General features: G+C 42.8%; 5 protein-coding genes across 9 annotated transcripts; 3 read left to right on the top strand and 2 right to left on the bottom strand.

Annotated features, from left to right (window-relative positions):
- Positions 1–2,349: 2,349 nt before the first annotated feature.
- C10H1orf131 (chromosome 10 C1orf131 homolog) lies at positions 2,350–9,421 on the bottom strand. Of its 2 annotated transcripts, none has more exons than XM_030500143.1 (7): positions 9,295–9,421; positions 8,903–9,165; positions 6,416–6,472; positions 5,201–5,296; positions 4,411–4,497; positions 3,356–3,405; positions 2,350–2,694 (listed from the first exon to the last, which is right to left on the bottom strand). In XM_030500143.1, exons 1-7 carry the CDS (start codon positions 9,353–9,355, stop codon positions 2,565–2,567), a joined length of 744 nt encoding a protein of 247 aa, XP_030356003.1. In that variant the 5' UTR covers positions 9,356–9,421; the 3' UTR covers positions 2,350–2,564. The 2 variants fall into 2 exon arrangements, with proteins under 2 accessions (XP_030356003.1, XP_030356004.1); XM_030500144.1 differs by having other exon boundaries at positions 3,356–3,402.
- On the top strand, positions 9,401–30,698 carry GNPAT (glyceronephosphate O-acyltransferase). Of its 2 annotated transcripts, none has more exons than XM_030500141.1 (16): positions 9,401–9,655; positions 13,265–13,456; positions 15,937–16,113; positions 16,965–17,094; positions 19,661–19,788; positions 20,235–20,310; positions 20,891–21,042; positions 21,132–21,262; positions 21,915–22,138; positions 23,956–24,201; positions 24,885–24,964; positions 27,498–27,638; positions 28,525–28,624; positions 28,718–28,811; positions 30,027–30,088; positions 30,381–30,698. In XM_030500141.1, the coding sequence occupies exons 1-16, from the start codon at positions 9,410–9,412 to the stop codon at positions 30,422–30,424; spliced, it is 2,223 nt and encodes a 740-aa protein (XP_030356001.1). In that variant the 5' UTR covers positions 9,401–9,409; the 3' UTR covers positions 30,425–30,698. The 2 variants fall into 2 exon arrangements, with proteins under 2 accessions (XP_030356001.1, XP_030356002.1); XM_030500142.1 differs by having other exon boundaries at positions 9,404–9,655; positions 13,268–13,456.
- A 509-nt stretch (positions 30,699–31,207) lies between these two features.
- PDCD2 (programmed cell death 2) lies at positions 31,208–37,068 on the top strand. The gene is made up of 6 exons (XM_030500135.1): positions 31,208–31,544; positions 31,625–31,885; positions 33,157–33,342; positions 34,386–34,501; positions 35,772–35,888; positions 36,620–37,068. Exons 1-6 carry the CDS (start codon positions 31,247–31,249, stop codon positions 36,815–36,817), a joined length of 1,176 nt encoding a protein of 391 aa, XP_030355995.1. The 5' UTR covers positions 31,208–31,246; the 3' UTR covers positions 36,818–37,068.
- Positions 37,069–38,183: 1,115 nt separating this feature from the next.
- On the bottom strand, positions 38,184–49,268 carry TBP (TATA-box binding protein). Of its 3 annotated transcripts, none has more exons than XM_030500139.2 (8): positions 49,006–49,268; positions 46,548–46,790; positions 45,542–45,873; positions 44,094–44,181; positions 41,989–42,080; positions 40,658–40,825; positions 40,271–40,365; positions 38,184–39,372 (listed from the first exon to the last, which is right to left on the bottom strand). In XM_030500139.2, the coding sequence occupies exons 2-8, from the start codon at positions 46,599–46,601 to the stop codon at positions 39,293–39,295; spliced, it is 909 nt and encodes a 302-aa protein (XP_030355999.1). In that variant the 5' UTR covers positions 46,602–46,790; positions 49,006–49,268; the 3' UTR covers positions 38,184–39,292. The 3 variants fall into 3 exon arrangements, with proteins under 3 accessions (XP_030355999.1, XP_030355997.1, XP_030355998.1); XM_030500137.1 differs by lacking the exon at positions 49,006–49,268 and adding an exon at positions 48,531–48,585; XM_030500138.1 differs by lacking the exon at positions 49,006–49,268 and adding an exon at positions 47,791–48,082.
- PSMB1 (proteasome 20S subunit beta 1) lies at positions 49,269–55,945 on the top strand. The gene is made up of 6 exons (XM_030500140.1): positions 49,269–49,480; positions 50,441–50,548; positions 51,999–52,080; positions 52,498–52,627; positions 54,137–54,243; positions 55,669–55,945. Exons 1-6 carry the CDS (start codon positions 49,380–49,382, stop codon positions 55,852–55,854), a joined length of 714 nt encoding a protein of 237 aa, XP_030356000.1. The 5' UTR covers positions 49,269–49,379; the 3' UTR covers positions 55,855–55,945.
- The last annotated feature ends 6,207 nt before the right edge of the window (positions 55,946–62,152 follow it).

The raw sequence follows: 62,152 nt of genomic DNA, 5'->3' as shown, positions 1-62,152 counted from the left end.
GAAAAGAGTAGGTGCATAACAAGTTCTCAACAGTTTGTGTGCCAAACGTCAACTGTTCTCATTTTTGTTAATGCATCTAGAAACAAAGTAGGTCTGCTGGTACCAAGTTTACCTGAGAACAGCATCCTACAAGAATGTAGCACAGCCAGCTCAAATCACTTTGCGGATTTGATACATAAAAGAGCAACCTATCGCCCTATAAGAGAAACATTTCACAATGCACACACACCAATGTTAAATGAGTGAGAAAATGCAAAATTTGAATAAGCTTTTTCTCCCTTCCCCCATCTTTCACGTTCCACTGTCAGCTTTGCATCTCAGTTTTCAACTTTTTGTTTTAAGAACTGAATTTTTTTCAACCTTTCTTTAAGACAGTTTAAAAGCTTGAGACTGCAAAAACTGGACACTTCATTCTGACCAAGTTTTACACCTAAATAGCTTTTGGGAGCTGTGGAGGTGGAAAGCGAAGCCTGTAAGTTACCAAAACTGATTGAGGACATAAACTCCCACAACACGTTATACCCAAAGTCAGCTGAACAAAACCTAGGAGTGAGCAGATAAAAAACAAGCTCAAGGATTAACCAGGAATTAAAAATACAGGTTACCCCACAACATCCAAAGCCCATCTGTTGCCTCAACAAGTCTTGATTATACTCAATTCTGCTTAGTGATTACACCTTCACAGGCGATTATGATTTAATACTTCTCTAAGCCTGTAACTGGATAGGATTGTTAATTCCGGTTTGAATCTGCAACCAGTAATAAATTATGCAAGTATGAAATGTGATAACAGTATTTAGCAACAAAACTCTGCACAGCCCTCTTCCCACATAGCTCCAGAAACACTCCCTTCCATTTTTCTCCCAGCTCTTATTCTCCCCAGGCTGTCTCCCTGCTCTTAATCCTCTCTGTGCTGGCAAGGCACTTCTCCAGGGCCTGAAAGCAACGTGGAAGGTGTGCAGGAAGGAGCGTACCAGAAACCATCCCTTTCTGTGGCGTGTCTCTCCCTACCCCAGAATACATCCCTATCCTGTGAAGGGCGCAGCCTCCAATGCTGCTTCTGGGGGAGAGGACCATGCTGCTGTTCACCTGCTTCAGAGGGCTGGAGCACCTCTCCTATGAAGACAAGCTGAGAGCTGGGTTTGTTCAGCCTGGAGAAGGCTCAGGGGAGGCCTGATAGCAGCCTTACAGTACCTAGAGGGGGCCTACAAGAAATCTGGAGAGGGACTTTTCACAAGAGCATGGAGTGACAGGACAAGGGGGAATGGCTTTAAACTGGAAGAGGGGAGATTTAGATCAGATACTAAAAAGAAATTCTTCACTATGAGGGTGGTGAGACACTGGCACAAGTTGCCCCAAGAAGCTGTGGCTGCCCCATCCCTGGCAGTGTTCAAGGCCAGGCTGGACGGGGCTTAGAGCAACCTGGTCTAGTGGAAGGTGTCCTTGCCAATGGCAAGGGGGTTGCAACTGAATGATCTTTAAGATCCCTTCCAACCCAATCCCTATGATTCACTGCCAGAGCTGTTACAGCAAGCTCCAGATAACCTTACATATAAACAACACAGCATGAACTTTTTCCTTTGTCATTTAACAGTTAACCTGATTTTTGCCTCCCCCTAGAATATTCAGGTTTCTTTAGCCTGAGGTAGAACAGAGAGGACATTTCGGAAGGCTACTAACCACTGCCATTTCTAATGGAAACACAACCTTAAAAACAAAGAAACAAAAAATAGCTACTGTTCTTTCAGAAATACCACATTTCTGAAATCCAAACTTCAGTTTTGACGAAGATTTCATAGAAAAGCCTTACGAGGCATGGGAACACTGAACAAAACAAACATGAGCTAACCATGAACAACCAGTAGCTATTGAGTGTCCATGCCTCATTTGGCTCAGTCTTGCATGGTCTTGTTTTTAAAACCAAACCAAACAAGCCAACACACCACCATTTGAAACGGTGCTTATTTAGAGATCTCTGCAGAAATATACAAGTTGAGTCTGGAACTCTACCTGGGACAAAACTTCAGAAAATCCCATTTTCATTCCAAAGCAGATAATTTTGAAACCTTAAGAGGTTTTGCTGGACAAGAAAAATATTGAGCAGTTCCACTATCCACTAACAATTCGTAAAGATACAGAAACAGATATATGCCTGATAAATGCTTGACAATACCTACTTCAGGTTCAGAGCAAGTAAGGTATTGATTTTTCCATACTTCTTCCAGATGAAAGCGAAGAGCTGTATATTTTAATCCATTAATTAATGAATTAGATGAATATTTTACTTACAGCCAATAAGGTGATTCTACAAAGTGAAATGCTTTAGCATGTATTGACTAATAGTCTGTGTAACATTCTTAATAAAAATTCTTAATTTTATTTATAAAATGGTACATTCTCATATTTTTCCTAGGGTAGAATGGAATATAGAAAACCCTGCAACAACAAATAAGGTAAAAAAGGAAAAAGATATAGTAGGAAGGCGAGAGGCTCAGTAAGTCTGTGTTGGTAGCAATGTGATTTTTTTCTTATGCATACTGTCCGTCTCACTCTGTACTGTAAGTTCATTTGATAACTTTAGATGATTTAATCTTCTTTATATCATGGCTTTGCAGAATCAAGGTCCCATTTCTGAATTTTCCAACTTGTCCTGCAGGCCAAATGCTAGGCACTGATTTCTTCCTTTTGGCCTTCCTGAAACAGGAGAACAACAACAACAACAGTAGTAAGAGAAACAACAGAAACTCGTGAAAACTCTTAATATGGTGAAAAATGTCACCTATTTAGGCAATCAGTGTTTGGTATTATGGAATATCAAATCATAGCAGATAATGAGCCCAGAACACTTACTACCTGCATTCAAAATCTGTAGCACATTACTGAGTGATTTATATTTTAAAGGGTTTAGAAACACAAAGACTTTTGGAAAGAGAAAGAAGAGTACATTTCAGTGAACCTGCCACACTACGATTAAGAATGTCACTTCACCTTTCAAGCCTCTGTATACTGTAGCTTGTGTTTTGCACAAATTATTTCTGAGGGCAAATGCTCCAACTAAGTGGCATACCCTGGGTCTGCACTCAGGGATTTTCATCCATCTCACCTCTGGCTGCAGTCTTAGCCATGTTGGGACAGAACTGACATATTTTCAGTTAAGCTGCGTAACTAAAGCCTCTGAAACTATGAAGACACAGAGCAACATCACCATTTTGTGACAGAGTCCTTCTGCAGTTGGAGAAGTTCCACTGTGCCCTGCATGACTTCTGGTATAAGACTGTGCATAGTTATATTGGGGAAATACACTGGGGAGGCTATACAAAAGCGAGTTATTTTAAATATGTTAAAAATGGCTCACCTCTCCTTCTGTTCTTTCTTCTTCTTAAGAGAATCACCTTTATGTTCCTGTTTTTAAAGATACATATTTTAATGGAAAAGGAACAGAGCATCTTGGCTAAACAACCATCTGCATAGAAAACATGTAGTAGGTAGCCTTTGTGTCACGGAGCAGCAGGCATTTAAAGCACGCTGGGAGACCTTCTAATAGGCCAAGCAATGCAACACGTTACGGGAGCACTGCTAGGAGTGCCCAGAGCCCTTCCTGTCACCCTATAGAAAGTACAGACCTCTCATGACCAGCATGCTGCCCCTGCCACATGAGGAAAGAGGCTTGCTTCTTGGCCATGTGACAGATCTTTGGGTCAAAAGATGGACTTGCTCCCTGGTAGGTGTGCCTCGTCACCTGACCGAGCGTAACTGCCAGAAAATAGGGTTCAACCATGTGTGGTCATGAACTGGATGCACTTTGAGCCACATGACAGCGGAGAAGTAGGTGCCCTGGGAAAGAGCGTGGCATGGAACAGGCTACTAGAGCAATTACCTGCCTCACATTCTGCTCCTACCTACATGAGAAGGCTCCATGGAGAGGCAGGGAGTAGGCTCAAAGCCAGATGGGGCCATATTAGAGGACAGATGCAACAGAAACCTCACCCTTGCTTTAAACAAAGAGCAAGATCCTAGAACGAATAGTGCTGATATAAAAGCAGCTGAAGATCTGGCTCTCTGTGGTCAGACAACATGCAACAAACTTTAATTGAAGGCCACTTGATAAAGTGGCCCTTAAGAGGCAAGAAAAAAAAAAAACCCAAACAACTGGTGATTTTGTGTCATGAGTCTGTCAGCCTCAAAGGATTAAGCAGTGACACCCACCACAACACAAGCCTAACTGTACCCTCACACTGCCCACAGCCAGTTTTTACTGATGAGATTAGTTTCGCTGGAGCCAGGAACCCACTCCATGGGGAGCAGCCAGCGACAAGCTTGGGCCCTCCTCCTGCGCCTGAGGCGTTATCTGTCAGGGTCTCGGGCTAGCTCTTACATGCTGCCTTTTTACACAGAAAATTTAACACAAACCTTTCCCTTATCGTCATCCTTTGCTGGTTTTTTCTCTTTCATTTTCTCTTGGTAAGTCTTGTAGTTCACATGTTCCTTTTTGGGGGGCTGCAATAAAGAGTGGAAGAGATACCACTGATGAAATTTTCAAATAGGTTCAAAAAGTATTCACACACTTGCATGGACAATATTCTTCATGTGGTGGTAGTAGAACATTAGAAATGATTTATTTCCTTTTGAATGAGAAGAATGGACTAAGGGATGCAAGGCAGACACACAGAGACAGTGAAGAGGGATGTTTATGCTTTATATCAGTCCTATAAGGCTTCCACATAACACAGAGCTAGAAAGAAAACCCATACCTCACTCCTACCCCAAAAAAGACCTACTTTTTTTTTCTTTTACACTACTGATGATAAATAAAACTGAAAAGTTCTCCCATCTTTAACTCAATGGAAGAGTGAAGTTTTAAAAAGCAAGCCCCTCCCTCCAACAATTTAGTTTTGAAATACCTGATTAAAAAAAAAAAAAGAAATAAAGAAAAAAAGAAAATCAGCAAATGTTGGTTTCTGCCCCATCAGTCATATTTCATCTATACAACATCTCTGATAACACAACCATACTCATTTTCCAAACATCTACATAAAATAGACATGACAGAATAGAAAATACAAAAGTAGGGATGAAGTGGAAGAAGGGTCAGGGCAGAGGATCTTGTGTTTCAAACAAGTAGTGCCAAACCTCCCCAGTGCTTTTACTGCTTTCCTGCACTGTAACAGCTAGGTGACAGCACAAACCAAGTGACAATTACCTTGGCTCCCAGCATGATAGCACGCTCCTGTTCCCATATGCGTTGCTCCTGCTTCTTGTAGCCAGTTATTCCAAACTTGTGCACTTCCAGACGAGCCTAGAACATTACAGAAAATTGCAAGCATTTCATAATCTGTCCAACCTGTTGTAAAATAACGCTTGACAGACCACAACAAGGTCATACTCCCAAAGAAACTCTGGCTAATACCTGAAATCCGCGTGCTATAAAATACAACTGAATTTAAATTTAAAGCTGTACTGCAGAACAGTTAACCTCTGTCTATCTAATCTCTGGGTGGTGAGGACTGTCAGGAGGACAATTTTCCATTCTCATTTCACATAAAACAACATATGGAATGGATCTCCTCCACATAAAAATAAATTATATTGTGCTGCATAAAGAGCAATGAAATAAGCTGCATAAAGAGCACCCAACATTGAGAACTACACAATATTTTCATTCCTTGGCTGCAGAGCACTTAACCAGTGAGAAACATAGATGGGCAGATGGTAAAGTGGTTTGACTACGCACATACATATAGCTGACACTGTACAAGAATACCCTGGAAAACCAGTGGTGAATTCATTATCTTTTTAAAGCCAGTGGTTAAATCCCCACTGGTCTTAGCAGTACAGTGCTCCATGCAGAATCTCCAGTGAGAGATTTCACTGGATCACAGCACATCCCTGAGCAGAGATCAGGCATATAAAATAACTTGCACAGATCTGTAAATATATCACTAAGAAGGACAATGCTAATTATGCTCATGTAAGAACAGATGAAACAAAGACAAATGGAAAAAACTCATCTACTGTTTCAAAAATAGATGCAAATACACTTTTCCCCCCCTCTCACATGAGATCAGAAATCTAAGATTAACACCATGGCCTGAAGGAGCTCTGCTAAACATGGGTACTCGCACAGCTTTACACAGCTAACATACAGTGATCCTCCTCAAATTGTCATTGAAAGACCAGAAAGAAAGGGCGCAAAGTTGTAACACGCCTCTTTTCACACATAACAGTTGACAATAGCCAGCACGCTCCTCCTTTGACATGGCATGCAGCCAAAATTACCTATAAGGAAATCCTCACCTACAAGACTTCACCTTTTCTGGAAGCATTTCCCATCAGTCCAACTGTAACTTCTCCAAGGATGTAAATACACATACCTGCACACTAAAATAGAGATACTAGATAGGTCCTGCTTACTTACTTTTTCAAAGTTAAATTCTTGTTTGTGTGCGTTTTTCTCTTCATCCACTGTTTTGGTCTATAAACAAAATAAATAATTTCAAATTAATATAACAAGTAACACCAGTTTAAATGCTGGTTGTAATAGTTTTCTGGAAAGCAGTGAAATGTTAAAAGACTTGTAGGGAAGAGTATACAGCTTTCCAGAAGTATCTTTTTCTAGATTTATTACTTGGATTTATCAAAAGACACAGTCTCAATGGCATTTTTAATATATAGATATTATACGGTCTTACTCGAACAACCTTGCACAATTTATAGGGTGTTGTTATAGCACAGTGCATATAGCTTTGTCCTGCATCTTCTTGCCTGGATCATGTGCTAACACTTACAAAGTGTTTCATAATTCAGAAAGATACTAACAGCTGTAATTAACTTTTATATTTTCAATTACAAATTACATTTTATGAGAGAAAAACTGCTACATATGAGCTAAGCATCACACATGTTTCCATTTCCAAATCCATACCAAACTGCTAATGCAGGTCAGGACATGAACTTAAAGTCATTTTGTTTGAGATGGAGAGCACAGTGGTAATAGCACATGTACTGATAGCTGGTGGCAACATGCAGAAAGAACAAGCTTAGTTTGCAACTGCAAGGACAGTTATCCAGATATATCCAGCTTAACTAATGCAAGAGAAACAACTCCAAATGATGCACTGTCAGAAAATGGCAAACCACATTGAATGCTGTTTAACGGAGCCACTTGCTCAAAACGACATCAGTGAAAACTATATCTTTTCTACTCTGTGATTTACAAGGAGACCTTCCATTGACAGTTCTTGGTTTCGAGAGGAACTCTCCAGGGAGGACAGACCTTATCCTAGGAAGAAAAAGCAGCGCAAAATCCCCAGGGAGAGCTCCACGCCTGCTTGGTATGAGAATGTCCCACATGGGGCACTTCAGAGGAGTAACAAATCTCCCAGGGTTATTTTGGATTGTGCCCTGCTCCTGATTTCAAGGAGGATGTGCTGAACTACCTCTCTGAACAGACACTCTGCCTGCTCCCAAGCATGCTGATCCAGGCGGGGAAACAGCGGTCTGTTCAAAAGCAGCATGCACTAGTCTTTCCCTGCTTGCTCTCAAGGGCACTATCCTCTCTAAGGAAGCAGGAGTACTAAATATGTGTTAAGACTGAACCTGAAAGCTTTTAATGCATTCCCTTTTCACTCTCCAGGACATTAAGTCACATTGAGTCACAGGTTCAGGTCCCAGGGTTATATCAGAGCTTCCCTTTGCATCCACCAGAGCCAAACTCAAACTTCTCTCCACTCTGCAAAAGCTTCTATATAAAATTGTCCATTTCAATCACAAGTAAACCTGGTTATTTTCAGAGCACTTCATCAACAAGCCTAACACCAGTCTTTTCAGGCAGAAAAAAATTAGTTGTAAAAAGTATAAGAAAAATAATCATCTAGGGCAATTTTTAGAACATGCCAGAAAAAGCACAAAAGTTTATCGATTCAACCAACTGCTTGGTCAGTCTCTCAAACTTCCCAATTCCAAGAGTCAAACCCCAGATACCAGTAAGTCTCCCTGAATTCAAGACAGCTGTTTTGGCCCATCAGAACTTATTTTAGAATCAGGCTTCTGATGTTATGGCCATAAGCTATAAAACCTGGAGGCCAGTCAACCAGCAAGGTACCCTCTGCTCGGCATGGAAGGCAGCTCAGCTTCCAGCCAAGCCTCTCCAGGCCTCCCTCTGTTGAAGCAACTTGGCTACAGGTTTTGGTAGCACAAGGGGAATTTGGCACCAACAAACCAAACCAGAGGACTGAGATCTAATGCTGTCATGCCTTCCCCCATGGACCAGCCAATAGTGATCCTCCAAGATGCATGCTGCTTGTGAACATCCAAGTGGTGGTGTTGTGCCAGATCGGAGAACGCTTTGGCAGCTCACATCCACACCTACTGACAAGAATAGAGCAGCACACAAAATGCTTAAGCAGAGAAGTAGCCAAGAGGCTTTGTTTCCTGTTTCATTCACTTCTTGCTCTATCAAGAGTCCTATCTGCAGATCGATTTGTTAGGATACATCCATTTCAAATATAGGATACTTATCCAGAGATCTTCTAAAATTGGAAGAAAAAAAAGTGTTCGAGTCCTGCCCCTGCTTCAGACAGCCCCTGCCAGCAGCACTGCTGGCAGTCTGCAGGATTGGATGCTGTCAAGCTTTACACAGATTGCCAAAGGATCTCGGGTTTCCAGGTAGCTGTACTAGCAGCAGGGAAGAAACTAGGCACGGGAGCGGGAATTATGGAAAGTATGTCACAACTTATGGTGTCAGACCGGGGAGGTGGGAAAAAACAAATCCGAAACATGCAGAAGAGCTTGTCTGTTTTTAACTGTCATGAGAAAAGGGCATCCCAGTCCGTCTCCTGCTCAGTGTCAAGTCTCCGGTGCGGCTTAAGAAGAAACATCCCACCCGCCCTCTGCCCGGCCCTACCTGGGCACCGCCGGTGGGGGCCGCCGGGGGCCCCTTCCTCTTCCGGCCCTGAAACACCACGACCTCCACTGCCGGCGGCGCGGCGGGGGGCGGCCGGACGGCGGCGGCATCGCCCAGCTCAGCCCGCAGCTCCCCGAAGAAGTCGCGGGCTCCGCGCCGCCCGCCCGCCGCCGGCCGCGCCCCCCGGCTCTCCTCCTCCGCAGCCGCCGCCCCTGCGCTCGCCTCGCTGTCCTCCGCGGCGCGCCGAGCACCGTTCTCCTCACCTGCGGGCGGAACACACGCACCGGGTCAGCTGTGCGCGGCCACCGTCACTCCGCTCCAGAGTGAACACGCCCGACCCCGTTTCACCCCCTCCCCAGCCCCCGGGGGCGGCACCGCGCCCTCCCGCTCACCCAGGTCATAGAGGGCGCCGAGCACCACCTCCAACCGGCGGCACGGCTCCCGCGACCCCATGGCTCCGGCGGGCGGAAGCGCGTTTGATCCCGAGCGGCTCCCGTCGCCCCCAAGATGGCGCCGCCCATCGCGTGGTGCCCCCGCCCTCCTCCGCGCCTGCCGCAGCGCGCCGGGCAGCCGAGCTGGAGCGGCGCGGGGCCATGGGCGCCGCGGGAGGCGGCCGCGGCCGGGAGGACCCCGCGACGGGGTAGGGCGGCCGAGCGGGGCGCGGGGCGGCGCGGCGGAGCGCGCAGGACCATGGCAGGGGCGACGGCGGCAGCGGCGCCCGGGCGGGCGCGACGAGGGGCGCCCATGTACTCGGTAGGCAGCGGCGGGGAGCGGGCTGCGGTGCCGCGGGGGAAGGGGGTTCCCGCTCGCACCCGCGCCGGTGCCGCTCACGCTGAAGCGGAGTAACGGCGCTTGGCGCAACCCCTCTTGTCCCCGGCTTGGGGTCCGCGCTCCAGAGGGAGGTTTGCGGGTGTGTCGCGAACGACTTCCCCGGGCTTAGCCCTGGTGTGGGGCGGCGGCGCGGCCCCGGCGCGGGGGCTCCGCTCTGCGGGACTCGGGGGGGACGAGGCCTCTGCTGGGCCTCAGCGGGGACAGGTCGTGGCCAGGCAGGAACCGGACGTTTCCCTTCACAAGTTCACCTTCCCCAGGCGTGCTGCTTCTCCTCCTTGGCTGCTTGCCCAGTACCTGTCGTGTCAGTCGCGACAGTCGAGCGCTGTCTGAGCGCTGCTTCTCCGCGTATATACTCTGTGAAACGCCAAGGCTGAAGGAAGGTCGGGCTGGTGGTAGCTGGGGCTGTTCTTCGGAGCAGCAGTGTCCAGCAGCCCTGCAGCCGGACTTGGAAGAGGAAGGGCTGGTCGGGGCGGTGGGGGTTCCCTGTGGGGCACAAACCTGCCAGCAGCGATGAGTTCAGCGCTACAAAATTGCCGTGGAGATGGAGTGGCCGAAGTGTGTTTTCCCATGTTACACGATGGAAATTACTTTGTTGATCTTGCTGTTTCCTTGCAGCTCCTATGCTAGCCTCAGACAAGGAGATTTGGGTACTTGCGTTTGGAGGAGGGGACTGGGGAGAGAGGGAAAATAGCTCCTGATTTCACCAAGGATTCCCAAACTCATCTTCTGTGTCTCTTGGCTGTATGCTGGTATCCCAAGTGCATCATGAGCACCTTTGTTTGGTTGCTTTCAAAGGTTCTTCAGAAGCAGAGCAGTTTCAGGCTCCTGCTGTCTGTCTTTTGTACTTCACCAGTGTCACAGTAACAGTACACATAACTGAATTTTCTGACATCAAGACTTCCAGCAGCCTATTTTCTCAACGTGCCCTCTACCAGCCGGCACCCGAAGCTGGAGCAGCAGCTTGGCTGTAATGTGTAAAAGTCTTGTTCTTCTGTAGTGGTTGGTAAAGTGTGTGTTTTGGCTCCCTCAGTGCTACTTCAGGACAGGGTGTGAAAATAACTATTGCCATGGAGAGAAATCAGTTGCACATCAAAACTGGAAGCGTCAAGTGAGGAGCAGTGGTAGAGAGGTGACCTTTCAGTTGGTCATGGCCTTTGCAAACCTCCACTCACCAGAGCTGTGTTTGGGAACAGCTGCAGCAGCGCGGTGATGGCTGGTTGGGTGCTGAATCCTGAGCTGAGTGCTGGGTTTCTTTGTGTGGGTTTTGTGTAGTTGCACATTGCAGGATTTAAACTTTGGTAATTGACGTAAATGGTGCGTAGATTTTCTGAGCAATGACTTGTCACATACTGACCTAAGTGTGTATGTACTTAGAGCCAGCTAATGTTTTCTGATGCTCTTCTGAGACACTTTTTTGCTATTACAGAGCACAAGGGATTTATTTTTTTCTGTTTTATTTTTAATCAAGGTGGTTGATACAAGGTGTCAATGGCAACAGATGGCTAATACAAACTATTTCCAGTCTTCTTGACAGTTCTTAGCATGCTTGGCTCTTGCAAAGCCAACTACTTGAAAGCTGTGGAAGAAGAAAGATTGAAAACTCTGATACTAAACCATACAGGGGGAAATAAATCCCAAACCTAAAAGTTTTAAATTAATACTAGCCTGGGTTTAATACCTTTTGTAGGATTGTTTTAAAAGTCCCTGGAGAGTTTGTTCTGCTGTTGCTGCGGGACAATTCTCTAAGCTACAGCAGTGGAAAGAAAAGTTAGACAATCCACCAAATGCTACTGTAGTGGAAGGATGGTATCCAAATTTGATTATACTGTGTGGGGAAAATAATATGAGAAGGTCAAACACTGTATTAGGATGTGTGTTCTCTGATAAAATGAAATTGGCTTTCAATACAGTTAAGGCTTTCAAGGACTTTTTGTGGTTCTCGAATGGCGATATTCCTGCTTTTGAGGTTTTGTTTTGCCAAATTATCTTGTCTTGATGGATGGACAGGGACCGAATGCTGCTCTCTGCTTACTTTAAATGTCAGCTGCATTGACAGTGTTGCCGATGCGACTGTGGTCAGCTGGCAGTGAAACCTGACTACCCCTCCCAAGGCTGAAAACACTGCTCAGCATTTTGTGTCTCTGTTTCCAGAGCAGGCCAGGCGTTCCTCTCAGCACCAGAAAAGGTCGCTGCAAGAGCCTGTGGAACAGCATGGTTTATCCTTCATTGTCACATTGGTTCTGCACAAGTTGCATCTAGGGAGAGGAGGCAGGCAGAATGAATGAAAGGGATGCCTGTGCTACCCTTCAGGTGGTGCTGCAGAAGACATAAGCATTCTTAGTTTTAGTATCTTCTTCTAATAAATATGCTTGATCATAACCAATACTGACTGAGACATCTGCAGCAGGACAGATCCACAGTTAATTCTTGATGTACCATTTGATTTCTTGCTTAGCAATGGTGTTGATTACTTGGAGGCTGCGCTCTGTTTTTACCTACATGTGCACTATATTGCATTTTGATCTTCACGTGGCTGATAATGCTTTTTTTGTTTGTTTGCTCCTGCCTGGCTATGTTTTATGTACCTATGTCCAAGCTTGCTGAAAGCCAGCACAAATCACCAGGATCCCAGATATAACTTCAAGTAGCAGGGATTATTTTTTTGTGTTGGTGATTATGTTTTTATAAGGTCATTCATGGCATTGTATTCATGAAGCTGTGAAAGCTGGAATCAAAGGTGGTTTAGTTAATACCTATTAATCATGGAGAGGCTGGAGGCAAGGCACTTTAGGTTTCTAAGCCCAGGTGTTTTCTCAACTTCTTCCTGTTGGGCAGAGTTAAGAAACATGGCACAGGGTGTAGCGGGTATCTGCAGTTGGAAAGCGTTGGGGTTTTTGTTTGGGGTTTTTTGGGGGTTTTTTGGTGAGTTTTTTAGTTTCTTTCTGCATCGTTGTTCTAAGCAGGTAATACTTGTTCATGCACTCTGAGTGTGGAATGCAGACACTAGAAAACTAAAAAAAACCCCCAAACATTGCAAAAGTATTGCATGTTGGGGCACCTCTTCTGTGTAGACAGGCTGAGAGAGTTGGGTTTGTTCAGCCTGGAGAAGAGAAGGCTCAGGGGACACCTTAGAGCAGCTTCCAGTACCTAGAGGGGGCCTGCAAGAAATCTGGAGAAGTACTTCGTACAAGGGCAGGTGGTGACAGGACAAGTGAAAGAGGGTAGATTTAGGTTATATATTAGGAAAAAAATATTCTTTATGAGGATGGTGAGACACTGGAAGAGGTTGCCCAGAGAAGTTGTGGGTGCCCCATTGCTGCAAATGTTCAAGGCCAGGCTGGATGGGGCTTTGAGCAACCTGGTCTAGTGGAAGGTGTCGCTGCCTGTGGCAGGGGGGTTGGAACTCATTGGTCTTTAAGGTTCCTTCCAACCCAAACCATTCTTTGACTCTGTGATTATTTTGGTACTGTAGCCAAGCAGACCACTGAATGGCTTGAGACAGTGTCTCATTATTTATTTGTATGTTCCCAGCAGAAAGAGCTCACATCAAAGAAAAGAGATGAGTTTGAAGATATCTTGGAGGAAAGACGATTGTCCAGTGACTTGAGATATGCAATGAAATGTTATACTCCTGTGATCTACAAGGGGCTTTCACCTTGCAAGCCAAACGCTATTAAAACTGCTGTTCTCCAGTCAGAGCAAGTTCAATATGTTATCAAGCAGGTGAGTCTGGACACTGAGCTGCAAGATATGGTAGATTGAACACAGCCAAGTTTTGTGTGCCAGCAGGGAAAAAGATTATTGCTGACCTTGTCAAGCACAATAGCTGTATTTTGAAGGACTGTCCAATAAATCAGTAACTTGAGAGCTGTATTCTTTTGGCAGGAAAAACAAATGCTCATTTACCGTGGAGTTGCCACTGAAGCTGTTAAACAGCTGATTCATGAAATAGTATTTTGATTTTGCATATACAACACTTCACCATCTAATTTATCCAATGTGCTTGACTTTGGTATTTTTCCTTCTCTGCTATCTTTGCCACAGATCAGCATTATGAAAGACATAAGCACTCTCCATCTTAGTAGATGCTTTTGTACTTTGAGGATGTCTTGTAGGAATTTTATAGGCTAATGATGCGTTTATGAATCAGTCATAACTGCACCTTCCCCAAAAATTAGAGTTAAATTTCATAGAGAATTCCTTGAGTTAGAAACAGTGTCTAAGGTGTAACCATATTTTTGTTTTAAGATGAAGGGCAGCTACTACTTTGTAATTAATAAAATATTTTATAGTCAAACAGGCTTATATTTTACGTTGTGTTGAAATGGCTGAAATAACAGTGTGTGTTAGTTAGCAGAGTAATTATTTTCAGTATTCATGAAAAGTAATTCCAGGCCAGTAGAGGTACGTCACATCTTTTGGTTAGTCCTGAGTGAGCGGCTACCATAAAATTTTTCTTTTTTCTTTTTTTTTCAAATGGTCAGTGTTACTTATGATATATCAAAAGCTGTTACAATGTGACAAACTAAACCATGTTCTACAAAGTAGTCCTGTTGCCATCATGAATTGCTAAGTAGTATGAGATCAAAAACCCCGAATCTTTCAACTTTAGAAACACTAAAACATTTACCAAAAGAAAATATTTTACAGAGGATTTGACAGAAGGACATTTGTGTGACTTTTTTCTTCTGAAGTGCTGCTTTTTTGATGAAAAATGATTTTGATGGATATTTTCCTGGCTAGCATCAAGTGGTTGAAGGGAGTTTAGCAGACCTGCCATTGCAACCTAGTTACCAGCTTTGCACTAGGGATTACTGGAAGTACCTAACTGAGACTATCTTGGGCAATATGCCCAACACTGCAATTAGTGTGCCTCCTGCCTGGACGAGGTTTACACAGCTTTCGACAGGCGTACTAGAATTTGTTCTGTGACAAATTGCTGGGGTTACTAGTGTTCAGTATGTGAAATTCAGTAAATTTGGTTTAGTTTTCTGTATGTGACTGGCCTGTTTTTTTGATTTCTGATTTGGGCAAGTAAATGCTTAGCTCTATAGTGGATGTGCACTTAATTCACACAAGATCAACTGTGTGGTAAGCCTTCTACTGTGTGGTAATCCTCTTACTGGTGAATGAGAACTCTTTCCCTACTGAACAAGTATAAGATTCTTTTGCTTCCTAAGAGAGAGTGATTATTTTAACCACTTAAAGAAAGCAAAAAAAATATGTCCACTTGAGCCTTAGAAAATGAATTACAGCTATGCAGGGTGAAGGATAACACATTTGTTAAAACACAATTAAACCACTAGATATGATACTAGGGTAGCATATAAAGGTAGATTGGAGGAGATGGATTTTCTCCTGTGACACAAAATAGAAATAATAGCTAAGCAGTGCTGGCCTCTAAACAGAGTTGTGATTTTGGAAGGTTTTTTTCCTTCTGCCATTCCTCCGCTTTCCTCCTCCGTGTTCAGTAAAAGGCATGTTCCTCATTCCATAACAGTAAAAGACTAACTTTTCCATTAAGTATTTCTAGATTCAGAGTATCGAATAGGAGGGATGACCATTATTTAAGTCTGTTTTTAGAAACTCCAAAAAGGAATGTGCATAGCAACAGAAAAAACATCATTGATATGCAAAGTTGGTAGAGACAGTGCTTTGTATGCTTCAGCTAGCCATTGCCAAAGTAATACATTACAAAGAAATTGAAGTGTGATAGGGCTGAGGTTTTTCAGCCAAGTCTTAAAATCTAATGCACTTAAACCCAAGGGCACTTCAGAGATTTACGTTGTGAATACCTCCGCAAACATAGCTTTCATTTTACAAGTCAAAGAAAGTGGAACACAGCCTTCTTCAGACTGGAAATGTTCTTCAAACTTACATCTCCTCTGTAAATGCTACAGGTTAAAACATCCAGGTGGTGTGTTTCGGGGAGGGAAATTGTTGCACACACACCCCCCTCCTGCCCCGCCATTGACATTTAAGCTCATTCTTGATTTTAAGTAGCTCTAACTTGGTGCTCTGTTGTTGGCTGACACCGAAGAGGTTCTGTATGGTATATTATCCATGCCTGTCATATGAAATAGAATCTTGCTGACTGTCGCAGAAGTTCTGCTGTAATTGTTGTGGCACATAGAATGGTGTGCATGGACAATTAAAAGGGAGCAACATCTCACTGCTATTTTGTTTGTTTTGTTTCTCTTTAGTTAGCAAAAGAGATGGGAGAATCACCTGATATTATTCAAGAAGAAGCCATGGAAATCCTGGATGAGATGGGCCACAACATGCAATTAGGAGCTGTCAGATTTTTTGCCTTTACTCTGAGCAAAATATTTAAACAACTTTTCCAGAGAGTTTGTGTGAATGAAGAAGGAATGCAGAGAGTGAGTACTTATGGAGGGGGGAGGAAATAAAACTGTAGTTGTAATATTTTCATACCAGTCACTTGGACAAAGACTTTAATTTTCGCTCCAAGTAACAAATATGAAAAGCATCGTTTAGAAAAAAAGACTGCACTTGTGTTTATTACTGCATTTCTTAGTAAGTGTGAGGGGAAAGACAGATGATATGAGTATTTTAAAGGCAAACAGCAAGACTCTTTATACGTTTTCCAAATGCTTCTTATGGTAAGGAATACCATGTGTCAGTGATTCTGTTAGACACTGAGAGAGTTTTTCTATCTGATGTTATAAATTTAATAACGTGTTTAGCTGAAATGGGAGTGAAAACCTCATGTTATGTGGCTGAGTGGGTTGGCTGTTCTGCAAAACCTTCATACAGCTAAGAGTGGTGCAGCATTGTGTGCCTCTGAGGCAGGTGGTACTTTAAGTTTCCATCAGTTTCCTGGGGAGCTGTTGTCATTGTAGAATGCTGCTGTTCTGGAAGGTGCAGTGCATTCCCTGGAAGACGTCAGTGACAGCCATGACAGCCCATATTTGGTTTCCCATTTTCATCAAAAGGAGTTTGAATTAGACTATCACATAATGAGGTGGCCCTGGCATTTGAGTCCTTTGATGCTTGTGAACCACAGGTTACTAGTCTGGAAACTACTGCTCCAAACTTCCTATGGTTCCATGCTGAAAAAGATAGAGAGTATGTGGACAGAGAAACTACCCTCAAACATGTCAGCTTCTGTTTGTCTTAAGCCCTGTGAAGTTCTGTATTTGCAAATTTCAACAGTCAGTAAATATTGAAACAGTATTGCTTGTGCTGTTTTTTTTGGTTGTGGTTTTAGTTGCAACACGCCATTCAGGAGCATCCAGTTGTACTGCTGCCCAGTCACCGAAGCTACGTAGACTTTTTGATGCTGTCTTATTTGCTGTATACGTATGACTTGGCTTTGCCTGTCATTGCTGCAGGAATAGGCAAGTATGTTCTTTTAATAATGTTTTCAGGATTCAGAGAATCGGTAGCAAGGGGCCTGGTAGCTGCTACTCTAAGATTTGCGTTTAACTTCTGTTCCAAATATGTCTTCCTAAAATCTCCTTGAGTGAGATGTTTACAGTGTCTGAAAGCTTCTCATTGGTGCTGAGTCCAGTCAAAGGTGAATCTTTTTATAGCAAGTTTGCCCAGAAGCACCCTATCTGCAGACCCAAGGGTGGGTCAAAGATGGGTGTTGTGAAGAATGTCTGCATTGCTTTTTTGGCCTGGGAGCAGGCAAAAACTCGCCCAAGAGCTATCGTGTATGCAGAACCTTTCGTGATACCTTATACAGTTTTAAGTGCAGTTATAGTAGCCAGATATGAAGTGCCAGCCACCTTGTGCTTGTTGCTGATGCTATTGATTCCCTTGAAGCATTGGCAGAACTCTGTTACGTGAAGTGCTGAGAGCAGAGCTGGCTGGGAAATGAAGTTACACATCAGAGGTCACAATTTTGGACATACTTAATTCTAAAGCAGATGAAGCCAGAATATTTGCAGGAAACAATTTGTGAAGACTTTAACAGCAAATGTCTTCCGAGTTAATGTGCTTTTTGAAAATCCGGGCTCTGGCAGCACTTAACTGAGAAACCTAATCTTGGAAGTCTTGGGTACCAAAACCAGGTCTTCTAAGCAGGCAGACAACAGGCTTAAGTCTGGTGCAGCACTGTAATGTGTACAGGCATGCTAGCAAAGATCTGGGAACCCACTACTCTACTACTCTGTCTTTTGCTTGGAAAAGCCTACTTTTCCTATCAAGATGTTAGGAAGACCACTAGAAAATTAGCAGAAGCTGGGAGAATGTGTTCCTAGGGGAGACAAGATTCTGCTGGTTTGTGAGTTAGTGGTGTCTTTCCTCTGGGTGATGAAGGTTAGATTCTGGTGAATTCAGAAGTTGATGTATTATAGCTGCATCGATCAATGTGTTGCAGCTGCTTACCTGTCACATATTGTTCAGAATCTGCTCACATGCTGTCATAGGTATTGGTGTAATCTTTTGCTGAATTTTGAATTAGAGTCTTTTTGAGTTTTGGGCCTCAAAACAGTCTCTTAAGGTACAGTTTAGTTTAGCTTAGAGGGAATTTTTTAGTGATTAAAATTTTTTAAGTGTTTCGGGGTCAAAGTTCTTCAGAATTACGGGCTTTCAGCTTGATTATACTGCTGCATGTGTGTATTATTTTACATTCATCTGAAGAAAACTTGGTTCTCTATGGTTGTAGTTGTATTTGCTGCATATTGTGTTACGGTTCATAAGATGCATTTTACAAACTCACTCTCAAAGTGGTACTTGTGCTGAATGGTAGGCACCTCTGCTTTGTTAGTTATCACTTGGCTCCAAATAGCATATGGATAGATCTATGGGGATTAGCTAAGGGAAGGTAACCAGTTGCCAGTTACACCAAAGTACATGCTCATATAGTACATTAGCAGGAATCTAGCTGGTGCTGGGGTTGTGTTTCTGTCTCAAGTCTCAGGAGCAAGTCAGATTAGAGGCAGAGAGGTGGTGTGGGCTTGAGGTCTGTGACAGGATGTGTTTCAGTTCCTGTTTGTGGGGCGGCAGTGTGTGGTGGGAAGAAGCATTGGACATGCAGCCACCATCCTGACTGGGAGGCTGAGTATGCAGCAGGAGGTTGGAAGGGAGGGGATAGAGTCTATGTTGTGGTGAGAGAGGGAGGGTAATAGGAGAGTAAGGGAAAAAGATGGACCTCTGCACATGGGAAGCTCTGACAGTTGCTATTGCTGCCCAGGGTGCTGTAGCCAACTTCTTTTTTAATCTTTTTTTTCACGTACACACACACGTCAGATGTATATGTGTATATGACATATGACATCTTCAGGGCAGTCATTGTCAGCTTTGCAGCTGGAAATATGAATTTATTTTAGTGATGATCTGTTCTCAAATGTTTCATGGATTGAAGTGGCAAGGAGGTTGAAGCGGTGCATGGCCAGCTGCTGTGCAGACTTGTTTTAAATGCTTCCCTAAGAAATTTGTTAAGGTGAAGTGTTTTCTTAGTTTTGACAAGTTAAGCATTGACTGTTGTTGCTTAAAGCTAGAAAACAATAAAAGATTTTAGCAGTGGTTTGGTGTATACCTCCCACAGTGATGAATCAGCATCATAAATGGTATCATACAGTGTAATTGGTCAGTTAATTTCTGTGTCTTGTAGGATACATTCTGTGGTAACTGGTTTTTCTGAAGATGAGTGAGACAATGTACTTCAGAAACTTAGTCTTTGTTATGGTTGATATCTGGCCATCTAAATTATGAAAATAAATTGCTTTAAGTGAATGCGCTTACAAAAAAAATTGAAAGCATGTTATGCCTTTCATGTCAACATAGGTCTTGCTAGACAATAAAAAAGCAAAGAAAGGTATTTGCAACAACAGAATCCTTGAGATATTTATTTTGGTAGTTGAATCAGTGTGTTAGAGAAAGTGGTTGATTCTGCTGGCTGATATTAATCAGTAAGTTTTGTGTGTGTGATTTGGTTTTTGTTTGATTGTTTTTCAGATTTCCTAGGAATGAGAATAGTTGGTGAGCTGCTACGAAGGGCAGGTGCCTTTTTTATGCGACGTTCCTTTGGTGGGAACAGACTCTACTGGGCAGTGTTTGCTGAATATGTTAAAATGATGTTAAGGGTAAATAAATTACTGAACTCTCAGAATGTATGGTTAAGAAATACTCTGTTGGAATGATTCATGTGAAATATGCGCAATGGTATAGCTATGTGATTGAAAGTCTTCACTGTGATCTGATTAAATGTATTTTACCTCAGGATTGCTGAGGATAAAGAACATGCATGCACTCTATTGGTATTATGGTTCAGCAGTAGGTAGTAAATTGCTGCTCATCACTTGCTTTGGATCATGTGCCTATATCTCATGACAGACACAGTATTTTCATTAATTTAACTGTATGTGGCAAATACAATGATTGAATATAGGCTTCGAGATGACTGAAGTTAGACAGGCATGGCTTCCATTAAAAAAAACTTACTTACGTTTTAAGTACTTAAAACTATTTGAGGGAAGTAAAGAAGACATGGGGTTTTTTTCTGACCAGCTGTTTTGTTTTATTTTTGAAGAATGGCTATGCCCCAGTTGAATTTTTCCTTGAAGGGACTAGAAGCCGTACCGCCAAGACTTTGACTCCAAAGTTTGGTAGGTTTGTTGAAAACTCAGAGCTTTTTATGATTATTAGTGCTTTCATTAGTGGCTATGTGCTTTGTAAGCCCTTCAGACAGGAAGGGATGGTAAAGTAGTGGGAAATTGGTGAGGTCTGTGAGGCTAGTGGAATGGTTGGAGTTCCAAGGCCATGCAAAGAACGGCAATACAATTCTCTTGCACTCTACTGCTTTCTCGCCCTTTGCTCCATTGTGTGCTTAACTGCATAACTGTTCACCCTTTTCTTTCTAGAAAATAGGTGTCCCCTGACCAGCAGAGGAATGTTGTAAGCTAACTGTAAAAGCAGTGGGGAATCATTAGAAGGAAGATGCTGAGAGAGTGCAGAGCAGTGCTGCTGACAAGAGCACAAATGGCTGTCCAGATATATTGCTTACATTTATCTTCTGGTTTAAAGCTTGGGCAATGTCTCGTGTTTCTGCTTGCTTGAAGAAAGAACAGGCACAGTGCACAGCCGTTAGCAGTTTCTAAAATTTGAAGTTATCTTTTTCAAAGTTGAATTGCAGTTGCTTTTCCCTTCTTGAATAAGAGAAGTGAGTCACTTTTTTCCAATTTGCAGGTCTTCTCAGCATTGTGATGGAACCATTTTTTAAACGTGAAGTCTTTGACACGTACCTTGTTCCCATCAGCATCAGCTACGAGAGGATATTAGAAGAATCCCTCTATGCATATGAACTCCTAGGAGTCCCAAAGCCCAAAGAATCTACATCTGTATGTAAATTCCTTAAGAATGGAACATAGTGAATGTATACACACCCTGTAGCACCAAAATTTGAATTTTGCTCTTCCCGCTTTCATAGGGGTTGTTAAAAGCCAGAAGAATCCTCAGTGACAATTTTGGTACCATACATATCTATGTTGGCCAGCCGGTATCACTTAGAACCTTGGCATCTGGGAGAATCAATCGGTGCCCATACAATTTGGTTCCCAGGTACCACATTTTTCCATAGTGTATGCACGTGAAAAGCATTTTAGTCCTCACCTATGTAAAATAATTAAGGTGTTCTCTTATGCTTTGTTTTCAACTTCTCTCACCTCTCTTCCGTCTGACTATTCAGACCGCTGAACCTGTTTTGTCTGAGCAGAGGTTTATCATGATTGTGATTGAGTGTTTCTGCAGGTTGTTACTTGCATAGCTTTGTACTGTGTTGAGGAGATGCCATTTTTAAATGTGATGATGGTGCATGAGCCAGGCAAGGCTGTTTTCTGAGACAGTGGTTTTGCTACTTAAAAATTCTGTCTTTCTCTCCCTTCTTGCTTTATTTCTGCAAACTGTTAGGTGATCATGTGCCAGGGAGCTGTAGCTATGACTGGATTGGGTGCTTTTTGTAATTTGTTACATAAAACATCATGCTTTTGAATTTTATTTGAAGATAGCAAGTGTATAACATCAATGAAGAGATCTGTGTTTCAAATACTGTCTCAAAGCTACTGATGTTTTGCTCTGTGCTTCTTAATAGTGTAGATGTTGGGTGCTGTGAAGTAGTTACAGATGTGGGAGAAATACGAAAGAAAGAAGGAAGAGTGTGATTTATATTCCATTTTTAGGAGCTCTTTACCTTGAACTGCATTGTTCTTTTCAGGCATCTTCCCCAAAAGCCATCTGAGGATATCCAAGAATTTGTCAGTGACGTAGCTTATAAAATGGAGCTCCTGCAAATAGAAAACATGGTTTTAAGCCCATGGGTGTTAGTTGCTGCTGTCCTGCTCCAGAATTTGCCAGCCATGGATTTTGAGCTTCTAATAGAAAAGACCTTGTGGCTTAAAGGCTTAACGCAGACTTTTGGAGGATTCATTGAATGGCCTGGTATGCAAAGAATGTGTTATTTCTATTGCTTTTGTTGCTTATGAAGGATAAATTGTATTTCTGTGGAGGCAGTGTATGGTGACAACTTTACAGAATGTTTTCTTGGAATTGTAAGTGGATTTTATGAAATGCTAAAAATGATGCTAAAACCTGGCAGGTTTGACTTAGTTTATAGAAGATAATACTTTAAAAACCAGCTAGGTGGAAGCAGAACAGATGTTTCATTGTTATATCCTGAAGTGTGGAATGAGGAAGAAATTACAAGGTGCTTGTATTGGAGTACTGGGATTTGCCTAGTGTCTATCTTTTTGAGCCTTATGTCAGTTACAGGCAATTCCATGATCTGCAGCAGTTAACTTAGTGGAATGCTATGTTTATTGCTTGATACTTGTGGTAAAAGTTGTTACTGTGGCAAAGAACTAGCAGAAACAAATGGGTGAGAAAAAATCAAAACTCTTAAGTTGTCTATTTATTTTTAAATTTTACTTTATCCCCAGGAACAGTGGTGACTTTGGGAAGGAGGCTTCTTTGGTGGTTTTATTTATATATTTATACACACATACACTCTTTTTTTATATATATACAATGTATACACATATATTGGCTGCTGAAAGATTGAGTCTCCTTCCAAACTTTCTTAACAGTTGTTTTAAACTTCTCTCTGTGAGCCAAGGTGACACAGGTAGTTAATTTTTGAGCCTCATGACATAAGTGGTAAAGATAACAAAGAATAGATAGTGTGTAGTGCGAGTACATTTATCTTATCAGCGCAGGTAGACTTAATCCATGGATCTTTGCTTCTGTAGTTATGTGTATAATCAAGGATCTCTCTCACTGCTGCAATAAATAAATAGGAGCAGGCTACAGTTACAATAAAATTCTGTTGTTTCTGGAAGAAAACCACTTCTCCTTTCCGGGATCTGAACTGCAGTGAATGCAGGCAAAGGTCTGCTTCTGCCAGACTGGTAAAAGGAAGAATTTCATGGCCATATTTAAACATCGTTTCGAATCTTATTGCACAGTAAACTGAAAAACATACCACATTTGGGTTTGCTTATATATTTTCCTTATTTTCTTGGCAACAATGAATAAGCTTTTGCTTTAGTAGAGTTGTGCTGTAGTCATGGAATAGCAAATAGATATGGTAACAAAGTAGAGGAATGACAACTACTGGGCAGATTTTGTTGGACTGCGCTGGCCCCGCTCTAGGCATCAGTTGCATAGAAACAGGGTTTGTTGTTTTGTTTTGTATTGACAATAACTTGAAAGAATAAATACATTTTAAAGGCTAATTTGGCGACATCACCAAGTCAGCAACTACATGTACCCTGTCCATTCTTCTCTCCAAACAGCTCATTGTTTCTGCCTTTGTCATGCTGGTTGGTGTTTATAGGCAGAATATTTGCTTGGCTGTTAGAAATTTTATATTAAAAATAGGAACTGCAAAATCACTTGCTCAAACTTCTGCTTCTCATTGCATTGAGAAACTTGGGAGGTTTAGCAAAACTGGAACAAAGTAGGCTGAAGGAGCAAATAAGATGCAAGAAGATTCTGTGTGATATCTGTGTTAGCAAGTGGAAGAATTTAAAGTGATTTAATTACAGAAATGTCTGAAATTTGTTCTCTCCACCTCATACTACACCTAGGCTGCCAATTGCTGGTATGGGTTATTTTAGAACATCTCCCTAACTGAACATGTTTGGTGTAATAATTAGTCTTCAGTGATAAAACTTAATGAAATACTGGTGCATTTTAGATTGTTTCAATAGAGTTATGTTCCCTTTTGCATCTTCCCGAGTGTTGTGTTTTCCTGCTAGATAACCTGTGTGCCAAAAAAGCAGTTATGTCTGGCCTCAGCCTGCATTCCAACATTGCTCGCCTTGTCGATGGCCATGTGGTCCTGAATGACAAAGGAGTGGAAGATGGAGCCGTAGGGGAAATCGTCTTCAAGCATGCCCTGGCCATCCTCATGTGTGCCACCTACAGAAACCAGCTGCTGAACGTGTTTGTGCGTCCATCCCTGGTGGCAATTGCCTTGCAGATGACACGCAGCCTCAGAAAAGGTATGTTTGGGTAGGTAGCTCTGGGAGTCTGTGGGCTGTGCTCTGTGCACTGCCAGCTGTGAGAGGAGCATGACGTTCCTGCAGCTGCTAGTGGGAGCTACCTTAGACCTTGGATAAGGTCCCATGGCACAGGGTGGATATGTTGGGAAGGGACAGAGGTATTTTGTTTGGCTTTTGTTTCCCCTTTGGTACTTTTGAAAGTACCCTGAGAGGGCAGGGTTAAGATGAGCAGGTCCCAGTTCCCAAGTGTCTAATTTTGCTGGTGTTCAGCAGACCAGCTTTTTAGGTTACAAATTACACTTCTATACAGTGCAGCCAGTTCTGAGTCTTATCTTCCCACTACTGCTTCTGAAACATTTCAGTGTTTTCCAGTATTTGGCTCTTAAGGAAACTTTTCAGAACACATACCTTAGTTCTGTGTGGCATCTGATTATGTGGTATTTCATGCATATTTTGAGAAGCTACAGCCCCCTGCTCTTTCCTTCTGGTTACAATTGAATCGAGCGCTTTGAGGACTTGCTGTTCTGTTGTAGTGGTTTCTGCTGTATATGTATGTGTGCTTTTAATATCAAGTCCATTTTATTTGAAGTAGGTACTCCTCTAAAATAAGGAGTAAGTGGCTTTTCACTTGCGTGTTTTAAATTACGTTTTTAAACAACAGTGCTTTACAATATTTTTTTCAGAGGAAGTCTATAGCTCCTTCAGCTTCTTGCGAGATGTTTTTTCTGATGAGTTCATCTTCTTTCCTGGCATTTCATTGAAGGTAAAAGCATCCTTTATACAAAAATACTGATAGTAATACAGCCAACTAAAATAGTATTGGATTTCAGGGCTCTGCCAAACAAGTGCTTTGTGATAAACACCTTAAGTGATATCAGCTTGATCTGTAAGTGGGAGGGAGAGCTTAAAGGGGGATCATTTGGTTAGTTGTGAAACATCGACTGAATCCACAAGGTTGCATATGCAATCTTCCCATCCCTTCCATTAAAACCCTAAAAATCCTGAAATTGCCCAATTCTGGGCTATTAAAATTAGCTGTAGCAGAAGTTTGGCTTTTTTCATAAAGCTACCAGTCTTTCAGCATGAATTTAAAAATATATGAAAAGCAGTCTTTTAAATGAAGTTTAAATACTGCCTTCCTGCTCTGCAGTTATGAAAGAGACCTTAGGCTGTGAAGGAAAAAAGTGTTAATGTAGATTTAATTGAATTCTGTCACAGTGTGGGTATGTTCTGTCAGTGTAGAAACAAAACGGGAAAACGGGAATTCTCATTGAGGATACACCAGGATTTTTCCTAAAAGCTCTTGCAAACTGTGTAGCAGAGGGACACTGCTGCTCTTTCAGAAAGTTAAACTGTAGGTATTATACCAATTAATGATCGACCATTGTGTGCCCTTGTTATCTTTGACAGACAGAGTATGCAATTCTAAATTTAAGTACCTATTGTCCTCTGGTTGATTATACTCCTTCTAGTGCAGCTGTGATCAGTTGTTTTGTGTAGCTCCATGTGTGTGGTCTGTGATGGTAGGGTTACCAGAGGACTGTGCCAACACCCAGTGCCCATCTGTTGAAGTATGCCTCTGTACCCACCTCTCCTTGACTGCACAGCATGGCTGTATCCACTCTGTGGCTAATCTTCCTTCCCTCTTATACCTTGAACTCTGAAGGTTTTGATGTTCCTGTGCATTAGTAAACTTTTTTTTTTTTTTTTTTTAAATATTTTGATGCTTCATGGTGTTGAGCCCTTGTAGCATTTTATTACTGGCATTTATCTTGTGTAGATGCAGATAGTACTTGCGAGCCCTATGAGGGAAGTGCTTATAGTAAAGCCTGATTTAAATTTCTGCAGCCATGATCTTCTACAGAGTTGAGGTGATGCAGCCTGTGAACGTTTTTGAAGTGAGAACTTTCCTAATGGCATAACAGTGTTCCTTATAAGAGTCTTATGGAAGCTTCATTTGCATCTTACTTGCTTGAAAAGAGTTTCCCCTTTTTTCACCCCCCACCCCACCCCGTACAACCATTACTCAGACAAAGCCAGTATTGTTCCTGCATACTGCCTTATTATAGGGCGCAGTAGGTCTGCCTCTTCTCCTAACACAGCTGGACCCAGGCAAGCTGTGGAAACTGCAGACAGCACTTTGCTCTCTGCAGAACTTGCTGTGTTGGTTTGTACACATCCTGCTGGGTTGGAGCTGGCTCTAGTCCAGCCAGAGCGAACTGCAGGTGAGCACAAGTTTATCAGTAAAAACCCTGGTTCAATGCCATACCCAGTATCAACCGGTATATCCATGTGTAGTTTTTATTTGGATTTAAAAGTGATTAAATGTGATTTTTATAAATGCAAAGGCCAAATATCTGATGGTGATATTTGTGATATTTTCTGCACTAAGAAAGAGATAAGTATAATTTTCATAGGAGTATTCAAGACTTGCAACTATATTAAAATCTCGTAGATTTTTGTTTTATATAGAAGAGAATTTGGCCTTTTTTAAAAGGCCAATTGGCACCATTATGTTTAGTTTTCATTGTTAGCAATCGTTGCTTCTTGCAGCTTTTTTTAAGTATCAAAACCAAGCAGGGAACAGGAATGCAACTGGCTATGACTGACTTTACTGGAGTCAAATGAAAGAGCCGCTATAATGTTAAGGCATCTCTTAGCAATCTGCGCCTCTAGTTGTCCGTGTGCCTGTCATGTCAGTATCCAAACTCCTCGTGTTCTCTGCCGTATGTCCCATCCCCTCCTGTTCTCTGAATGTGTGTCCTGTGACCCTTCCCCCTTATGCCAGTACTGGCAGTAAAATGATTTTGTCATTGACGTTTCTATAATTTTTAACTTTTGGCCATTGTGTTGCCTTCTCATGTAGAGGGCAGGTCAGTGAACTATGTTATCATTTATTGCAAACAGTGGACATGAGATAAAGGCAAACCTGATTTGAAAAATAAATAAAAACACCCACAGAAAAAAACCTCCTAAAGCAGAGAACCTGACTCTATTCTGACAAAATAAGCTCTGCGGGAGCTTAGTGTGGCTGTTAAAATAGAAGCCACAGGTGCTTTCTCTGCTCCTAGGCCCATTGAGCCTTGAGATAGAGCTGTGCTTACGAAGACATCCCCACTGTCTTTTTGTAAGGGTATTTCTGGTATATAGGAAAATTTTGGTTCAAGTCTCTTGAGAACTGAGTTCAGAAATGGAAGTGGTGTCCTGTTGTGTGTTTTTTGTGGTTTGATTTCATGGGGAAAGGCAACGGCACTTTTTGTAGATATTAAAATTTTAGTTATGCTTCTCTTCCCCAGGATTTTGAGGAAGGATGTTTTCTACTTACAAAATGTGATGCCATTCAAACAAATCAACAGGAAATCTACCCTACCAACAAAGGAAATGTTATAGTATCTTTCTTGTCAGCTATGTTCAGACCTTTTGTGGAAGGTTATCAGGTATGTTGTTCTTCGGGAAATTATCTTTTTTTTTTTCTCCTGTGTTTTGTAGGGAAACCAGGAGAGCTGTGATACTTCTGGAGTATAAATAGTGACTGTTTTCATGGCTGGGGAGTGCAAGAGTTGAGAAATGGCAGTGATAAATATCTTAAATACCACCCTCTCCCCAGGATCGTGATTTCAGCTTTTGGCTCAGACTTTACCACTTACAGTAACTGCTTTGTTATGCGCTAGCCCACTGTGGGTTTATAAGCTTCATGGGGAGTGTGCTGCTATCAGGTTCATTGCACTTTCTTAGGAGGAGCTCTTGCTTAATTCATTTTGTGTGGGCTGTCCTGTCAGGTGCAGAAATTAGTTTGCATCTCATTATCTGATAGCTTTTTTTGGGACTCATTAATTGCATCCGTATCTTTTAATTATTTTGGTTTTCCAAGGTTTTAATAAGACTAAACACTTACATTTCTCTAATAAGCAATGCATACAAAAACAGGAGGCTAAAACCTCAGGTATGTCATTATAAGATTGATGGGACTGTAGGTGTTTGAACCTAGTGGAATCTGTTAATGATCTGGTATAAGACTTGGGCTGAACTGTACTTATTTGCCCAGTTTTTCCCATCTGTAAAACAGGTATTGCTTAAAAAAGAAAAAATACACAGTTTTGATTGTGAGGAATGGTAAATTAACGTCTAAGGTAACTATTACAGTAATACTGAACCTTATTTTAATGTTAGGATTTCATGCTCTGTGTAATGATACCTTTTGAGTTCCTCTCCTACACTTTTCAAAGTGTGACTATTACTTACTTATGAGGACACATCTGTGTGTAATTCATAACAAGCTGATAATCAAAAGGAAAGAAGTGCTAATTTTTTGTAAAATGTTAGTTAATTTTCAGATACCTCTCAAAGGAAGCAAAAGAAGCCTTTACCGAGAAGCAGTTTATACCTGGAGTCCGCAACTTTGTTTTTCAACTTCTTGAAAAGGGTGTGTACAGCCATTCTGCAATATGATTTTACAAGTGTACTCTCTTAATGGTCAGTGATAAAACTTTTAATTGTGTTTCTGCTTTCTCTGTAGGGAATACACAGTGTTACGAAGCACTGTCTTCTGACATGCAGAAAAATGCCTTAGCAGCTCTTGTGCAACTAGGTGGAGCGAAGAAGAAGAAAATGTAAGTAACATTGTTTTTTTTGGTGTATAAAAATCAGTGTATGGTCTTGCTGGAAATTCTTAATGACTGAGCTACTAGTGTGAAGTAGGACAGCAGAACCCTGTCTGCCTGAGCACCAGTCACCTGAAGGTTTATTGAATTTATTTGAGTCATGGTGAAAACCCAGGTAGTTCCTTTCTGTACATGTTGTAGAAGCAGAATGGCATCCCCTCATTGTGAAAAGACTCCTGTGGGACCCATCTAACTCACTAGTAGGTTTCTTCTGACTCCCTTTACCTTTTGGTTTTCAAAGTTTCTCCCAAGGCTTCGACAAGCAAAGAGAACAGTCCTGGTTGGTTTAAATAGAAGAGTTACTCTGTGTTACAATAAGCCTCATCAGACAATATAAGCGATAATCAGGAATACTACTAATTTTTGGGGGGGTTCAGCACTGACATCTCAAAGCAATTTGAAAGCTTAGTCATTAAAGTCTTTCAACACAGTTCATAGTTTATAGGCCTAAGATTAAAAACCACCTGTTATACAAAAATACGGTGACACGCATTTCCTGTTATCAAATTAATGTGTGTCATGGAGCTTCTTACTGTATTTAAAAGTATGACCATGAAAGTTCCTGATACAAGTCCCCATGTTTCCCCATGAAAATCCCCTGATACAAATCTTGAGTGTTTCACAGATCGTAGTTGGCAGCTGATGACCCCAAGCTATTTGCTTATGCCTCTGTTCAGGAAATGAATTGGTTAAGGTTTGTAGCGCTCTTGAAAAGTACACAAAGTGCTGTTGTTATGTCCCCAGCCATGTGACTGTGCTAAATACATGTCTGTAGCTACATTCCCCTTTCCAGTAAAAGGAATAAATCAAGTGCAACAGAATTTGTCATCAGCTGAAGATTTGGTTCGGTTTCACAGAGATAGTCTTGAAAATTATATGATTGAAAACAAACAAAGGTTCTCTTCCTGCAGTTGTCCCTAATAAAAATCAAGGGGAGATGGAGGCATGGGGACTGCGAACAAGAGGGAGGATAAAGAAACTATAACCGTCCTTGAGTACAATCTGCTTAGAAGTCTGCCATGTCATTAAAAATAATATGTATGCTGGTAGGATGAAAAATATGGTGGAATTACAAAAATGCTTAATTCAAATTATTTACATAGAAGGGACAGGAATAAGAAATGCCAATTGAGGAAACTTTTTTTTTTTTCCTTTTAACTGTAGGTCCAATGGGTTCACTTACAGTGTAAATCAAGAAGCTGTTAATAAAATCCTGGATATGTTTGGTAAGTGTTCTCTAGTCAATTTGAAGAGAGCTCCTCAAGTGATAAATAAGTTTGGACAATACACATAGATTAGATGTAGTGTTTTGTCCCTAGTAGTTCTTTAGATTTATCTGTATAAAAATCCCAATGATTTTTTTGTTACTCTTTTACAATACTCTTTCTGGTGCCTTGAATCTTCCTTCTTTATTTGAAACACTGCGCAACCCAGTGACCAAGGAAAATAAGGCAAAAAGTAGTTTAATGGGGTGGTATTTACACCATTTTGCTGATAAGTGTTAACTCTTTTCATTAGATGCCAGGATACCTGTACAGAAACCTGTGGCTGCACGACTCTAAGTGGTTCCTGATGCTGTGAGTAAACGGGGAGCGCCTGCTGAGAACACAGACCACCTCCTGCTGGAGCAGGGACCAGGGATGGGGCAGGGATGGGAGCAGGGGAGCGAGGTTCCCTCCTGCCCTCTGGCCTGCGAGTGTCAGGGGTCCAAAGGTGTTCTTCAGCACCATTACCACTTAGAAACTGTTGTCGCGAGGGTTAGGTTGTATTTGTATCCTCACTATGTTTTGGTTTTTGAAACGGGTTAAACACCGTTGGTTTGGTTTTTTTTGTTGGGTTTTTTTTTTCCTTTTGATAAATATTTATCAAGAGATGTGCACAGTAATGGCTACTTCAATACAATTTTCTAGACTTGTAACAAAGAGTGTGATTGGTTTCAAGTATTTAATGGATATGAAAATGTAACGGGGAATTAAAAGACTTGTTATTAAAATTACTATTTAGAAAAATGCGTTGCTGGCTGGCTAAATGTAATGCGAGGCCCTTATGAACGAAGAGCACAAATCAAACCTTGGGCGATAGCCCGAAAGGCTTAATTGGGTTTTGTTGGTTTGGGATGGGTTTGGTTGGGGTTCTGTCGTTTTATTTTTAGGCAGTTCGGCATTATTTGAATTACTTCATGCCTGTTCCAAGTAAAACCTGAGTAAAGCGGTGCCGTTAACGGCACTGTCCGCTCTGCTCCCGCCCCGCTCCGGGACACACCTCAGCGCGCTCAGGGCCGTTGTCCCGCCCGCCGCGGCTGTTGAAGGCGGTGCGAGGCGGCCGTTGCGGGCGACCGCTTCCGGAGCGAGGCGAAGCCGGCCGGCGGCCCTTCCGGCGGCAGCATGGCGGCCGGCGTGGAGCTGGGCTTCGCGGCGGCTGTGGGGCCGGCCGAGGCCTGGCGGCTGCGCAGCGCCTACTTCCCCAGCAAGGTCGGGGGGCGGCCGGCGTGGCTGGGCGAGGCCGGGCTGCCGGGCCCCACCGCCCTGCGCTGCGGCCGCTGCCAGCAGCCCTGCGCCTTCCTGCTCCAGCTGTACGCGCCGCTGCGGGACCGCCCCGATGCCTTCCACCGCACCCTCTTCGTCTTCGCCTGCCGCGGCGCCGCTTGCTACCGCCTCCCGGGCCCGCGGGGGCCCCTCTGCGGTGAGGCGGGGGGGCGGTGGGTGAGGACGGGGCGAGGCCCGCAGGCCGCCGCCCCGCTGACCACCGCCTCTCGCCCGCAGTGTTCCGGAACCAGCTGCCGCGGCGGAACAGCATCTACCCCGAGGAGCCGCCCCCCGAGGAGCCGCCCCCCGACCCTGCCGCCGCCGCCGGTCCTCCCCGCCGGCTCCGCGGCGGCGCCGCGCTCTGCCGCATCTGCGGCTGCCTGGGGCCGCACGCCTGCGGGCGCTGCCGCCGCGTCGGGTACTGCGGCCCCGAGCACCAGGCGCTGGACTGGCGGCGGGGGCACCGGCGCTCCTGCGAGCAGCACGCCGCCAGCGGAGGTGGGTCTCCGGCGGTTGGGGGAGCGGGGGCTCGCCCGCGGCTTGCCCGGGCGGGCTGTGATGGCCCGCGGTCTGGCCGCAGAGGGCTCGCCGAGAAGCGTTGCGGATGGAACTGCCGATACCCCACCTTGTTAGTGGAGTATGGGCCTGCGGAGGAGGCAGGAAAGGTGGCTGTGTCTTCTGTGGTGGTTGATGAGTTGCGAGGAAGCCCTCAGCAATTCTTTCAGATGCTTTTCTTTCTCTTAGATGTTTAGTTAACATCTAACTTAAGAACGTAGCACCTTTGTTGTTCCTGAAAGGCTGATAAATGTAAGGTGTACCTTTGGTGTCTTCCAAAGACCTCTTTCGGTTTGTCTTAAAATGCTGAGAAGACATAGGCCAATCTTTTTTGCTTTGCAGGCTACTTTTAAGATTCGGAAATTGTGAAGGAAAGTACAAAGGTGCTGCCTTCACATGATATGGTGAATAGGTGAAAAGAGCAGTTTCCACTCATGCTATTTTAGAGACACTTTTCGTACACCATCCCCTCTGCTGCTCTCATGTCCCATTCATATACCCATTTGATTGCTGGTTGCTAAAAGGACAAGTATAGGGTATTTAAAGTGGTTTTTTAGTCTTCAGAAGTATCACGTGAATAGGGGCGGCAGTGAAACTTGGTGTGCACAATGTATCCCCTGTCCTACGTTGTGGGATGCTAGTCCTGAAGACTCTGTAGGAAGTGGAAATAAGCAGAACATAAGTAGTTGATTTGTGCAAATCAAGTTATGGGGCAGACATTTGAAACATTTAATTGGAACAGTGGAAACCTGAAGCACGCACCAGCACACAGTTAACACTGCTATCACAGAAGGAACGCTTGATGTGTTTCTGGAAGCTTTGCCTACTTGGGATATGCAGTGGAAAAGCATTAAAACGGTGTGGCCTGGGGGCGCCTGGTGCATGCTTGACTGGTGTGCACATGCTGGTTAGAGTGAGAGATGTGCAGAGCTGTCGAACTGCAGGGTTTGGTTTGTAAAATGTGGCTGCTAACACTGTTTAGTCTGTCTTCCCTGTCTCCTGGATTTACAGATATTCAGAGCAATGTGTCACCTGTTATGGTTTTCTACTGTTCTTAGTGTAAAATCTTTCCTGTCTTTTAATCAGGGATGTAAATCGCTCTTCCTTGTGCAGTGTTTGCACTGTTGTTTTTGCTGTGTAGTTTGCTGTGTAGTTTTCAGGGAGAAGGACATGAAATCTGAGATGACAAACATTATCTGTTTTCTGTTTTGTAGATGGCTCGGTGGATGCAATTCCAGAGCATAATGAGTTCCTTTTTCCAGAATATGAAATTTTGATAGAACCTGAGGAACCAGAATTCCTTGCTGACAGCACTGTAAATCCCAATGATGAACAAGGAGCTGTAGAGACATCAAAGGACCTGAAAGAACAAGAGGAATTCCGTGTCACAAGCAGTGCAGGTAAGAAGATGTAATTCTTCCTAACGAAGCCTGCATCACATCTTTAAAATATAAAATACCGTGATTTTTAAGTGTGTGTTGTAAACTACTGGTGCCAAAAGGCTAAATCTACAGTCATTTGTGATGCAAGTTTTTTGTAGACATCCCACAATATAAGTTGCTTTTAGGGGAGAGACTTACTAAGCCCCAACCCCAGGAGCTGTTGAAGCGGCTGTTGCTGCAGTGAAGCTGCAGGTAGCTGGGAGTTACGCTGTGTCCATTTGTGCTTCCTGCAGGTAAGGAACAACGCAAGTGAGAAAAACAGGGCCCTGAGCGTGGGCTGCTGGACACTCTTGGAATCAGGAGACTGAGTTAAATGGTCTTGGCTTGACTTAGTTTGGTTTGTCTGAATTTATGGAAAATGCTTAACCAATCTGCTTGTCTGTGCTAAAGGAAGCTGTTCTGAGGCTATTTTAATTGAACTTGAATTAAGCAGCTGAAGTGAAGGCACTTTCCCCTCTTCCTCCCAAATGCATGATGTGTTTGCAGCTCCCCACGCAGCTTGGAACACGCCCAGGCAGAGAGTTTGTGGTGGTACCGGGAAGGCTGCTGGGCTCTGAGCCGTCCCTTGATGTGGTCTAAAGTCATTTTGAGACTGCTCAGTGCCCCATGTTGATGTGAACGCTGGACTGTGACAGACGTGCTCTTCAGTGCTAGAAACTGAAGCCTGGCACGCACACAGACTGGGTGGCCTTTCCAGATGTCACGTTCTGAAGGTTCAGCATTCGCTGTGATACCCACTAAGACCCACAAGCCACGGTAGATTAACTCCTTCCCTTTCCAGCATTTCAGTGCGGACATCTATGTTTAAAATGCAGCTAACACTGGTAAATGGATCTGTGTATGACTGTCACAAAAAGGGGGGAGAGGGAAGTCTTGGAATGATTTTGGTCTTGGAATACTGGAAATGATTCTTAAGAGCAAAATGCATTCACAGGTGCAGTATCGTTTTTAATTTTTGGCTATCTTGCATTAGCCTGTAACCTTTGGGCTTTTTTCTTTAGGTGAAGCATGTCAATCCTTAGATGAAGAGACATTGGAAGCTATGGCAAGACATGAGACTGAAGATGACAAGATTTTCCAAATGTTTAAAGAACGAATAGCTGTCGAACCAGAGCAGGTCAGAAGATGGGGCAGCCGTAGAATTTAGAGGTTCTGGCCCAGCATCGTGCTGCACCTGGACAATGTTTCACTGCCTTCTGTACCTACCGTCAGAAATGGCAGTGGGGATGCCCCCCTCATCCTTCCCACACCTTAACCCTCATGAAGCATTCCCTCATCTTCCTTATGGGCAAAACTGAAGTAAGAGTTTAGCACCCACTCACCTGGCTCAAACAGAAGTTGGTCAGGATGAGAAGGCACCGGGGCGTGAAGCCAGCATGGTTGGGACCTGCCATCCTGTGAGGTGGTTTAACCAAAGGAGGTAGTGAGCCACTGCACCGTTGCCCAGCCTTTGGCCCTGTTGGCTTCCCTTCTCAGCTGAAGCAAAACTGCAGGGAGGAGCTCTGTCACTGTCACCAGTTGCATGGAGGGGTGGTTTGGATTTTTTTAAGGTTGAAGAAATTAGTGATAGCTTTAAAATGTCAACTGTTTTAACCAGAAATCTGCCCCATGCTATTTCTTGCTAGCACAAGAGGCTGAAAAAAAGCCTCATTGTCAAAACAGAAACATGGCTCTCTTCCATTCAGAGGAATCACAGGCCTAAATCCATGAACATGGTGGAGGAGGAAGAAATTATCTCCATGTTTTACCTGGGGTTTAGCTGAGGGGTTAAGGTGCACACCCAGAAAGCAGGAGACTTTGTTCCCTCCTCTGCTTGGGGTAGGTGCATCACTTCTGTGACCATCCCCATCTTGATTGATTTTTTGATAATGCCAGATTTCCTCTATAAATCCTTAGACAGTAACAGAACAACAAAGGATGTGAATGTCTGAAAGGACCTCCTCCTTGGACATCAGGACAGTCCATTTAGGTGCAGAGCTGCAACCAGGAAGAGCTGGGTTGCATTCCTGACTTTTCTGCACACTTCTGTGTGCTAATTATCAATCTGCTCTTCCTCCGTCCCAAGACTATCAAATACATGACCTTGCACTTTTGGGTCCCTTAATTAGAATCATAAGAGCAATACAAATCATTGCAGTTTATCCCTGGATCATTGGAAGAAAAAGCTATATGAACACTTGCATCATTCAGATAGTTAAGAAAATATATAAAGGACCTGTGTTATTTAAAGTACCACATTTGCAACTGATGGGTATTACTTAAAGGAAGTGACCTTTTTTGCATCATGCAGTGTGCAAGATGATGCACATTTGTCTGTGTCATTAAATACCAATTCTATACCAAGATGAAAAGACAGTCTCGAAAACTTAACTTCTGCTCTATTTCAGATTATTAGATACTGCAGAGAAGGAGAAGGCCCAATCTGGGTATCAGGTGAAAATATACCTGAAGAAAAAGATATCCCAAATTGCTTGTGTGGTGCCAGAAGAATTTTTGAATTCCAGGTATGTAAATTCATTTACAGATAATACAGACAATGTAGTTGAGACTTAACAGGATCTAATTGTATAGGTGTTGGCTTGTAGTTAGAGCAGGGTGGTTGAAGTTGCTACAAGCTAATTATGTTAAATGGTAGGGAGCCCTCATTTACTATTGTGATTGCTTTTTCCTTGAAGACTTTCACATACAGTAGGTAGGTTCCCATGTGACAATTTGCACCATCGATACAATGGTGCTGAACACAGAACCATCTAAGTCACAGGAGTCTGGTATTGTGTATTTAAAAAAAAGCCTTTCTGCTGTGACTTGGAAATATGTCTGGCTGGAAACGCTTGGTTGTAGAATTCTGAATGCTAAAATGCATATGTTTGGTGAATACACTTAATGTCGTGCAAAGCCAACATAATTATGGAGGTAATTTCAAATGGAAGGAGGCTTGCAAATCAGGCAACGCTTAGTCAGATAAAACTTCTATAGCTAAGTAAGCTAAGTAAGTAAGTAAGCTAAGTATAGCTAAGTAAGTAGGGCCATGCCTTTGATTCCTTCTGCATCTAATACACTGTGTTGGGAATTCCAAATTTATTTTATTTGAGCTGCTCTGTTATCAAGTAGCTTTGATTGGGATTTTAGTATAGGAGAACGTAAATGCAGGCAGGACCCTTCTTTGAAAAGAGATGCAGGGAGAGGGTAGAGAGCTGTGGCCTACCTCTAAACCTTTTGTTTTCCTTTATAAAAGATTATGCCACAGCTCCTGAACCACCTTCAGGTTGACAGCCTGGGAGAGAGCATTGACTGGGGAACGCTGGTGGTGTACACTTGTGCTGACAACTGCGGTGACGGAAATGAATACATGGAGGAGTTCATATGGAAACAAGACTTCTCTGCAAGCTCTGTTTGCCTTCCCTCGAGTTACAAAGCTGAATCCTCTAAATAGAATACATGCCTTGTTTCAGTGCATCTGTGCCTTGCAGACAGGTTGAACTACAGTTGTTGATGGCTGTGTGTATCTTTTGACAGTGGTAGAAACTAGAAGTAAGAAAGACCTTGACAGCCTCTCTCTTGCACTCCACAGGAGCTTTTACTTCAACCTAGTAATGAAGCCAGATGCAGTTGTTCAGTGAATTTAAGTTCAAATCTCAGTCCTGAATGTTTAAATAAAGATGAAATATTTTTGGATTGGTTAAAGTATCTTTTTTTCTGACTGAACTTCAAGAACTTAGGGTGGTGTCTGTCAGGATTTTCTTTGTGCCGCTCAAACATTAACATTCATTCACAGAGACAAGCAGACTGCTGTAAGATCCCTGGAGTGCTTATGCTCAGGAGGTGTACGGAAGTCATAACTAAGACAAAGCTGTGTAGCCTTTCACTATACAACTTAAATGTGCTTCTCTTTCTCAGAAGGTACACTGAACAACTTGGCAGTTGTTTAGGTTGTGACTGAGTGCTTATTCAAGGTAAAATGCACAAAAATCAAGTGTTTTGTCTGACTTAAAACTATTAAACGAGTTAAACTATTTCTGTATGGGACTATCTGTCTTGTGCAGAAGCAGTTTAAATACAGCCAGCCTTACCAGAACGTGTTCATGTTGTTACTTAGTGCCTGTAGCAACAGATTTTCAAGCAGAATGGTACCTTAAGTCTGCCATCTTTGGTGAAGATTAAAAGTAAGTTAAGTGCTCTCTGCAGGGATTCTTTTGCTACTTGACTGCCATATAGCTGAGGTAGGAGAAAAGTGAAACCATAATGCTGAAATTACTGTGGTAGCAGCTTCACTCCTTTGGCTATAGTTATATTTGCAGAAAAGATGGGCTGGGGCGTGGGGGAGGGTGGTTTTTCTATAGAATTTACTTCGTTTAGGTATTCCCTGATCCTGCCCAAACCATTCCTGCAAAAGCATGGACACTTACACAGCTATGTTCAAGAGCACTTGGGAACATTCACTAGCTCATAGCAGTGTGCCACGGGAGGTGATGCAGGGTTTGGCTATTTTGAACTTACCCTGGCAAAGCTACGTTATTAAACAGCAGCTTTCTGGTAAGATCTGTGAAACCAATTATTAAAACACCTGGAGAAACAGTGGTGTACACTGCCAATGGGGCGAGTAGTTCTAGAAGACTATGGATTAAGGTCACTCCGGATTTGCAAGCAGCAGTAGCAAAGCCAACCAAAACTTCTTTTTGTCTGGAAAAGAACACCAACTTAGTAAACAAAAAGACCACGGTTACATTTGGGTTAGTTTCAGATAAAAGCTGTTTGAAAGATTGTGCAAGTCATAGAAAGGAGGTTACTATTACTGGAAATTTACTGGAGAAAAAGTTTATTTTTAGTTCTTGGCCTATAAGCTTCAAGCACAGTTCAGAGGGAAGATCACGTACATACTGACTAGTGTTTGACATGTTACAGGAACACTAATATAGTGAGGCTGTCATAGTTGGTAAAATACAAAACTAGTATTTTAAAGAAATTCTGGAAGCTAAGCAGGGATTTTTGTTCAAGTCAGTCAAGTGTAGCTATTTAAGACTTGCATAAATCCCATGTGTTGAAGATAAGGCAACACATACTTGAACACGCTTCTTCAACCAGTCATCTCTTTTGCTTTAACACACGAGAACTATTCAAGCTGGACATTGCCAAGGATGTGACTGCTGGTAAGCAAGCCAGAGCATTGTGAAGATTCTCTCAAAATGACAGGTCACTTAGAGTAGTGCATGTGCTATTGAAAGTTCCAGATTAAATTCAACAATCCCCCAAAACAGTTTTCAATGTATTTCACTCTATCAGCTGGGTCATTTTAAAATTCATTAAGACAGTTCCCATAGTTGTATAAACAGGGTTTATTGTACATGTGGAGCTGAAGGAGGAAAGAGAAGGAAGGTATATATTATATATATATGTACAGTGAGCCATTTTCATTAATAAATTTATTCTATCTTGCTTAATACTGGAAAAAGGGAATGTGTCTGGCACCAAAGAAATTTAAAATTGGAAGAAATTTAAAAGCTTAAGTTCTTAAAATTATAAAAACCATGGTCTTATGGAAGGAAGTTAAAACATATATACATGGCAATTTAAGTGGTTTACACGCTGAGTGACACAGTCGCATTTGTCTTTAAACCAACTTATGGATTTCCTATTAATAGAACTGGCATTAAAACTATTTAAAAGCTAGAATATAAATAAACTTGGAGGGACTGCTCCAGGAACAGCCCAGTAAAGCAACTCACAGTAACTCAGTAGACATATCAAGAATACAGTTCCCCTTGAGCATCAGGGAAAGTAGGCACTAACTGGGAAATAGTCCAAGTCCTGGTGTTGCAGCTTCACTGGAAGTCCATCTCTTGTTACTGCCGTGCCATACGCAATACCTTGTAAAATATACCCCTGATTTCTCCGAAAGATGCAGAAACTGTTACGTTGTCTTTCTGAATCCCTTTAAAATAGGATAGATGTTTTCAAATGCTTCATAGATTTCTGCTCGTACTTTAGCACCTAGAAGAAGAGTGGGAACCAAGTTAGCTTGTACCTTGCACCAAATACTTAATTTTAGCTTTTAGAATGTTTATTTGTACACAACTCTATACAAAACTGATGCATAGCCATAAATCCCTATTTTTACTATCTCTTTGTTTTTAATACACATTTCATATAGAGCACACATTACCAGCCTTCTCACTGTTTATTCTGATAAATGGCAAAACTTTCATTAGCATCTTTGTGCGCATCCTACACTTGCAAACAGGATTCTTCCATGCATAACTTCCATAGGAGACACAACTACAAAGTGCAGCCCATAGGATGTTGCTGCAGAAAGACTCCAGAAACCTAGGGAAGCAAGGTCTGGCCACGAAGACCGCTGCGGAGGCCTGCCACTGGCCACACTGCAGGGACATGCTCCTTCTTTTGCCTGAGAGTCTTGTGGGTTTTCTTCCACCATCATGAGATTCAGTACAAGGGGAAAAGGAAGGGTGTAGGTGGAATGCTTGAGGTTGAGGTGGTCCTACAGTGTGGCTATCTCCCCTTCTTTGGCTGCCTTATCAAAGGAGAATGGCAGCAGCATCCAGCCAAGCTGTCAAAGAACACCGAGTGCAGTCATACACACCAGCACACAGAAATGGACTTTCAGATTTGCCAGAAACACTACCTGCGCTCTTACAGCTTTTGGGGCACTTGAATGCTTAATTAGGATTCATGATAGCTGCTTATATTAATTTAGCCAAACGTGTCTTTTGGTTTGCGCATTCTCATCCACAGAATGCTGTAGTATCTGCTCTTTCTCAGTACTGTCACCTCAAAAGGGAAGAATCTATGTATCTCTTGATATCATTGTGTGTTTGCTATAATACAGTCTAAATCTAACCTACTGGAGTAAGGTAATATCTTCACTTACCAGTTAAAACCACTTTTCCAGAAACAAAAATAAGCAGAACAATTCTTGGCTTGATCATTCTGTAGATTAAGCCAGGAAACAATTCTGGCTCGTAGCTGTAAGAGAAGAGAGTGACAGTGTTCAAACATGCTTGCACACACATGTTCCAGTCTTTCATCTGCAGGAATGGGCAGAGCAGATGTGGACTTCACTGAAACTTGGGAGAACGCAGCAGAGATCATGTTGGTGAGTTCCTACTGGGCAACCTCAGTTAAACCCGAGGCAGATCAGTGATGGGAACGAAGATGCAGGTTTCCCTCTGGTGCAAGGGAATAATCCGAGCAAGCGTCACTCTCTAAACTAGTCAACACGCAACAAGAATGAAACATAAACAAGCCATTTTTTTACCTGCTGAACTGCTGGTGTGTGAGCACCAATCCTTCTAATCTGATGGGGAATTTCACATCACAGCTACCCACCATGTTCTGAATCTTAAAATCCAAAAATTTTGCAGGAAAACCCAGTTTCTGAACAACTCTTGCATACTTTCTTGCTGCCAGTCTGGATTGCTCCTCACTGAAGTGAGAAAAGGATAACCGTATTATTTCCTCATTTAAGTATTACTTGAAGCAAATAGCATTAAACCACAAATAACTGGGAAAAAAATATCTGTGTTGAGGAGGAGGGGAGCATCACATGCAAAATTTTTACCTCCAAAATTAACAACTAGCACAGTTTGCATGCTGATTTTGATATTAGGACCCGGATCACCACTAACATTGCACTCACTGTTCATGAGGCAGAAAACAGCAAATTATAAATCCACACATTTCACACTCTTAAAATATTGACACAGTCTCTCTAATGGGATGTGAAAACTGTTACTTAAGTATTCAGCATAGAATAACTTTGAACCACTACTGCTAGAAAATGTGTATTTCTAGCAGAATCTGTGAACTGCCAAAACCCTCCGCTTGATTCAGCCCAGGCATTCAAACATGGATTTAACACAAAGTGTTGTTGCAGAACTCTGTTTGCTTCAGTTTTGTAAACAGCTCAGGATATAGTTGTTCCTAACAGAGAATATGACAACTTGAACTCCAAGTGTCACCAGGCAGAGAAAGCATTTCCTGTACAGCTCTATTCATTCATCTCTGCTCATTAGCTTATTCCTTCTGGATTCCTAACGGATTTCTTCAGAGCAGAATTTCTATTCTGCCCGCTGGAGTTAAGCTTATGTTTAGTTTTCAATTCTTATGCTTCAATGATCATGTTAAGAGATCAGACTACAGGGACCAGAGACTTGGAGCTGTTGGTTTGTGATGAATTAAACAATTCAAATACAAAATCATTCTTCTGCCACCTCTCCTACAGTTGAAGCAGTTCCAGTGCAGAATTATCGCAATTTTTAAATTATTAGGAAAAAACCTGATAACTGCAAAGCCAAAGAAGTGAATGTAACGACCTCCACGGAAACCAGTTTATCGGACTGTATGAAAGAGCTTCAGAAATGGAACTACCATTTCCCCTTTCATAAGAAGCCCTTTCAGCCATGAAAGGACGTTTTGTGTGGGAATGTGTATCAGCCTATTGAAATAGCTGGGAAGCAAGCTTAGTCCTACCTGCACAACTTTGTTGTATATATACAAATACTGTATACTAATAGTAGTACTTCTAAAGCACCATGGTACAGGAGAAAAGACAGCCTAAATTAGTTTACTTGTAATACCTAAACATACCTTTTTGCTCCTGTGCAAACCATTTTTCCAGAGCTGAATATAAGTGCAGTAGTACGTGGCTCTCTTATTCTCATAATAACAGCAGCAAAACGCTGAAATGTGAGTGTTGAGACTATTAATGATACATTGATGTGATGGTTACATTAAAACCAAATTTTCATAATCTAAGTAGCAAGTTACACTGCATTGCAAAGAAATACTAAGTTCAAACATACTTAGGGATCACTCAAAATTTACTTGAAATGCTTAAACCATAAGTAGCTTCAAACACACATATAAGAGGTAAAGTCAGACACGAAGGATATTTACTACTGCATTCCTTTTTTACTAAGCTTATCTCTCATTACTGTATATGCAATATACAAATAATGTTAACATTTGCAACAGAGCCATAGTGACAATCTTAAAAATAAACCAAAATTTCCTCCACATCTCTTGAAATCCGATCTGTTATAAGCAGAATGGAAGACTATCTATCTGCAAATATTTTATGATCTGTTTTGTTTCTGTGTCTTAAAAGACTGGACAGTGTGAGAATACCAGCAAACAGAGCGAAGTTCTGTGCAAACAGAAGCCACCTCAGCCACCCCAGTAGAACACAGCAGCCCAGTTAGCTCTAGCTGTTTATTCTGAGTACTGTAACATCTCTGCATTTCCAAACATTCTTAAACTCTTTGAAGCAAGAGATACTGGAAACTGATGCGGACACACCCCTGTTTGTCTGTTATATTTAACTTGGACCAGCTCACCATGCAGCCCCAGAAGCTGCTCTGCTGACACAACCAAGGCGGAAGCGTGGGTTACCTACCAGCACATTTGTCAAAATATGGCTGAAATAATACAGCCAAGCAACATCTTCTTTGATAACGAATGTACTGACTAAATGTAAAGAGCACGTTACATAACCCTTCTGTCTCTCTGCTGTGGAAAACAGCATTTTGTATTGGTTATTCTAGCCTACAAGTTTTATAGCCACCTACCCCTACCTTAAATTACCATGGCATGCTCAGATTTTTTTCTGTGCTAATATCTTACATGCAATTATCTAACAGCACTGCTGATACAAACTTACAGCAACAATTATTTATCACATACGCCTGCACGCATGCTTTAATCTTCCAGAGCAGAGTTCAGGTAAACTGCAGCAAAGTCCAAAATACTAAAACAAAGCCATCCACCTACAACCAACGAAAACTGAAGCCTTCCCAAGGCAAGTCAATTCACCTACACACACAACAACTAAACTTTTATTAGAAATAGTGTCCAACTACCATGGTTGCAAAGGTAAAACTTCCAAGAGGAGCCACCCAAAAGAAAAAATGAAGTGACTTAATTTTCTTGAATCAGCACTCCAGCTCCTCTACTGTTGCTCAGAGTTTCCCAAGCTAAAAGAATCCCTCTGTTTAACAGACTCCTCTTTAGAATCAGCAGGCAACTTAGAAGTCAGCAAACAAATAAACAAACAAAAGCAATTTCATGTTGCTGTTCCACCAAACCTAACCATCGGAAGCAAGGAGGTGACAGGACTACTGAGGGAAAACATGAAGGAACAGAGCTCAGAGGGGAAGCAAGACTGTAAAAAACAAGTGAGTGCACTGGGACCACAAGAATTCCAGAGAAGCAGCCCGGTGGAAGAAGCCACAACCATGGCTCTGGCAGGAGCCCAGGAGTTGAATTCTTCCTTCCTTTCTCCTTGGTGGGAGATACGGAACAAGACTTCATCATCAGACATTTCACAGTAATATGAAAAAGGAAATTTCTGAGCACCATGAACAAACATGTCCATACAAACAGCAGCAGAGGCCAGCTCCACAACAACCAATTTGGCCAGTGTATGACACTGCTGGTTAAGTTCTTCCTAAACGTGCTGTGTTCTTCCTAAATCTACCAAATTACAATGTAGCGTAACACAGCCACATCGGTATTAAAATGCTTTTAACTAATTTGACAGAACATTGTAAGTCTATGAAAGATTTCTTTTTTAACTATAGTACAAAACTGCACCTACAGCAGGATGGTTTTTCCATCTATTACAGCAAACTACCCCCACAACCTGTGCCGTTGACATAGGTGTTATAAGATAAACTCAAACACATTTCTCTTACCTTGGGATTATATTCAGCATTTCGGGCACGAAGAGCAATAGTTTTTAGGTCAAGTTTGCAACCAAGATTCACCGTGGACACAATATTCCTGAAGACAGTTCAGAGAAATACATTAAAAATACAGTAAAGAATTAATGTGTCTTCCTCATTTTTAACCAAGCTTGATTCTTACATATATCGAGAGAGAGATATATATTTTTTATTTGTTTCTCCAAGTCAGTCTGAATGACATCCTTCCTACTGACAGGAGCACTGAGCAGTGTTTTGGCTCAGGAATCTCCTTTTGTAGGGCAGTAGCTCCTAAGACATGACTGCTGATTCCTTCTGATCTGCCAGCTGTTATGAAAAGTGTCTCAGGAGAAGAATCTCTATTTCAGTTTAGCAGGAAGAATTCTTGATGCTGAGAGCCCCCACCACAATCAGGGAAGTGGCTGGAGACAGGAGAAAATGAGGTAGTAATAGTACAGTCTGGAACTTTCCTTGGTATGGGAAGAAGAGTTGCACGACTAAATGGGATCAACCCAGGAGGTAAACCCATTGCCAGGCGATAGGGTAAGAGGTCTCTAGAAAGTTTAACGGAAGTTCCTAGATGCAAGATTTAACTGGAAACTTGTTTTCTGGGAAAATCCTAAAATATAAAGGTCCTCAATGGGGAAAAAATTAATAGGAGGAACTAGTCTTTCAGTGCAAAATTCACGTTATCAACCACTTCTCTTTGGGCCTTCCGTAAATGGCTGTAAAAGTCTCTTTAAACTGAAGTCCGGTGAAAGTACTTTCATACTTAAACCCAGAAGCAGTTCTAGCCTTTTCCTCCTCATTACAAAGTCACCTATAGCCATGAACTGGAAAAGGGGACACAGAATATTAAGTACAACTCAGCTCTAGCTCCTAGACTAGCAACTAGTTTCTTCCCCTCTACTCTTTCCATTACTTTTCATCTCTGACAGTTCCTGTCTTCTGCTTTACTATATCTCACTAACAAAGTTCTCTGCACAGTGAAGTGGAGCCATTAGGTTTTCTGTGAACAGGTTGCAAGTACCCAGTAAAGTACAAATGCGAATGTTTCCAGGTACGCATATTTTGAAATACCAGATTATCAACCCAGACTACTTCATAGCTAAAGCATAATGAACTCCTGAAGTGCGTAGAGGAGTTGAAAGTTACAATTGTGCTAAATGAAGACACAGATAACATCCTCCACTGGTATGCTTAAAAGATGTATGTTGACGAATCACTAAGAAACGGTTTATATTACTAAGTGGTTTAGTAATATAGCTAAGCTAAAAATAAAACCAAAAATTACTCATACTGCTAGAGGAGTCACATAAATTCTCAAGATCTCCCTTCCCACTGAGATGCAGTACCCAATTCCTCATGTGGCTTTGGTCCCAAGCCTTTAAAGGGCTCCCTGAGAAAGAACATCCTGCACTAACACACAGGGCACTCACTGTAGTTGTGGCACTATCCCAGAGCTCTCGGATGCTGGTGTTGCAGGAGTTATTGGAGTCATCGGAGTCATTGGAGATGGGTACAGAGGTGTGGTTCCCGGCAAAGGGGCTGTGGTAAGAGTCTGTGAGTGGAAGAGCTGCGGAGTTTGACCAGATGTTCCCTGTGTCGCTTGCTGTGATGTAGATTGCTGCGCTGCCTGTTGCTGCTGCTGCTGTCGCTGCTGTTCCTCTAAGATGGACAGACTGTTGGTGCTCTGGACAGGCTGCGGTGTCAGTCCTGTGCCATATGGCATCATCGGACTAAAAATCGGAAGTCCTGGAGTCATTGCACCCTACAGAAGAAAGCGTGAAACAGAAACAACAGATCCTGCTGACACCATGTCGGTTTTAAGAAAAAAAGTTTTCAGGAGGAGTCTAAAAATAAACCAACACAAGTTGCTCACATCAAACCTGAGGCATACAGTAGTAATGTTAGTTTATGAAACTATGTAGTTCTGTATAGTTTCAGAAAGCTCTTGAAATGCAGTTCTTCTATAGAATAACATATTACCTCTAGGGATCTGTCAGTTCTAGCATTGTTCATCTCCAGCTAGTGATGCAACATGCTTTTCACACTACCTTGCAAGCATGCCTCAACTTTCACCCACAATTTAACTCGCGATTGTTTGAACAAAGACTGTGCCCATCGTACCAAATGCATTCATACCACAGTGACACTCCATTAAGTATGTTAATGTAAAGGGCAACCACCAAAATTAAATTATTCTTTCCAACTTGTCAGTCATGTTTCAACTTAAAGAAACCCTATATATATCTGTGTGTTACTTATACCTCTGGACATACAAATTGATGGTTTCAAAATCCTGCTTTATACTAGTATCATTCAATACCTAGTACAACTTTTCAGATGTGCAAGCAAAAAAACATGAAATTACATACAAGAAACAGAAAACACTTCCACAAAGAGATTCAGATGATAGCTGCACATTAAATCATTTGTTTTTACCTGAGGGGAGGCTAAGCCTTGAGCGTAGGGTGGCAAGCTGTTGTTCTGATCCATGATTCCAGTTATTCTTTGGTATGGCCAGAAGTGTCGTCTTCAATTAATTTAAATTAACTTCAAATCCTATAGGGTTTTTAGCCCTTTAAAACATTCCAGCAAAGTAGCTTTTTAAGCCAAACTGGAAGTGTTAGGAAGACATCAGGTCCAGAGAAATGTGTGTTATGAGTCTAGGATACTAATCAAAGCCTGAAAACAGAAAAAGTAGTATCTTGGGAATAATGCCTAAACACGAAACCAAAGAAACTATCAGCTGCTGAGTTACAAAAGAGACACCCACATACAAATACATCTAAGAACATTTACACATGCACACACAGAAGCACAATCCATAAATACAACTTTTTTCGGGCACATTCTATAGCAACTTTGAAGTGTGCTTCTGCTGAAATCCCTCACACATGAGCAGGCCTCTGTCTAACCGAACCCTCCTCCACAAACAACTCAAGCTGTTAATGCCTGTTCTTGTCCAAGCTTTGCTTTAGCCAGAAAAGCACTGATTTTTTTAGAATTTAACTCCCCTGACTATGAACCAACAAGCTTAGTGACACATTGCTTGGAAGTCTCTTCCTGGCAATTTTAAGGCTTGGGCTTACAAAAATATGTTTTCTTCCATGGAAAAAACATCTCTGGTCAAATCAGAACTAGGAAACCCTCTTCCATCAATGTCCATAAAATAAAGCACTAACAGCTTTCAAACAACAATGACATGCACTTTCTGAGGAAAAAAAAAAAAATAGGTGAAAGCCAATTTCAGGTACACAAATGAAATGTATGCAATATTTTTATATATAATTTAACTATACCTCCGTTGCTGTGTTATGGAAAAAAAACAACACAAGTGGAGAATTTAAATGCTACACCTTCATATCAAATATTTTTTCATTAATTAATAGTTTTCTTAACTAGACCTATTGCCCAGAAATGCTCAAGGTCATTTTTAGGCCAGAGGTAGACCACCTCAAAATTTGAAGAAAGCCTACTTATCCTTTTTCCTTTTTTCTCTATTTTTTTTTAAATAAGGTATGAGAGCTCAGAACTGCATTAATATTTATACTGCAGCTGAAAAGGCATGCTTTTTCCCTCCATGACCATGAGGTATTATTATCTTTACCCTCACCGAAGGTATCAAACAGAGCATCCAGGTTTTAGAATCTAGAGCTGGGGTAAATAGAAGCCTGAACACTACCCTATTAAAATAAAGTCAACTCCTCGACAACCCGGCTGTTTAGTAATAAGTCTAGATACCAGGCATGCCAGAACCCGCAGCCTGGACGCCACCTACGAAGAGGTCCATCTTGTAACCAGCTAACCGCGGCTCGCTCACAGCTCCACCGCAAGCGCTGAGGAACGTGTTTGCCGAGGGAACAGAGTCCAGAGGCAAGAGACCCCGGAGAAGGCCCGGCCCTACCTCCGAGCCCACTTCCAGGAGCTCTCCCCTAACACCCACCGGCGCTCGGCAAGAGCCGGTTTCGGGGTGAGGCCACCCCTCCTGCTTCTCCCCCCCCACCCCGCGCTCACCCCGGCCCCAGCAGCGTGCAGCCCCCCCCGCCGGCACAGCCGCACCACCGCCACGACCCCCCGCCCGCCCGCCCTCGCCGGGGGCAGCGGTGACCGTTGCAGTCACGCAGCCGCCCGCGGCCATCCCGCCCCCGGCGCCAACGGCCACCGCTGACCCCGAGCCGCGCCGCAGCCCCGCGAGCGGGAGCAGGCCCCTCGCCGCTTCCCGCGCCGCCCCTCGCGGCTCAGGCCAGCGGGCAGGGCTGTGGCGCCGGCGGGCAGATGCAGAGCGAGCCCGGCCCCGCGCACCAGTCCCCGCCCTCCAGGCCCGGCCCGAGCCACCGTGGCCCCGCCGGCGCCCGCCACCCTCTCCCGGGGCAGCGGGCCGAGCAGCGGCCCCGGGAGAGGCGGGCGCGGCGCGGTCCGTACCTGCCGCTCCGGGCGCCACCCGCCGCCGCCGCACAGCGCCCGCGGGACACAGCCTGCCGCCGGCGCGTCCCGAGCGCGTCACTTCCGCCGCGCGCCCCCACCGCCTTCCCCACCGCCATGTTCAGTGAGGGCGAGGGGCGGCCGCGGGGGGAGCGGGGTCGGGCAGGGCCGGGCCGCCGTTCCCACACGCGGCTCCGGCGCCAGGCCTGGCCGCGGGCTCCTGCGCTGGAAGGATGTTCCCCCTTTTCTAGCTGTACCGCTCGCCGCCCCTTGCTCGCTGTGCGCTGCCCCCATGGAGACTTCGGCAACAGCGGCTCTTCCCGCCGGGCAGGGGGACACGCTCCTCCTCCGGAGGAGGACCGCAAGCATCCCTCTGCTCCCCCGGCACCATTTCGCGCGTCTACCCCAGCCCTTCCCGCTTGCTTCCACCGGTGCCGTGGTGTCCGGCACCGCGGCCATAAGCTCCCTCACGGACCTGCCATGCTGGCTCTCCACAGCGTTTGTCAAGGCACTCCCCTGTTCCAGCGCAGGAGCCACCCTGCTCCTCGTCTGCCCAAACACACGGGGCTCTTTGGACACCTCACCACAACTGCTGTCACCTCCGTGACCACTCACTTGAAACACGGGGGCTGACAGCGCTTGGACCGGGCGAAAACCCCGCCGGGAGAGGCCGTGCGGGACCCGGCGCCGGCTGGGAGCCCGCTGCTCCCAACCGGCAGCGCCCGCCGCCGGTCCTCCAGAGCAGACGAGACGCGGCCGCCGCTGCTGCCATCCTAGAGCGGTGTGGCACCACTTCCGCTTCCGGTGCCGCCATTTTGCCGTGAGACAGCAGGGAGGGGGGCCGCCGGGATGTTGTTCGCCGCCGATTACGAGGACTCCATACCCGAGAGGGCCTACGAGCTCGGCGCGCCCGTGCAGTACCGCTTCTCGCCCTACACCTTCAACGGAGGGTGAGAAGGCGCAGGCAGGGGGCGAGGCGGGCTGGGGCACCCTGTTCCCGGGGGAAGGGGCCCTGAGGAGGGCGGCGGTAGGACTGGGCTTCCTCGTCTTGTTCTTGCTTCTCCCCTGCGCCTTTTGTCTCCGCTTATGAGCGCTTCTTTGTAGAGAAAGAGGGGCAGCGCTGGTCTCGCCCTGGGCCGAGCGTCCCGCGGGTCCTTGCAGCTCTTCGGCATGTTCTTGCTTGGCCCTATGGCTTCCTGAACTTTTATGGGGCGAAATAAGCACCTTCCGTTGCCCGTAGGGTTGGTTGGTTGTAAGCGGCTCAGGAAACCCATGCGCTGGTCCTATTACCAGCTTTTAAACCTCTAACTGGGTTGAAAGCTACCTTGTCATAACTGTTAAAGGTAAGTGATGTTTTACAGACACTTGCTGTGAGTTGGTGACAGGATCTGGCCAGGATAGTGTTATTTACTTTTTTTTTTTCTTAATACCTAATTGTCTTTTGGGGTATCTATTTGTTACTTAATGGTAGCACACATATGGCAATAACAAAACTAGTTATTTGGAAATAAATAACATCAGATTTAAAAAGTTATGAGTGTAATGATACTGATGTTTAGTAGTCGGAGTGTTTCTGCTTGGAGAGGCAAACTGGTTTAGAAGGGTGAATCTTTCATTAGCAAGCATCTAAAATTACTAGTCTGTAGAGTCTGGTTCTTGCACTGTATAGAAACTCTGTTTTACCAAGTTTCCATACAGTTTTTAGTTCAAGTAGAGAATCATGTACATGTATTTTCTTTCTCCAATGCCGAGTCATGTATCGGGCTGTGCTTAGTGGGAAACACAGCAAGGAATATAAGAGGCATGGTAAAATGTGAGTCTGGGTATGGAACTACTGTATAGTGTGTTCCTCTGGTGCCTAAGAAATTATTCTGCTAAAAGTCATGATTGTATGAATATTCTTCTTCAAGGACTGTGCTGGCGATTGCTGGAGAAGACTTTTCTATCGTTGCCTCTGACACACGACTGAGTGAAGGTTATGCAATTCACTGCCGGGACAGTCCAAAATGCTACAGACTGTAAGTCCACATCTTGTCAGAATTGGAACATAGAGAAAGAGCTGTAGTGCTGAGCATGTCACCTGCCTGCAATGATCTGTCGCTTTCTTTAAGCAGAATCCTCAGAAAAAAATGTTAGAAAATTGATTTTAGGGTCAGAGTGGCCCTTGCTGTAACGCAAGATGTGATGCGATGTGATAATACAGCCAGGTTTCTTGTTTCATGCTGTTGAAGTTGGTTGATAACAAAATATTTTTAGCATGATACTAAGCACATAAGCTTCGTAGGTTTCTTGTCTGTTTGGTATTTACCTATCTGGTTAAACAGAAGTGCTTTTACCTTAACTGTAGCAAAACTTTATCCTGTGGTAACTCGTCCTGCTTCCTCAGGACACCTGGTGTTGGTACACAAATGTGCCTCCTGCTGCCAGTAGTGTTATGTCTCTCTAGTCAACCATCTGGCACTTTGAAGAGGTGTTTGTTTTAGGGGAGGTAAACCTGTCAGTAGTTCCATTGTTGAACTTTTTATGCTCGTTCTATGTTTATCTCAACTCACCTAGATAGTATCCACATAGTTAAAAATAATATAGTTCACATTCTTTTGACTAATGCAGGTGCCTACCTAGGCTGCCATCAGCTGTGTAAATATTGTTTGGTTATGTTTGCGTTTTGTTTTTTATTGATGAGACAAGATCATATGAACTTATATTTCTCCTGGCTAACTCCTTACTGTATCTTTGATACTGTCCAAATGGACATTACTGCGGTACAGTCTGCATACTGCACATGATGGCTTTGTGTAATTCTAGTGACAGGCTGAGAGAAGGTTTCAATTTAAACTGTTTTTGAATGATTGCTTTGTGTTAGTCTACAAGTGTGTGTGAATGGTTGTAGACGCTCATCAATTTACTAGAAATTAAATTTCAAACATGCATTCCTATAGTTAGTGTTCATGAAACATTTGGAAACCGAGCAATGAGATGACCTTCTGTAATACAGTCACAGTCAGGTAACTTTTGCTTTCTGTCACAAAAAACCACCTACAGCATCCATGTTACATAAATATTGTACAGTCTTAACATGTGGCCAAATGGAGTAAAACTGGGCTGAGTGATCTGGTGTAACAGGCTCCCCATCTCAAAAGAGATCCAGTAACAAGCTGAATGGTAATAGCTAAGGTTAGGGGTGCATGAAGGAATTGAGGATTTATTTTTGTCAGTCTTGCTGTGGAAGTCAGTGGATTGAAGACACACATCTGTGTAGTCCTGCACTTAATGAGTCCCATCCAAGATGTGGGTTGCAGTTACTTTTCCTAGACAAAACACCTGTTACTACTACATTTTAGACAACTGCTTTTGATAGCATTAGAGAACCTGAAAATACATTTGGTGTATTCATAACAAGCTACTGTGTAAGTAAGTGGCGTGGTTCGTACTGAATCTAAAATCACAACAAAATGTTACCTTTTACAGAACAGACAAAACGGTCATTGGATGCACTGGTTTCCATGGCGACTGCCTTACCCTTACTAAAATCATTGAAGCAAGATTAAAGGTAGCTAACTATCTTACTGCTTTTAGAACTTACATCCTTATTATCACATTTGAGACCAATAATATGGTATGTTTTAAAATACAAGTTTTGCTGGTTTTCTTCAAGTGTCTGTATCATAACAGTGTTGCTGGTGGAAGATCAGGCAGGGGAAATGGATGCTCTGTTCTTCCTAAGTGTAACATCACAAATTGAAAGAATGGGAGACCCGGAGAGGAATTGTTAATGAGGCAACATATATTCTTTGCAAAACTTTGGAGAAATGTTAATTTGGGGCTTATAAGAAGGGCAGTGTGTCTTCAGTCATCATGCTAGTTCATAATCTTTCATAGCATCAGACTCTTCTGTAGTGAGGTTGCAGAAAATGTGGTTTTGATTTAGTGTTTGACTTTCTTCTTGGACATGCCATCCCACTTGCAGATGTACAAGCATTCCAATAACAAGACCATGACTACTGGAGCTATTGCAGCAATGCTGTCGACAATTCTGTATTCTCGGCGTTTCTTCCCTTACTATGTTTACAACATAATCGGTGGACTTGATGAAGAAGGTAAGACTTTAATTAAAAAACAAGAAAAGAGGGGCTAAATTCCCGTGGGTGAATAGCTATCCTTTTACGTCTCGGGTGTACTGATGGAATAACAAAGTTTATGTTCCTATTACTAACACCTGCCTTTAGGCATTAGGGTACTTAGGTCAAATCCAAGTTATGCATGTGACTTATTACCTTATAACTGGATCTTCCATTTCCGAAGGTCTGAAAGTCTAAAAACTATGTTATTATTTGATAACAACTGAAATCTGCTAATCTCTCATACTTTACTGTAGACTGGAACACTACAGCAGCTTCTGGATTTCTTAATTATGCCTTCAAAGGAGATGTTAGCAGTAAAATTATACATATTTTACTTGGGCCTGTGAGTGTGGTAGAGGTTGTTAAATATGAAGATTTACTCCAGAGACATGTTTCTACAAAGATACCTTTAAATGTTAACTAACCGCTAATGAAATCATGACTTCTACATGGAAGCTATAGCTTAACATGCAGACCTTGTGGGACTTACTGGGCTCTTGTCCAATGATTTGGTTGAATTGCTAAAATACTCTGGTCTCTGAATTTGAGCAGGAGCTCAGAGGTGGTCTTGTTTGGATAATTTCAGTCACTCCCCACAGTTTGTTGTTACCATTAAGTTGCACTGCTTTCCCAGTCTTGCTAAGACATGTCTATGATATGTGGAGTCTGGAAAGGGATTCGTCTGCTCTACATAATGGTAAATCTCAGATTATGAGGGTGCTGTAGCAATTGATAAGGATCAGAGTGCAGGTTTGAATGTGTGGGCTTAATTTGGGACCAGCAAAACTGTTTTGATTTGGTGTTACGTTCTGGATCTCTGCTAGCTTTCTCAGGGCTGTTTAGCCATCTGTGCTGTGCTGCCAAGTGCACTGGCCAGTTTATTAAAAGGGGTGCAACCTGTCTGAATAGAAAAGCTGAGCTTGGCCAGGTGCTGTATTTTGACTAGCATGTCCTCGTCAAACCCTGATGCTTCAGAGCTACAGCACATCTGCATCTCTAATGTCAGCACAAGCTAATAAACTTTGCACAACTTGGCCTGACTCCAGAGGGAAGGGTGTAAGAGACCAAAGCATCATCCCTGGTTCTGGGAAGGCAGTGCAGAGGCATCCAAGCGTGCTCTCTGGAGGTAATTCAAGATGTGTAGAGTTCAAAAATGATGGCTAAACTGCCTCTGTGTTAGCTTTAGAACCAGCAGAGCTCTTTGTGCAGCACTGTGCTCTAGCATATTCTCCTGCTTTGATTATTCTGCATTAGCACTTTTTCTGTGGTAAGTACTGTAGAAAACATCTGTTAGAGCATGGCTGTGACTTAATATTGAAAATAACCTTGCATATAGTACTGGGCCACAACCATAGTAAGCCTACTATCGAAAGCATTGTCTGAACGTACCGCAGTGTTATTTGGTTAAGGGTTGATGAGATCTGCAGTACTCCAGAGGCTGCTTATGGAGAACCTGTCTGGATTGTGATTCATTTTTTTTTCCAGGGAAGGGAGCAGTATATAGCTTTGATCCAGTGGGCTCATATGAGAGAGATTCTTTCAAAGCAGCTGGATCAGCAAGTGCAATGCTGCAGCCCTTGCTTGATAACCAGGTAAAATAGTTCTCTCCCCCCACCACCCCGTTCATTATTTCAGTACACAGTAGAGGTAGGACCCGTTAATCTCCATACATTTATAAATTCTGGGGCTTTACCTTCTCAGCAGAAACCAAAGTTTTGCTTTAGAATCTGTTCAGGCTTTTGATAGGTTGCAAACAGTGGACTGTCTGTTTAAAATACAGGTAAATATTTTAATTGGGGAATTATGTTTCACATAGAAGCTGTTTGGCTTTTTTCCTGTTGGTGTGCTGTTTGGGGGTTTTTTGGGTTGGGGGGTTTTTGGGGGAAGGGGGGAGTAGGAGAGAGGTGGTGTTTGGTTGTTTTGGTTTTTTCCTAGCTGACAGCGTAAGTATGCCTGTTACTTAGCATGAAATAATACTAAATTAAGAAGATAGATTTCATAGGTATATGTAACACATTTTATCACTGAATATATACTTGTTTAGAAGTCTTAAGTTTTGTACAACTTGGACACCACTATCTAAGAATGTTCTTACATAAAACTGATGGAAACTTCTGCCTAAAAATACTTGAAGAATATTTTAATATTTAATTGGAGCTGTTAGTTGTTGAGTGAGAGAAATACAGAAGCATGTTTTGCTCATTTTACTCTCTGACATTGGTGTTGGTGTTTAGTCATTTGAGCCTGATGTCAACACAACTTTAGTGCTTAAAAAAGCAATAAGTGCTCTTAGTTCTTATTAGCTGAGAAAGGAATATAATATTTTATTATTATTTATTATTGTATTTAAAGAACTTCAGGTTCTCAGCTTCAACTTAGTTTTGAATTTTAGTAGCTGAGGAAAATAAAATGTCTTCTGCAGAATTAAAGTTGTCATAGTAACTTTTGATCACTTACGAGTTTGAGGCAAAGTAAGTGACATTTCCCTTCCTTTTCCTGTTCTGATGCTTAAGTGGACGCTTGAATTTGTCAGCTAAAATACACAGTTTAACAGGACTGGTTATGCTCCAGGCTGTTATTTTTGAACTTTAGGTATGTTGATGAATATTTGCTTTTAAGAGATGTTCCCAACTATCAATGACCAGAGAAAAGACTTGGGTGCAGTTTTGATACAGCTAACTCAGTGAGCAGTGTCTGAAGAATTAGACGGGTTCAGTTCTGAATGTTCATTGTGATCTTGTAGATGCTGAATGAGCGGGAGGAGCTATACTGGCTGTGTACTGGATACGCCTCTGCTTACTTTTGTAAGAGTATCAGCAGTGGCAAAGTTCTGATACTGATCATGCAGCTGTGAACTGTGTAGAGGAATACTTTTGTCAGCTTTGGATTTCTAAAACAGACCAACCATTTCTACTTTTGAAGTTGTCTGAATCTGCTCAGTCTGTTGCAGAGACTGAAGCAGCTTTCATGCTAGATGGATCATACTTCCTTTAAAATGCATTTTCATCTTTCCTTAGATTGGCTTCAAGAACATGCAAAATGTGGAACATCTTCCCCTGACCCTGGAAAAGGCTTTGCAGCTGGTGAAAGATGTCTTTATTTCTGCTGCTGAGAGAGATGTGTACACTGGGGATGCGCTTAAGATTTGCATTGTCACAAAAGATGGAATTAAAGAGGAAATTGTCCAATTACGAAAAGACTAATTCAGTTTGCTTATAAACATGTAATCTATGATGTACTATTTACCTGTATTATGGAGACATCTGTCTTATTAAAATTTTTCAAGAAGCTTGACTGCTGTAATGGTGAATATTTTCTGTCTTTGTGAGAAGGGATAGTGGTCTTAGAAACCAGAGCAGTTCATGGTAAGGAAGCGACTAAGAGTTACAAGTCAGTTTTGTTAATCTCATCTATTGATCAGTCTAATCCCCATCTCAGTTTAATCCCCTTCTCTTCAATTCCTTATGCTATAATATGAGGGAGTTTAACTTACTTAACTAAAATTTGGGTTCACAGACTTTTCTGATAATGCTTTCAGTTCAGCCTTGGTTTAGTGAGAAAAGCTTTGTTCTGTTCGTGCTGCCTTCTCTGTGCTTCATAGCTTGCTTTTCCTATCTTCTCCGTTACCTCTCTGACAAGCTATCCTGACATTTGACCTCCCTGTACTTATTTGCAGAGACTGTAAATATGAGTCACCTGAAACCAAGTTCTTTGTGTAAGAGGGAAGAATGTTAAATGGAATCTTCCAGAATTTAGTCCTGGATTCTGCATCTGGGCTCACCTCTACATGTTTCTGTTCGGTTAATGCCCAAAACCTGGAGAATTGCATTTTTCCAGCTACTGGTGGAAAATAGTATAGAGATTCCTGAACGCCTTTAATATCTGGGGGCTTTGTTAGCCTTACTACTGCTTTTAATTCTTGGGAAATTGCATAAAGTGTAGACTTTGTCTAATGTGCTCTGGAAATTGGCTTGAGTACTGGGACCTTTAGAAAAGCAGAGTTGTATCAAGGGCAAAATAATCTTCTTTTGCCCAGGAATCCTTTCACAGTCTGTAGCTATTTGGAAGAGGACATATAAAATGTCTTTGGAAGAGGACATATAAAATATCTCGTTGCTGGAGGTGGCATACTCGATTTTTTAAAGAACAATTCTGCTGATGTGTTTGACCCTATCGTAACCTGGGCTTTGGTTTGGATGTGGCTGGCTGCCTTCTGTGCAGCCTTTCGGGTGCTGTGCATTTTTCCTGGCTCTGGCTACTCCTCACTGGCAATGACAGTCTCAGGCTTTCTGCGCAGTTTAAATAGTGGGTAGCGTTTTGAACCTCGGTAGTCAAACAGCTAGTGCGTTTAAACTGACTCTAGCTGTGTTTAGGAAATCCAGTGAGTGGGAACTTAGAAGAGCAGCCGTTTCGTAAAGTGTTCATGAAAACACTCGACCACTGGGTGCCACTGTTGGGCAGAGTAAAGAGGGAACACCGCATCCCTGGGTAGTTGGGCAATCTGAGTAACAGTGCGGCCGAATTCACTTGGTCACACAAGTCAGAACTTCCAGACATGTTCAGGTAATTGTAAAAGTCATCTTAAATAGACAAGGTTGACTATGACTATGCAGCTATGTGCTGTTCTGTACTGAGCAAACTGCACGCAGTGCAGAAATTCTAAGAACAGAAAGCTTTTGTCTACCTAGAGTACAAATTAAATACGTGCTCTTTCACTCCTATAATATTCAATTAAAGCACTTTGAGCTTAGCTATCTTTGATACTAGATTTGTGTTGAATTGCTCAAGTGTTTCACAACAGCTTGTTACAGCTTTATGCAAAGTTGGTGAAGTCTAGTGAAACTAAATACTATTTAAGCCGCAAAGAAAAGCAGCTGAAGGTAACAAATTGACATGCCTGCCTTTGGGCTGGGTCTGTTTGCGGTATGCAGGATCTAAACGGGGAAGAGAAGGGCAACAAAGGGAACTATCTAATTTGTACCTGAATTTAGTGTTCTTACAGGATGCCAAATGTGTAGGAGAGTTGCAGTGATTCAGTTAAAAAAAAAAATATATATATATGTAATTTTGGATGCTTTTTTATTTAAGGGTAACATTTACATCCAAAATAAATGCATGTCCGACAGATTTTAGGAGTTACTTGGTTTAGTTTGAGGCATCTAGGCTTGTCTCTGTAACATTTTGGGAGAAATACAAGGCGATTAAAGTGTTCAGGTCTCATTTTCAATCTCAGAAGAGATACAGCAGCAAGTACTGGGATGCAAGTTTTCCTGCTGCTGTGTGTCAGTGCCGCTGTCCTGTTGGAGCACTTGTGTAGATGAGACGGCCATTTTGTACCCTTTTCAGTTTCCCATTTCCCTGCAGAGTCCATCTGGCTGAAGGACCAGCAGGGGCTGGGAGCTTTTTCACAGGCCCATTGGACTGAAAGTACTGAAGTTCTTTTACAGAAGCAGGTAGCACTGCATTCACTCCCCCGATGGGTTTGGAACCAGTGATGTGGGAAGGTTTGTTCCCCAATTTGTCATCACCACAACTCATGCTCAGAGCTGAGAGTTGCAAGAATGACAGAAGATGTACAAAAATGTTCACAGGCTGCTCGGCTAGAAGTTAGTTGGCTTACTCAATAGAATTAAAACATTTGAAAATTACAGATGTCAGATGTGTCTTACAGATAAAAGGCATCAAGAGGAGTTTTTTAAATCCACCAAGTTACTTTGCTTTGTTTGTGAAGACTGCCATCGCCTAGGGCTGGAAGGTAGGAATGCCCTAACTGTCTGCAACTTTCCTTATGCTATGCCTGTACTTCCTATGTATAAATCAGGCCAGTAGTCATCTCACACCATGGCTACAGTGTAAATTAATAGTTTATGAAGCACTTTGAGCACTATCTGGTTACAGAACTGTCTAGGCAGGTAGGCTGTAGAGGTACAGCTAGGCAAAACAAACGCAACAATACCACTTATGTGGCATCACCGGAAGCACAGGTCTGGGTTTGGCATATCTACTTGGCCCGGGATTAGATGTCTTTAATACAATTTTATGTAAGAGAGGAAGGAGAGGAAAAACGTGCGTCTTGCAATGCCTTTTCTTAACATTAAACATGTTACATGTGTTTTCAAAGGAGAGCTGTGCTGCAGGACTTACTTGGCTAATCTTGGAGCGAGCTCTTCTAACCACCTTGTTCAAGAACTTACTTGCAATTGACAGGGTGCAGTAGCAGCACCAGCTAGCTCAGCTTCATCTGCAGCAATAGTAAGAGCCACCTTAAGATGGCAATAGTTAGTTGCTGTCACAGACTTCAACACAATTACACACCGTGTGGGTAAAACCAGTCGTACATACTTTACCAGTTTCCCACTGTAATGAGCTTTGCAGTACTGTTTATTGAGGAGACGGGGGGCTTTATTTTGATCTCAGCCAAATGGCAGCGTACTGTTGCTTATATAAGGGACTGTACAAGGTCAGAATCAGCCTTAAAAAACTAGGTTTGTATTAAAGTAGACCTTGCTTTGATTTTGAATGTTTTCAGCACTATTGTTTATGCATCAAATCCATTTTGTGTGCAGTGGAGGGAGCTTGTTACTATGGAAAGCGAAAGTGCTTGATAGGACATAAATATCGCATTTGTGCTTCTAAAGCTTTAGTTAGCTGTATCAGTCAAGGATAAGTTTAATTTTCCTTTAATTAAACTCAAAACTTTCCTACAACTGAATCATAAAATGTTGTTTTATAAACCAAATACTGAGCTTTCTCACTCTAGGATGACATTTTTCCTTCCACAGTGAGATATGCCTGTAACACTACATATACCTCAGCGTGATGGGAGTCAGGAGCAGTTTGCTTCTATTTAATTGCCATTTCCAAGAGAAAACCATTTAAATGGAAATTATAAAACACTATTTAAAGTACAGCAGTTTGAAGTGGTCCTACTGCAACTTACTCTTTTACATTATTTATTTACTTAGAGGACAAAGTGGTATTTTCCTACACTTGAAAAACATTCTTGATACCCCAGAATCATCCATCCTGGAAAGAAAGAGAAAGTTGCCTTGGCAAGGGACCTCAGTTTAGTGATTCAGGGTTTACAGAACTAAGCTTGGGGAGAGGCAGCAGGAGCAAGTGGGGAATGATTAAAGCAGTGTTCGTGTGAATCTGAGCAAAATAAAGTAGTCCTGTTTCTCTCCAGCCTCCTAGAAGATAGCTTTAGGAGCCTAAAGTAATTGCTGCATTGTTCAGGGTTCCTGATCAGAGTTGAACCAGCTTTTGAGTAGAAGGGATTTGGAAATGACAGCTTTCAAATTCCTCTTTCTTTCAGCTATTGCTTTTGCTCAGTGTGAATGTCCTTTGTTTTTAGGCCATTTGGGGCAGTCATAAACTAGACAATATGGCACATGGGCCTGAAGCTAACTACGATTTGCCTCCAGATCTGCCTTCTCAAGCCAAATTCCTTTTGAAGAAGGGGTTTTGCCTCTGTGAGTGCAACAGAGTGAGACCAGCCTTATATTCTTTCAACTCTAATATGTAGTTAGTTTAATTGTATGGACCATTTTAAGTGCACTTCCTTTTGTAAGCAATTTCAACAAAGTATTCATAATTACGAAAACATGGTTTAGCAGAAAAACAAACAAAAAATCCTCAGTATCTTTCCTGTTAGGCTGTTCTTGGCCCTTTTCCTAACAGTTGCTGGCAAAGTTCAACTTCACTGTTCATTTCAGAGGCTCAAGCGGGGGTAGGGACGGACTTCACTGTAGCCTACAATAATTAATATTCTTTGGCACAAGACACATAATAAAGGGGTTCTGGTAAGAGAGTAGTACCAGAAATTCAACCAGTCCTTTGCACTTTATATCAAGAACCATAAAAGGAAAGTTAAAGAACAGCATTCCCATTTTTGCTGAGGAAGAGGAACAAGAGGTGGAAGATTACAAGTTGTACTGGAGTGTTACAGATATTTCATGGCTGGAGTAAAGCGCTTTAGGCTTACCTGAGACTTGACTTCTCTGAAATTCAGACACTGCTATTGCTTAGCTTTCTCCAGCCACACAAGTTTGGTGATCTCCTAGGTGGTTCTACAAGAAGTCACTGATGTGCTGGTTCACCTGGGTGCCCACCCAGGTGTGGATATGTGACATCTGCAGTGCCTGGCCCACTGAGGTGGCTTAGCTGGACAGGATTACAGGCCCTCTGGACCAATGCTCTGCTTAACCAGGCTTTGTGAAAACCAGCTGTAATCATCTTGGCAGTCAGGCCTGGTGGATGATCAGGCTGTTTATTGGTCTTCCAATACTGTGTTCTCCTCCTGGAGACCCTGGGTGGCTCAGCTGAGTGCTGTTCTCTTCTCCACAGCCAACCCGGGCTGCTGCTGGAGCTGTACCTGGCTGAGGGGACCTAGGAGGTGAGAGATGCTGTAAAGTGCCTCAGGAGTCTGTCTTCTACTAGGAGCCCAACTTTCCAGTAGAAAACATACTGCTGTTTGTAGCTTGCTTATGCAGCCTTTGCAAAGAACCTCATGCACTGAGATGCCAGAAAGTTAAAAGGGAAAAAAGAGAAGGGGGTGTCTTTTTCCCAGGTTTTATATAAGCAACTGCTTTGGACAAAGCTGCATTCCAGTGTCACTGCCTTATGCTTGATCTGAACTTTTCTTGACATGTACCCTCGAATGCAGAACGGTTAACCCAATCTCCATTAAGTCCCATGGCAAACAAACATTTTGGTGAGGCTGGTATTTGTTTGCTAGTTGCAGACAAGTCAATCTCATTAGAACTGCATTTACAACTTTTGCCAAGTATTTTGAAACCGGTTGACATGCACAACAGCTGCCTGAGCCGGAATGGCATTCCATTCTCTGCCTCCATCTCATTAGGGCAGGGGATGGGTTGATTAATGACAATTAAATGGGATTTTTAAAAATGAGAGATAATTTGTCTTTGGAAGAGCCATGCAGTGTGTTTCCATTCTGTGATTTTAAATAAGGCACAAAGTCTGGGGTTTTTTGGCTTTTCACAAAAGCCAAGAGATGTGCTCACCCTGAGCTAACCCACAAAATTTGAAGTAAAAACATTTTAAAGAGTGATGCAAAGTGTTTTCAGCTGGTACTTAGTGGGGCTTTTACATTAAGCTGGTCTTTAAAAAATCCAACCAAATAAGAAGATTTCAGTGATGACACTTACATTTTTCTCACACAACTCCAACACGGGGATAGGGGAAGGAAAACCTTGCTTTCTGTATGGCGCGTTAGGTGATCCTGATGGACAGGATTCGCAAAAACTTACATGAAGACCAGTGTGATGTGGCTCAGGTTAGGCTACGCAATCGTTAGACTGGTGTATAACATAGTTTATCTGCATTCCTTACACCTCCAAAGATGTCATTTGGATGCCCAGTGTCTCCTGCCAGCTGTCCTGTTTCACACAGAGCACACACTTGGTCAGAGCTGAAAGCATCTCCACAGGTCCATGAAGACCCGGTTTCTCCCTCATTTCTCCAGGCCCTCAATGCAGA

The sequence above is a fragment of the Strigops habroptila genome, chromosome 10 (genome assembly GCF_004027225.2).
Source record: "Strigops habroptila isolate Jane chromosome 10, bStrHab1.2.pri, whole genome shotgun sequence".
Taxonomy (NCBI): Eukaryota; Metazoa; Chordata; class Aves; order Psittaciformes; family Psittacidae; genus Strigops; species Strigops habroptila.
This window is presented reverse-complemented; position numbering and strand designations above follow the sequence as displayed.

What these genes read in the sequence shown, in the direction of transcription:
- GNPAT (XM_030500141.1), top strand. Translation starts at nt 9,410, where the DNA reads ATGGCGCCGCCCATCGCGTGGTGCCCCCGCCCTCCTCCGCGCCTGCCG. An exon ending in TGTCATTGCTGCAGGAATAG is followed by an intron (nt 17,095 to 19,660) that starts GCAAGTATGTTC and finishes ATTGTTTTTCAG; the next exon opens with ATTTCCTAGGAATGAGAATA. An exon ending in GGAGCGAAGAAGAAGAAAAT is followed by an intron (nt 28,812 to 30,026) that starts GTAAGTAACATT and finishes TTTTAACTGTAG; the next exon opens with GTCCAATGGGTTCACTTACA.
- PSMB1 (XM_030500140.1), top strand. Translation starts at nt 49,380, where the DNA reads ATGTTGTTCGCCGCCGATTACGAGGACTCCATACCCGAGAGGGCCTAC. An exon ending in CCCTACACCTTCAACGGAGG is followed by an intron (nt 49,481 to 50,440) that starts GTGAGAAGGCGC and finishes TTCTTCTTCAAG; the next exon opens with GACTGTGCTGGCGATTGCTG. An exon ending in TCATTGAAGCAAGATTAAAG is followed by an intron (nt 52,081 to 52,497) that starts GTAGCTAACTAT and finishes TCCCACTTGCAG; the next exon opens with ATGTACAAGCATTCCAATAA.
- C10H1orf131 (XM_030500143.1), bottom strand. Translation starts at nt 9,355, where the DNA reads ATGGGGTCGCGGGAGCCGTGCCGCCGGTTGGAGGTGGTGCTCGGCGCC. An exon ending in CGGCGCCCTCTATGACCTGG is followed by an intron (nt 9,166 to 9,294) that starts GTGAGCGGGAGG and finishes TTCCGCCCGCAG; the next exon opens with GTGAGGAGAACGGTGCTCGG. An exon ending in CCCCCACCGGCGGTGCCCAG is followed by an intron (nt 6,473 to 8,902) that starts GTAGGGCCGGGC and finishes TTTTGTTTATAG; the next exon opens with ACCAAAACAGTGGATGAAGA.
- TBP (XM_030500139.2), bottom strand. Translation starts at nt 46,601, where the DNA reads ATGGATCAGAACAACAGCTTGCCACCCTACGCTCAAGGCTTAGCCTCC. An exon ending in AAGGCTTAGCCTCCCCTCAG is followed by an intron (nt 45,874 to 46,547) that starts GTAAAAACAAAT and finishes TTTCTTCTGTAG; the next exon opens with GGTGCAATGACTCCAGGACT. An exon ending in ATGCTGAATATAATCCCAAG is followed by an intron (nt 42,081 to 44,093) that starts GTAAGAGAAATG and finishes CTCACATTTCAG; the next exon opens with CGTTTTGCTGCTGTTATTAT.
- PDCD2 (XM_030500135.1), top strand. Translation starts at nt 31,247, where the DNA reads ATGGCGGCCGGCGTGGAGCTGGGCTTCGCGGCGGCTGTGGGGCCGGCC. An exon ending in CCGTGTCACAAGCAGTGCAG is followed by an intron (nt 33,343 to 34,385) that starts GTAAGAAGATGT and finishes TTTTTTCTTTAG; the next exon opens with GTGAAGCATGTCAATCCTTA. An exon ending in GAAGAATTTTTGAATTCCAG is followed by an intron (nt 35,889 to 36,619) that starts GTATGTAAATTC and finishes CCTTTATAAAAG; the next exon opens with ATTATGCCACAGCTCCTGAA.